The sequence below is a fragment of the Panthera pardus genome, unplaced genomic scaffold (genome assembly GCF_024362965.1).
Source record: "Panthera pardus isolate Hobbes unplaced genomic scaffold, ASM2436296v1 HiC_scaffold_17, whole genome shotgun sequence".
Classification (NCBI taxonomy): domain Eukaryota; kingdom Metazoa; phylum Chordata; class Mammalia; order Carnivora; family Felidae; genus Panthera; species Panthera pardus.
This window is the reverse complement of record NW_026526732.1, coordinates 63,456,001-63,526,992: the sequence shown is the minus strand read 5'-3', so window position 1 is coordinate 63,526,992 and position 70,992 is coordinate 63,456,001. Positions and strand designations below refer to the sequence as shown.

At 35.0% G+C, this 70,992-nt stretch overlaps 1 non-coding gene and 2 pseudogenes across 1 annotated transcript; 2 read left to right on the top strand and 1 right to left on the bottom strand.

Moving 5' to 3' along the window:
• The first annotated feature begins 5,229 nt into the window (after window positions 1–5,229).
• Window positions 5,230–5,665, top strand: LOC109263284 (40S ribosomal protein S16-like; annotated as a pseudogene).
• A 22,292-nt stretch (window positions 5,666–27,957) lies between these two features.
• Window positions 27,958–28,090, top strand: LOC128777919 (small nucleolar RNA SNORA76). The gene has a single exon (XR_008423223.1). It is a non-coding gene; the product is annotated as a small nucleolar RNA SNORA76 (small nucleolar RNA).
• Window positions 28,091–37,082: 8,992 nt separating this feature from the next.
• On the bottom strand, window positions 37,083–37,999 carry LOC109263251 (40S ribosomal protein S2-like; annotated as a pseudogene).
• Window positions 38,000–70,992: the final 32,993 nt, after the last annotated feature.

The following is a 70,992-nucleotide window of genomic DNA, read 5'->3' as shown; positions in this document are numbered from 1 at the left end:
TGTTTAGGTAAATTGAAAATTGCTATTCTTAAAGGGACCATTTACAAAGGTGTGGATGAGGTGAAAGGGAATTCCAAAAGGTGGAGTTCGTAAAAAAAAAAAATAAAATAAAATAAATAAATAAATAAATAAATAAATAAATAAATAACAGCTGTTGTCACTTCGGTCCCAAAGGGAGGAGAAGGAGCAGTTACCAAAATCCAGAGAGAGAGAGAGAGAGAGATTACCTTGGAAGTAGTGGTGGAAGAACATAGTCAACTGAGGAGATCTGGCAGGGGAGAAGACAGGGCAGCAATATCTTGAGGTCATTCTCCATCTTTCCAATCTGTTGCTGGTGCGCCTCACTAACTATATCCAACTCTAAGATGGAAGGCAAGGAAGCTTGTTGATGGAGTCTATCTAGAGTCAGCCTCTTATGGCAGAGAGCAGAGTAGAGAGACTTTGGAAAGATCAATGGAAGATACCTGGCATTATGAGCAAAAGTCAAATAATGTCTTAAAGCCTAAAGCACTGAGCAATTTTATTTTTATTTAAGATTTTATTTAAATTATTTTATTTAAATTTAATTTTATTTTTTATTTAAATTATTTTTATTTAAATTATTGGTGAAACTTAAGAAGCAGTAGAAAAATTGAAAAATTTGAAAACATGGTTAAAACTTTGGGAAATAAAATTCTGAAAAACACCGAGAGGAAATGTAGAATTCTATAAGTAAAGATGAAGATACAATTTTGTGTGTGGTGTGTGTGTGTGTGTGTGTGTGTGTGTGTGTGTGCTTACGTGGAACCAGTGAAGGAGGAAAAAACTATAGGCTAGAGGATATTGATTTGGAAAAAAAGTTTATATTAAAATTTTACTTCTATGAGAGCAGACACCCTAGTGTATTCAGACACCCTATTTTACTTTGTAGGGTGAGGCCAATGAGATACAAAGTGGAAAGGAACACCAATACTAAATAATCAAGATAAATATTTGAATGCAATATTTTTTAAAAATGTGAAAAAATCCGCAATGAACAAAATATTTAAATTTTTTTAAATACAGATTTCTCTTTATTTTTATGATCCTGCATTATAGTCTGATTGGTGTAGTGGTTTCCAATTGATCCTCAGTCTTCCAGCTCTGTGAGTGCTATGGCCAGCACTGGTTAGGTTTATAAGGGTTGAACATGGCATGCAAACACCTTGAGCAGTGTGGGGTTTTTATATGTAACCATGCTTTTGATTGTAAAAACCATGGTTTTTATTGACTTTTTCCACTGGGTTCAAAATATGGGAAGATATTTGATGAGTTGTATAGAGGGGCACACATTTTTCCTTTTGCCTCAGGCTCCAATATGATTCAGCACATGACTGTTGAACACTGTAATACATAGCTGATAATTGATGTTTATTGAATGAAAGAATGATTAAATGAATTAATGTGGTCATTTCCTACTCCAAATATGTATTACATATTTGGTGTCCCTTCCAGCTCATTTTTTTTTCCTCTGGCTGCATAATTTATGGCCTTGCTCTGACATTCTTACTCAAAGTCACAAGGGCAGGTTTAAGGGCATGATTAGGGACATATAGATGCTCAAAGAAGGGTGTTGTAAAGAACTCATGAATAATCCACTAGGTAAGAAATTTTCATAATAGCAGTTTACCAAAACTGCCAGTATTTTTTGTTGTCATTGTTTGTTTTGTTTTGTTTTTTGTTTTCATTTCTGTTACTACTCTTTACCTGGAATCTTCCTCAGTTTCTTCTCAATCCTATTCAATGCATGCTTTTCATACTCAATTTGGTTAAACATTCTGAATGTTTAATTTTAAATAATCATATATCAGTATGGGAGAACTTTAGATTTGCGATATTCTAAATTTCCATCTTTCTTTTCTTAGTTGTTCCCTCATGTTATTCTCAAGTGTGTTTTTTATTTCACTTTGTATGCTCTCTTGTTTGGAACTATGTATATCTTAAAACTATATACATCTTAAAACTCTCTGCAATACCTGGCAGATCAGGGAACAATAAATATTAATTAATGATAATTGTAATAGTAATGAGTAGCAATTTAATTTGCTCACATATTCTGCCTTAAGACCCCACTGGAATAATATGGATTTTTACAACAAGCGTAATTTCTTGTCCTTGAAAGCCTTTTCTTTGGTTTCCATTTTAATGTCTCCCATTATTGTTTTGTTAGACATAGAAGATATGAAGACAGACTCTGATGCATTATTTATCTTTCCCATAACTAATATCTGGGAAAAAACAAAAGTGAAATTTGACATAGAAAAACTTTTATCTAAGAGCCAGATCATATAAATGCATGTGGTTAAGATGCATTTTTCAGAGTTTTTTGGAAAGATTATGTGGAATGTTGATTTTGTAAGTAAATAAGAAACAGTGTCCTTTGTGTCTTATATATTATTTATGATTCTATTTTTTTAAATATTTTTTCACAAGAATATTTTGCTTGATCTTCAAATCGTCCATGTGTTGGGACTAGTTCACCTACTGGTCCATATCCACATAACTCATGCTTTACTGTCATAGACTGATGTGACACAGTGTAATAGAATATGATGCATTGCCTGAATTTAAAGGAACATGGACTATTTCTGGATCTGCTGTGCAGCATAAGATCTGTATCACATTTGAAACAAAGCTAACCAAGCAGACAGAGCAGAAAGATATGTATAGCATCCATTAATCAGGGTAGAGTATATATTTTTTCAGCATCTTACTCTATTTGCCTGGTATATTTTAAGTCTGAAACACAGAACAAAAATAGCCTTAGTGACCGTTCATATTGTTTTTTACATTACTGTCCTTAGAGAATCATCCCCTTAAAAAGATGAAAGCGATTTCATTTTGATTAAAAATGGTTAAATACGTTGTATTACATATATTCCTTCATTCCATCTTTTCTCACTGGGGAAACATTAAATATTCTGCAATGTATGCATTTTGATTAATAAATAAATATATGACTATTAGCACCAACCTGAGCTACTATCTGCCATTTAACCCAATCAAATTCAAAATACTTTAAAGCATGTTTTTTTTATAAGAACTGCAGGTATCAAATTATGTCAGATTTGAACTAAGGAGAATAAATAAGGTAATAGAATTAACTAAAAGAAGCATATTTGCATGAGTGTATGAAGTTATAGAAGACCTTCAGTTTAAGTCATACTTTAGAAGCTCTTTGAGGCAGAACTGCCACACGTGCTCTAAAGAAGACAACTTACAGGGGCGCCTGGTGGCTCAGTTGGTTGAGCATCCAGGTCTTGATTTGGCTCAGGTCATGATCTCAAGGTTGGTGGGTTTGAGCCCACATCAGGTTCTGCACTGACAGAGTGGATGGAGTCTGCTTGAGATGCCGTCTCCTTTTCTCTCTGCCCCTCCCCCACTTGCTCTCTGTATCTTTCTCAGAATAAATAAAAATAAGCTTTAAAAAAAAAAGAAGGCAACTTACATCTCTCTCTGTTTTATAAGGTATGTTACCCATTTTCAAGTTCTTTTCATATAAGTTTACCCCATCTTTCCTACATATTTTAATATGTAAAATCCTTGAAGTTGGGCCACTGCTTCTTTCCTCCATTCATAGAATTTATTCACCCAGATTAGAGAAGTAGGAACTACCAGATGTCAGACTGGCACATGTTTTCCCCATTTGGTCCCCCATTCTGGAAAGAGATAGTAAAATACCTCTAACCTTACTGCAGTGAGGCATTTACTATTCAGACCCCACCCTTATCCAGAATTTCACTAGTATTTTTCAGGTTTTTTTTTCCTTATCCATATGTCCTCTCTCCTGCTTTCCCTCATAGCTACATTCCATTCCTCTGAGATAATTACCCCTTGACCTTCCGGTTACTGACAAAACTACTTCTCAAGGGTCTTTAAGTGATACAAACTATCAAGTACATGTAGCTTTCTCCCAAAGCTTATCTCCATCCCTGACCTACTCACATCTTCCCAGATGCACTGAGATCACCTGTCTTTAGAAATCAGCCAGATGTGTTATGTCACATATGTGTCTTCCACCCCAAAACAATCATCTATTCACCATTCCACCATGCTCATTAACCTTATCCTACTTTCCCAACTGGCCAACCTGTGCAACATGACTGGACACCTGAAGGTTGGAGAAGGGAATGTATGCTTGTGGGATGATGTTCAGTATTTATGTGATCTGTTCAGTTAACATGATCCCTCACAGCCAGTCTGTAAATAACATTTAGCAATTTTCCTTATAATTTTTCTATGTTTCCCTCCCCATTTTTTGTCTCACACCCACCCTGAACCCAGATGCAGACCCATTACTACATATGTGGTTTCTTCCCTCATCATTCTCATGCTGCAATCTCTTTGAGGTGCAAAGGCTAGAATAATCTCTCACACATCTGTAATGTTTCCTTTCTCCTTACTGCATAAGAGTGACACTCTTCCATCCTCTTCCTGTCCCTTTCATCCCAATCAACTATATTTTTTTTCTTAGTCCACTTCATGAATGATTCATTCAAGTCTATGTAATCTGTTGTTTGCAGAGAAATTGGAGTTTGGAAAGGAGAGAATTGGAAAGGAGAAATTCTCAGTTTCTTTGCATTTTTCCCTTCCCTTCTCTTTCCTTCCTTTTGTAAATGTATCCATTTATAGCCTCCTCCCCTCCCCTCCCTTCCCCTCCTCTTTCCTCCCCTCTCCTCTCCTTTCCTTTCATCTATCTCCTCTTTCTGTCCTTTACTTTCATTCATTAGATACTTATTGAACACCTGATATGTTTAAGTACCTTGGGAGCTAGAAACTAAATCAACATAATCCTACTTCAACTCAGGGAAGTAAGTAGCATGACATTAATCCTCGTAGCACATATGTTAGGAAGTATTATTATCTATATTTCATAGAAGAGGAAACTAAAGTTGAGAAAGCTTTCATAATAAGTGGAGGTCACAATGCTAATAACAAATAATCTGAGATTCAAATCTAGGCATTCCCAATTCCATAAATCATATTTTCCCCCCACAAAACTACTTGATTGAAATCTTTATCCACGAAATCTAAGGTACTAGTGAAGATATGGACTTCAGAAGATATGGATAAATGAATCCGAGGTCATAAAACAAAGCCAGTATGCATAGAGGTAAAGAGGGGACAGTGGGATTTTGTGAAATAAACTGGAGGAATTAGAGAGGAATTTGTGCACCACTTGGTGAGGAGGTCTTGTCTACATTCACGACCATGCCATCTAAGGGTCCTCTGCAGTCCAGTGCAGGTCCTCAGATGCAAGAAAAAGGTCATAGCCGTGGAGCACTGCAAATGGGGCAACAGCGTCATCAGGGTGAATGGGCAGGCCCTGGAAGATTGAGCTGCTCATGCAGCAATACAAACTACTGCACCTGTTTTGTTTCTGGGCAAGGAGTTGTTTGCCAGGGTGGACATCTGAGACTGAGTAAAGGGTGGTGGTCATGTGGCCCAGATTTACAATCTTCCAGTCCACCTCCAAAGCTCTGGTGGCCTATTATCAGAAATACGTGGATGAGGCTTCCAAGAAAGAGATCAAAGACATCCTCATCCAGTACGACCAGATTCTGCTGGTTGCTGATCCCTGGTGCTGCGAATCCAAAAAGTTGGGCAGTCCTGGTGCCGTGCTCCCTATCAAAAATCCTACGGATAGGCCTATTGTGAGGATCAGGGTTCACCTTTATAATAAGTAACTGGTGGGAATCAGGGTTCACCTTAATAATAAACTATTGTCACGGGGAAAATAAGGAATATTTAGGACATAAAATGGTAGAATTTTATGATGAATTTGGTATATGGATTACAGGCTAGAAGGTTTCTATAATGACTCAGAGGCTTCTGCCTTACATAACGGAATGTTTGATCTAGAATGGGATAAGGAGGTAAAATATTAATTGACTGCATGTGCACGTGTGAGACAGAAGAAAATACAGAATAATGAAAAAGAAGTATAGGACCAAGTTGTGAAGAACTGCAACATTGACAGAGGGGCGATCTTAGTCAAGGGCCAATGAAGAGGAAATATGCTAGAAAATACATGCAGGAAAACAACAAGGGGAGCAGAAGAAAGATTTTAAAAGAAGGAATGTAAATAGCATCAAATGCTATTAAAATTAACACTGAAATTTTTCATCAGATTTGGTGACTAAAGATCATGGCTAACCTTAGCAAGAGCTGTTTGAAGGGAAGTTTCCAGAGGTCAGAATGGGAATGGGTAAAGTTAGAAAATGGAGTCTGAAAGAGCAAGGGATCCTGCTATGGAGAAGTAGTGGTGCTGATCAAGAAAAGTTTTTAGAAGAAGTCATATTTTTTCCCCGTTTATCTTAACAACTTTTTGAAAAAGAGAGACAGAGTAAGCAGGGAAGGGGCAGAGAAAGAGGGAGACACAGAATCCAAAGTAGGCTCCAAGCTCTGAGCTGTCATCGCAGAGCCCAATGTGGGGCTCAAACTCACGAGCCGTGATGTCATGACCTGAGCTGAAGTCAGACACTTAACCGACTGAGCCACTCCGGTGCCCCATGATGTTTTATTTCTCATTCTAATGTCTAGCAATAACAGATTGAATATCTATTTGAAATAGAGTTTAATAGCAATAATATAAACATCTTATTCAAGGAAAAATGCAACTTTAAATAATCAAATAATACCTTATTAAATTAGGCAGACTCATGGTTAAATATGAGATCTGTTTTTCTTGAGCCAGCAAAATATTGAAGTCATTAATAATTCTCACTTTGTACAACATCTTGGTGAATAGGGATTCTCCACTTTAAAATATTAAACTCAAAAATGCAAAGTCATATCTTACATAGAACTGGGCTTGTGCCTATCTCTTCCTACAAGTTATTCAACAATGGACCTTGACCCAGGGATATACAAGAACATACACAGTTGCAGTTCCACGAACACAGAGGTCCAATGGGCTCTGATGCCAGTGACGGCTCCAAGGAAGAAGCAAAACATGGCTTGATCCTTGCTATAGATTGAATGTTTGTGTCCCCCTAAAGCTCATATATTGAAACCTAATGCCCAGTGTAATGGTATTTGGAAGTAGGGCCTTTGGGAGGAGCTTAGGTCTTGAGAGTAGAGCCCTCGTGAATGGGATTCATGCCCTTATAAGAGAGATCCCAAAGAGCTAGTTGTTTGTTTGTTTGTTTGTTTTCCTTTCAAAGTGAAGGCACAGAGAAAAGACCGTTTATGAACCAGGAAGTGGGTTCTTATTTCCCAGTCTGCCAGCACCTTGATCTTAAACTTCCCAGCCTCCAGAACTATAAGTTATAAAGTTCTGTTCTATATAATCCACTCAGTTTCTGGTATTTGGCTATAGCAGCCTGAATGGACTAAGATAATCCTTAAAATTAGTATAGGCATTGACTCGATATTCTAGGAGAGGGAGACAAAATGAGCAAAAGTATATGGAGGTGTGCTCAGGAAAATGAGGGCTGCAGTTTAGCTGAAGACTGTGTAAAGTGATCAGAGGACATACAATTACAAAGTAGTCTGGGGCCAAGCTCTAGATTAAATGCTTTTACTGCTAGGCCAAGCCATTGAATCATATCAAGTTTCACTCCAGATTTATTGTAATTTCACACTGTTTTTACATAATTACATATCTCTTCCTGAGATTTTCAAGTTGCATAAAAAATATTTGCAAACTAGATTATTTCTTCATATAAAACACATAAATCAGAAAAATAAGGAAAAAATTAAATAAAACTTTACTGAAACAACCATTGTGTTTCAGTTTTCTGTTTTTAGTGAAATTAGATTCATTATTAAGTTCATTATTCTTTTCCCCCACTATTTTGTGGCCCTTTCCTCATTGTGCTTCACATCATACCGGGAGGAAAGTGAGATAATATTCGTGTAATTACCTAACTTATTTCTTCACCACCCCATTTCTTTCTTTCATTTCATTTTTTTTGTCTCTATGAAAAACATTAAAATATTTATAATTACAACCCTTTATTCCTTTCATTTTCTTTCATTTTGTTCATGTGAATTCTCCAATTGAGGAATCTGTGTTATCTTCAGAAATGTTTTGTGTCTTAAAAATGGAATAAAAAGGACAACTGATAAAGATATTGCTTTTTCCTTCATTAGTAGACCTCAGACTTAATATTTATCATTGTTTTTGTGGATGTCTTTTATATATTTAAACTGCCAACATATAAGAGATGACCAATAAAAGCATACACATACTTTTAAGTTAAACAAATTTCATTTAACATTTTAAATTAATGTACTAAATGAGACCATTGATTTGCACACTTCATGACATACTAGTTCTATTCTGATTTTCATAGAATTCTATAAGGAAATGTCAACAGAAGAAATTACCTCTTATTTTAATATTCTCCCAGAGAAGTCATCTTACACTACAGAACACTCTTGAAAACAACAACTTGCTAAAATTTTAAAGATAGCCTCCTTCCAGCAATCAGAATTTCTTCAGAAGTAGAACCTTTTCCAAACATATTAATATTTTCAAAAAGATGATAACCCTGTCAGGGATTAGACTGTCTCCAGGGTTAAAACCATAATCTGGTAAATAATTTCAACAGAGGACTTTCTTTCTCCCTGAATAGAAAACTTCCTCACCAGGGAATCCCACAGATACTCATTTCTTCAAAGACAGGACCATTTAAACATGTCAGAATCTTCAAAGTGGAAAACATGCCACCCCTTAGCAAAATGAAGTCTTTTAAAGTAGAAGCCCAACAGCATTATGAAGGCTCTGAAAGAAAATTCCCACAGCTCTACAAAATACTGCTTTCAGTACCCAAGTCTCAGATTATAATTTAAAAATGTTATGCAGATCATACGCAATCTACTTTTTTAAAAAAAAAATAGTCTTCAGTTTTTAGAGTAGTTTCAGGTTCACAGCAAAATTGAGCACAAAGAAAAGAGAGATTACATATACTCTCTGCCCCCTCACATGTACAGTTTCCCCAGCTATTACTATCCCCCACCAGCGTGGTACTTTTGTTGCAATTGAGGAACCTACAATGACACATCATTATCACCCAAAGTCCATAGTTTACATGAGGGTTCATTCCTGGTGTTGTGCATTCTATGGGTTTGGACAGGTATGAATGTTATGTATCATACCAAGTAGTTTCACCCCCTAAAACTCCTCTGTGCTCTGCCTAGTCATCTCTCCTCCCCTTTAACCCCTACTAACCACTGATATTTTTACTGTCTCCATAGTGTTGCATTTTCCAGAATATCATATAGTTAGAATCGTGTAATACATATCCTTTTCAAATTGGCTTCTTTCTATTTTTTAGAATAATAAATGTTTATGAAGCTGACCCATATTCAATGTTTATGAAATCAAAATAATATGGATAAGAAGAGACTTCAAGTCAACTCATTAAATAATAGGACTAGCATGTACTTCTTAAGGTCTTTTTTAAAATTTTAATTCCATATAGTTAACATGCAGTGTTATATTAGTTTCAAGTGTACAATCAAGCTGGCTTTCAATTAGTGATATGCACATAAGTTTCCTCCATGTCTTTTTTTTTTTTTAATTTTTTTTTCAACGTTTTTTATTTATTTTTGGGACAGAGAGAGACAGAGCATGAACGGGGGAGGGGCAGAGAGAGAGGGAGACACAGAATCGGAAACAGGCTCCAGGCTCCGAGCCCTCAGCCCAGAGCCCGACGCGGGGCTCAACTCACAGACCGTGAGATCGTGACCTGGCTGAAGTCGGACGCTTAACCGACTGCGCCACCCAGGCGCCCCCCTCCATGTCTTTTCATGGCTTTATAGCTCATTTCTTTTTGGCACCAAATAATATTTCATTATCTGAATTACCACAGTTTTTCCACTCTTCTACTGAAGGGCAACTTAATTGCTTACAAGTTTTGGCACTTATGAATAATGCTACTATAATTATGTAGGTAGGACATAAGTTTTCAATTTCTTTGGGTAAATATCATACACTGCTGTGGCTGGATAATATGGTGAGAGTACATTTAGTTTTGTGAGAAACTGCCAAACTAACTTGCACGGTGGCTCTATCATTTTGTACATCTACCAGTGATAAATGAGAGTTCCTGTTGCTCCACATCCTTGCCAGCATTTGGTGTTGTCAGTGTTCTGACATTTGACCATTCTAATAGGTAGCTAATAGTATCTTATTTTAATTTGCATTTCCATGAAGACATATGATGTGGAGCATATTTTAATATGATTATTTGCATCCATATAATATTTGTGTGGTGTCTATCCAGAACTTTGGCCCATGTTTAATTGGGTTATTTGTTGTCTTATTGTTGAGTTTGAATGTTCTTTGTGTGAACATATATATATATATATATATATATATATATATTTTTTTTTTTTTTTTTTTTTTTTTTTTTTTAAACAACACTTTCTCAGAAATATTGTTTTTGGAAATATTTCCTCCCAAATTGTAGTTTGTTTCTTTTTTTTTTTTTGTTATTGTTTTGACATTCTTCTGTAGAGCAGAAATTTTTAATTTTAATAAACTCCAGTTTATCAATTCTTCAATGGATTTTGCCATTGGTGTTGTATGTAAAAAGTCATTGCTGTAACCAAGGTCATCTAGAGTTTCTGTGTTGTTTTCTAAAAATTTTATAGTTTCACATTTTACACTTAGGTCCATGATCCATTTTGAGTTAATTTTTTTAAAGAGTATAAGGTCTGTGTCTAGATTCCTTTTTTTTTTTTTTTTTTTTTGCATCTGAATATCCAGTTATTCCAGCACCATTTATTGAAAAAAATTATCTTTGCTGCATCAATTACCTTTGTTTCTTTGTCAAAGCTTCGTTGACTATATTTATGCAGATCTATTTTTGGGCTTTCTATTCTGTTCCATTGATCTATTTGTCTATTATTTTGCCAGTACCAAATTGTCTTGATTACTGTAGCTTAATTGTAAATCTTGAAGTCGGGTATTGTCATCCTCCAACTTTGTTCTTCTCCTTCAATACTATGTAGGATATTCTCAGTCTTTTGCCTTTCCATATAAAATTTAGGATCAGTTAGCTGATATCCACAAAATAACTTGCTGAGATTTTGATTGAGGCTGTACTGAACCTGCAGATCAAGTTGTGAAGAACTGATATGTTTATATACAATCTACTTTTGAAATGTTCCCATTTGATTTGAACCATTTTAACTGGTAAGTAAAATATGGTAAGATCTACTTATCAAGAAAATAAGATTAGTGTCAAAAGCTATATTTCTATGTTCCTTTAACTCTCATATAAGAATCCAGGGGAAAATAGTATATAAATGATGAACAAAATCCTATGGTTTTGAATCATGTAACACAGTTTTACCTTAATTCATGTTATGTGTGATCTCGAGGAGGAGCCTACAAGTCAGGAGAACAAGTTCTGTGATGACAAGTAAGTCATCTGGCCTGCTGTACTTTTCTCTTTAGGTAAAAAAGTTTATCTGCTTCATCCACTTGACCGAAACATTGTGAGGTTGAGTTAATCTTAGGGAAAACTGTGAAAAGTGATGAGTGCTAAGCCATCATCACCATGGTCATCATTGTCAACTACACAATTGCCACAATTTTCCATCCCAGAAATCTGCATGTAGCCAAATAATCCTTTTTTTTTTTTTCGTCTAAATTTCAAATTTGTTTGGGTTGTGAGAGTTTTGGACATAAAATGGTATCATAATTACAAGTAAATTGAATGTCTAAGAAAAGTTACTGAAATGCATAGATGTTAGAGGAAAGAACAGAAAACTTTTGCAGTAATTTTTACTTTTTACCATTTATTGCATTGTTACTTATTATTTCTATATTTACATTTTATTATTATCAGTATAGTCTAAGTATTGTTTGTAATAGAAAATATAATTTTATTCCTATTTATAGTATTCTATTTCTAAAAACATATGGAAAGCTGATTCAGAATATATTAAATTTAAGATTATGGGGATCAGGAGCAGGTCATGGGTTAGGTTAATCCTCTTTTCTCTCCTTCAATTATTTGTTTTCCCAAGGTGGTTATTTCATTCTACAATTGAAAGAGGACTAAAACATGGAGCGTGTGTGTATGTGTCTGTGTGTGTCTGTGTCTCTGTGTCTGTATGACTCGAATATATGATAGAATAGAACTCAGTATAATAAATGATACAGTTTTATAGGCCATTTAAAATGTACACGTGGCCAGAACTCACTGTGAGCAAAATTAAATGAATTTGAATTTCTGAATTGAAATTTGTGGTTACAAAGGTTTGGGGTTAATTGATATTACATTTTTCTGCCTATTAGTCTCTGTGTCTTATTCATAGTCAACTGAAGCCACCTCACAAATCTTTGTAGTTCCATATCCCAGGACAGCTTTCCACCTAGTAACAGATTCACTTAATACATTCTCAGCTCTTTAGTTCTTTGGGCAAACTGATTTTCTGGACTCCCAATGCTTTTCTGACCAGAATTTTGAGAATTTTCTGACTGCTTCCCTAGGAGCAGGGCTGCCTTAGCATCCTTGCCATGTCAGTCCTTGAACAGGAGCAGCCTGTGGGAAGCGCAGCTTTGGTGCAAACTCTGGGTCTGAGAGGAATGAGCTAAGGCCCAAGGTCAATTATCCTTTGTTGCAGTTGAGAAAGATCTGAGAGGCTTATTTTCATGGCCACCATAGTGGATGAGAGCTAGTTTATTATCAAAGGATCTCCTGGGGCCAAGAAAATGAAAATATCAAAAGAAAATCAAAATGTTTAAGTACCTGTAATGTTCCAGGTGTTTTCAGTGTCTTAACACTTGTTAAATCTTTTACTTTTTATTATTTTTAAACGTTTTATTATTTATTTGTGAGAGAGAGAGAGCGTGAGCAGGGGAAGTGCAGAGAGAGAGAGGCAGGTGGGGGGGGGGGTGGGGCACAGAAGATCTGAAACAGAGGATCTGACAGCACAAAGCCCCACAGGGGCCTGAACCCATAAAAGGTGAGATCATGACGTGAACCAAAGTCAGACGCTCAAGCTCAACCGACTGAGCCATCCAGGCACCCCACACTTGCTATCTCTTTTAAATTTTACAAAACCCCAAAGAGTAAATCTTACTATCCTGATATCAAATATATAAATCTGAACATATAAAAACTGACATCATCTTAATTTTAAGGAGATACTTGAATAGTAAACGACACTATGTTAAAACTCAGTTGCTAAATGGATGCCTCTGATGGGTTATAGAAAATATGTTATCAGTATCATCACCAATTTCATCAGAAAAATCTTAAGTAATGTGAAGCTCAAAGTTTATCACTGGCAGAAAACACCATTGGTTTCTTCCTCTGACAAGTTTAGTTTAATCATTTTCAATAAAGTATCTCCCAAATACCCATGCCTGAATAACAATAGTTTGTCATTAATTCTTTCAAGTAACATGATATTCCATGAAAGACTAGCTAGTTCAGCTTGTGATTCATTTTTGCAAGTGCTTCTCCTCCAGATAACCATCGTACTGCAGCATATAGCAAAAGTGCATTTTGTATACTTCCCACCTCATCACACGGTTATTAAAATGAGGTGTACTCAAGTGTCAAGATTTAATAAAATCATAAATTCCTATTGCTTTACTGAGGTATTCTTAAGGGAAGCTCTTCATTTAATTAATTAGTTGAACTATTTATTTATTAAATGTGGATCTGTGGTGGTGAGAAATAACCATGACTTCTAGTGGTGTGGTGCAAACTGCCAGCAGCTGTATCTACCTCTACTTTTTGTACCATTGGTGCAATTATGAACACAGTGAAAGAAATAAACAAATGACAAAGTTTGATCGTGTGTATCCACTAAAAGTGTCTTGGGTGGCCGAGGGGTCCAGACCACACTGTAAAATATTGTTCACGGTTATAGTTAAGAACTCTTGAGACTATCCTAGAATATTTGTTCCATGAGGGCAGGGATCTTTATTTTGTTCATTTATGTGTTCCAAGCACTCAGAATGATCAGTAGCACATGATGTAAATATAAAAGTATTACCTGTTGCATTAAAGAAAGAAACACTGAAATCCTGAATTTTGATCCCTCTCCTCTCCCAGGTACCCTCGCCACCGATCAGAGTATGTGCTGAATGGTTTTGTGATTTCCTTCTCTAATTTTTAAAAGAGATAATATAAGTACCTAGCTTACAGGTTTGTTTTAAAGATGAAATGTGAAAATGCATTAGAATGCTTCATAAAATGACCAATACAAGGTAGTGATATTCCATTATTTAAAAATATGTTGAAAAAAATACATATATTAAGGTTCAATAATTGTCTCAGTTATAGTTATAGCTGGTTCTTTTGCCTACAATACTGTTGCAATCAGAAGAGTGAAGTATCATATATAAATGAAAACTTGGGATAGCAGGTCAAGGCTTAGATGGTAGCTCCAGAATGACTTCAGGCACTCAAGCTTCTATTTTTTCTGCACTAATATCCTACCACAGGCCATGTCTTGATCTAGTGTAGCTGCTGAACCTTCAGTTTTTGCTTCTGCAATGCAGGCCAGAAGATGGAAGAAAGATAGAAAGGGTTTTTAAGAAGTCTGACCTCAGCTGAATCAGCTCCCTTTAAAAAGGTTTCTCAGAAGTCTCATACCTCATATTTACATTTCTTTTGGCCATAGCACCGTAACATACAGAGGAAGCAGAGAAGTTAGTCTTTTATTCTATGTGTCAATACGCCTACCTAAAAACTGGGGTTCCTGTACTAAGGAGAAAGAAGAAAACTGATGGTGTCCACCTATCGCTGGAACAATGTAATAGTTGCTATGTAACCTATAACGTGGGTGTATTCTATCGTCTGATTGATGCAGATGCTTTTTGCTCCTCTGTGGACATAACAACTCTTTGACCTAACACTGAACTCAGCACCTTACCAGGCCTTTATCCTTACTAAAGGACAGAGATTGTGCATCAGACTATATCTACTGCCTGTATGCTCTCCCCAGGATCAAGCGATGGGAATCTCTGTGGACAGTGCATCGAATGTGATTCAGCTACACCGATGACTAACCATTTTAGGCTGAACTGAGGAGCACCATAGCTATCCACGTTTCCTGAATCTTATCCCAATTATATTTCATTTAATAACGCTCAGTGAAATATCTGGTGGCAGGGGAAATGAAACTACATGCTTTTATGGGATCATTCATCAAGAACTAATTGAAGCGTTCATACAGTTTAGCGCTGATAAAACAGCGTCACGATAAACAATAACAAAATTCACCAGAGAAGGATTTGTTTTGCCGTGAGGAAAATGGTTCCGTTTCATCCTGGGATTCCTGGTTAAAAGAGTCTCCAATGTACAAAGGGATAAACGCAGACCCCCCTGCATGATGACGGGGTGGAAGCTGTGTCAAATGTATTAGTGTTGCTCCACTGCAGCCATTCTCCTCCTAAGTATTTGCTATTGTGTGGGACTCTGGCAAGAGGCTGCAGGACCAATGGGATTTTTAAAAGTTTCTTTTTGCTATTGATTGTTACTATGCTTGAAGCAGCTCCTTCACAGCATTTATTGGAAAATACAGAAAAATCTTAAAGTGTACTTTAACAAGTTCAGCTTTTCTTAAATTCCAATTTAAGAAGTTCCTTTCTGAATACTTCTGCATATGGAGTTAGTTGGCTTTTTGTCACTGCAATCCCTGTTCCTCCACACGTGGTACTTGGACAACTGGCTGAATTGAAAAGGAGGAAATAGAGAATGGATACCTTACACTTACCACTTTGGGGGGAGGGATTGAAAGGAAATAGTAGCAAAACGAAATGTATGAGAAATGTGCCACAAACTGCTGTGAACCTGAACATTTATTTGCTATATTTATATGACTTAGATGGCAGTAAGCGTGATACAATAGGTGCAGAATTTACTGGGTAATTGGTATATCTTATATATAATGGCCACAGATTTTATTGGTAAAACATATTACCCAGATTCAACTTAACTGTAAGCAATAAGACTAGTCTCTTCTACCAACACCACTCTAATATTGTTTAAATAGCATTATATGGATACAGATTTTAGATAAAAGATCAGCATATAAGAAGGCTCATGAGATGATATGAACAAGCATCTTTCACAGACACCACTAATATTTATTAGTGTGTTTTGAAAAACCTGCCTATAAAACAAGAAACTCTGGTAATATAGATATGGTCAGATATTATAGCTTTAAGGTGCAAATTTTTGTTCAAATTTGCCTTGCATTATAAAAGTAACTTCTATTAAGGGCTTTTTAAACAGTAGTTTTCTAAAATTCTTAATACATTTTCAACAAAGCACTGCCAAGCCTAAATTATTCCCTAAAATGAGAAGGATTTTTATTTTTTTTTTAAAAATTCTTTTTTTTTAATGTTTATTTATTTTTGAGACAGAGAGAAACAGAGCATGAATGGGGGAGGGTCAGAGAGAGAGGGAGAGACAGAATCTGAAATAGGCTCCAGGCTCTGAGCGGTCAGCACAGAGCCCGACGCGGGGCTCGAACTCACGGACCGTGAGATCATGACCTGAGCCAAAGTCGGATGCTTAACCGACTGAGCCACCCAGGCGCCCCGAGAAGGGTTTTTAAAAACCACAATCACTCTTTGGATTGGCTAAGAAGTAGAATCGATGCTTAGTTGCCAGTCACTTCAGTTAATTTGTAGCACCATTAATAAGTGAACTATAAATTCCTATTATGACACATAAGAAGTATCAATTTAGTAGATATGTTGAAGGATAAAATTATGATTGTAGATTTTGTAGCTTTCATATTGTAATCCATATTTGACTTTCCATGTAGATTTGCCAAATAGAATTTGATAGCAAAGGCATCTGAAAATGGGAATGACAGATTAGCATGAATTAAGACAGCACCCTGCTATAATTCTTCCACTGTGGTTCTCAAACACATTAGGCAGCTTCTCCACCAGTACTTCCCTTCTGTATGACACCTTCTTTCTCAGGATTCCCACAGGACTTGCTCAGTCATATCTTTCAGACCTCGAACAAATGCTACCTTCTCAATGAGCACTTCCTGACCACCTTATTTTGTATCGCAACTCACACCCCCCCCCCCCCAACTTATATACCCTGATGGCTACCTGACTTATTTTTCTTTATTAACACTTATTAGCATCTGACACCCTATGTATACATAGTTTTTGGCTTGGTATCTAACGACACGTTTTAGAATTTAGACTCTGTAAGGGCAGGTGGTGTGTATGTTTTGTTCACTGCTTGATCCCAGAGCCTAACATATGACAGATTCAGTGATATATGTTGAGTGAATGGATTAAGTTCTAGATCTTCCGTATCTTATACACAAGTTCTTTGAGCACAGGCAAGTTACTTAGCCTACTGGTTTCTGTTTCTTTATCTACAAAAGAAGAGAAGTAATGATGCCTGCTACATTTTGTGGGTTAAATGAAACACTGTGGATGAAAGCTTTTTCTAAAGGCAAATGTTCACTGTTGGCACATCAAATGGCTTTAAGGAAACTGTGTGGAGGTAATAGATTTCGCTTTGCTTGGATTATCTGGTTCAGAGGAGACCTAGACTTGGATTACGCTGTTGGCTTTGGTATACAAATCAAAGTCAAAGCTATGAACTCTTTGCCTATTCTAAGTTGTTAGTAACACGGCAATCAGTTGATCTTGTGACAAAAAGCAGGCAGTGATTTATAAAGACATGTTTAGAGGTAACATGTAGATGCAAGATAGAATTTAAGGGATGGAAATTAGGTGGGGTGAGGGTAGTAGGATGCTAAAGCCAACTGGCCTACGTGAGAAATAAACAAGGTGAGTGTGACCTTGTTTAAAGTATGCTATCAAGAAAAGTGAGGCTTCATAGAAAGGGTAGTGTGGTGATTAATCATATGTGTCAATTTGGTTATGCTATGGTGTCAAATGCTTGGTCAAACATTAGTCTAGATGTTTCCAGGAGGTTCTTTTGTATATGTGATTAACATTTACAATCAGCTGACTTTAAGTAAAGGACATTTCCCTTGGTAATGTGGATGGTGGGTCTCATCCAACCATTTGAAAGCCTTAAGAGCAAAACGCTGCAGTTTCCTGGAGAAGGAATTCTGCCTCAGGATTGTAACATAGAAATCATGCTGAGTTTCCAGCCTGTCTGTCTGTCCTATGGATTAGCTAGCTCCCACATTCCTGGGAGCCAATGCCTTAAAATAAAACTCTCTCTCTCTCTCTCTCTGTCTTTCTCTGGCTCCCTCTTTCTTTTTCTCTCTCATTAGTTCTGTTTCTTTTTTTTTTTTTTTAACTTTTTATTTATTTTTGAGACAGAGAGAGACAAAGCATGAATGGGGGAGGGTCAGAGAGAGGGAGACACAGAATCTGAAACAGGCTCCAGGCTCTGAGCTGTCAGCACAGAGCCCGACGCGGAGCTCGAACTCACGGACTGCGAGATCATGACCTGAGCAGAAGTCGGCCGCTTAACCGACTGAGCCACCCAGACGCCCCTCATTAGTTCTGTTTCTTTAGAGAACCCTGATCGATACAAGTAGTAATCTGTGGTTTACAACTGTGAAAATTAAATAAAACAGTGTGTGCTAATTTCATAATAAAATCCTAGCACACAGTAGGTGCTCAAAAATGGTCATTCTCATCATGGCGATGGTGGCGGAGGTTATCAGGTAATGTGTTTACCAAATGGAGTTTTGTCCTCAATTAGCCTATGAGAGCATCCACTGAGTACCTAAAATTTGGTGACTGATTTAACAAGTCAAATTCAAATAAATAAAAGTTCAGTCAATTATAAAACACACTCAAAATATTAAGTATAGAAGCAAATTTGTTTATGTGGCTATAGTGAGAACCGTGTTTAGACAGGGTATAAATTCTTGAACAAACAGGCTGGGATTCAAATCCCATCTTTGCATCTTACCTGTATGTGATCTTATCTGTGAAATGGGTATTGTAATGCTATCCCCACAGACTTGCTGTGGAACTTTAGTAAAATAAATTATATAAAACATCCAAAACTGTGCCTGTCATATTTTGCTCCTCATTTCCCTAAGGCACAGTAAGTTAACATCAAGTTTCCTAATTTTTGAAATTTCAGCTTTAGCCCTTGTATGCCAAAAGAGAGGTCAATTTCAAATTCCATAATTGGCGATAGGCATTTTTCTTTTTCCCTCCAGATAACTGAAACTTTACTGAGAGAAAAGAATGTTTGATAAGGCACAAGCAATTTTTAATGCAGTCTCATATTGACTAAAGCTTCATAGAGAAGAAAAGGGGTAGCTGCCTTACCAGACAGGGGGTGCATAGTTAAAGCCTCTCACCCTTATAGGCAGGTACATCAGAGAGGGGTTCGATGCACCCCAAAACCAATGATTCTCACAAGTCCCTCACAAGTCCTCTAGGGCATCTTTGGTGGACTTACCCAAACAGACTCAAGAGCAGCAACAAGGCCCAGGGTTGAGCTCTGTCGCTGCAGAGTCTATTACGGGACACTGATAATAAAGCCGAGTGCCCTATAGAGAAAGAAACCAGAATCATTGTCGTGTTATAAAATATATATTTTACTGTATGTCCATATGATGTGTATTTTATTATCAGTAGTGCTTATTAATGAAGAGTTATTCATTCTCAGGAGTATCATTTAACTTGAAATAAATAAAGAAACTGAGTGTGGTTTTAATACTATAAATGTACCTTCTAAAAATACAAGAGAAAGTTGCTTTTTATAGGAAGGAAGGAATGGAGTGTTTCAATTATAATATTATTTCTTGAAATTTAGGGCATATTAAAGGATACTTTAAAAAAACTATTTTGGGGCACCTGCGTGACTCAGTTGGATAAGCCTCCTACTTCAGTTCAGGTCATGATCTTTCAGTCCACGGGTTTGAGCCCTGTGTTGGGCACTGTGTTAACAGCTCAGAGCCTGGAGCCTGCTTTGGATTCTGTGCTCCCTCTCTCTCTGCCCCTCCCCTGTTCACTCTCTGTCTCTGTCTCTCAGAATCATACATAAACATTAAAAAAAAATCAAAAACTATTTTGGTATGTTATAAAAGGATTATATGTCATTTAAATTATTGACAAACTTAAGGAATTGTTCCATGTAACCAAAAAATAATGATATTAGTAGTAATAGTAATCCTTTTTAAAGAAAGTTTACTTACTTATTGTGTGTGTGTGTGTGTGTGTGTGTGTGTGAGAGAGAGAGAGAGAGAGAGAGAGAGAGAGAGAGGGAGAGGGAGCATGGGGAAGGAGCAGAGAGAGGAGAGAATCTGAAGCAGGGAGAATCTGTGCTGTTAGGACAGAGCCTGACATGAGGCTTGATCCCACAAACCATGAGATCATGACTTGAGCAGAAACCAAGAGTCAGAGGCTTACCTGACTGAGCCACCCGGGTGCCCCAGTAATTGTAACACTTATAAAAGCAGAATGCACATTGCCAGACAGAGTGTGCCAGGGCGAAGGCTCTGGCCAGCACCCTTGCAATAGAACATCCCTGGGGCATCTCAGGAAGGCTGCTGAGTCTGGCACCCCATCAGGTAGACAGAAGCAGAAACTCAAGCAGGAAATGTCTGGCTGTAACATCTGGGTTCAGAGACCAAGGGCTGAAACATCTGTATTGGGGATTAACTAAGAGTAGGCTCATTAAGACAATGTCAGGAGTGGAGAGAGATGGAAGGAGAGGCAGCAGCCAGGCTGTGTTTGATGGTACTGAAAAGAAGAGCTCTGGGAGGATGAAGGCAGAAGCGAGGTCAAAATTTACCATTAACTTTTCTCCAAATTGTTAATAGCTTTATTTGATTTTAATTATATTGCAAACATATATTGAAATACTTAGATGATATAAAAACTATAAAGATAAGAGTACAAAGTAAAATCCTGAATTCCATATATTTATAGGAAAGTTAACAATTTTTTAGTCTTTCCATATACAGCACATACTTTTTCATTTATTGGGTCATACTGATTCATCACCTGTTTTTAAGGATTTCATCTTCTTTCTTTTCTTTTTTTAAATTTTTAAATGTTTATTTATTTTTGAGAGAGAGACAGAAACAGAACGTGAGCAGGGGAGGGGCAGAGAGGGAGGGAGACACAGAACCTGAAGCAGGCTCCAGGCTCGGAGCTGTCAGCACAGAGCCGGATGTGGGGCTCAAACCCACGAACCATGAGACAATGACCTGAGCCAAAGTCGGACGCTTAACCGACTTGAGCCACTTAGGCGCCCCATGAATTTCATCTTATTTCAATGACTATAAATCCACAGTGTCGTTTTCAATGTGTGCATAGTAATTTGTTTGGTGAATATACCCAAACGTACTTTATCCATTTTCTGTAGATAGGCATTTAGGCTTTTTCATGTTTTTTAACCAAAATAAACACTTTTGTGATAAACACTCTTTGAAACTGCTATTGCTTCCCTGTTTGTTTCAAATATAAATAAAATTTATTTTTCTTCCTGAAAATAATATAACCACGTGAAGTAAGTTTTGAAAACAGAAAAATTAAAAAAAATTATTTGTATTTTTGCCATTATAATGTCAATCTTTTTTGTCTTTCTTTCTTGGGATCTTTTTTTTTTTTGTCCTAATTTTTATCACTTTTAATTATGTAGTAGGTGATTTGTATGCTGCTCAGCTAAAAGACATCAATCAAACCTCAAATCTGTAGTTGTTTCTAGTCTCAGAGGTGCCAACATGCATCGAGGAGGAGTGTAGGGTGAAGTGTAGGGAGGCTGTGACAACCAGGAGCTTCTATGCGCCAGGAGAGATGGTGCTCCCTCATCCAGGCATGAGACTGGGACTTCATGGAGGCTGACTTTCTGAATCCCACCAGTTAGCCTGGTTGTGTCTGTCATCTCAAGGCCACCCGGAGCCTCTGTCCTCCAGAATTGTTGGGTTAAAAGCAACGAGTACTGATGTTTATTAAAAGGACAAAACTGTGCTTGTAGCATTGTACATATTATCCTATTTAATACTTACTACAACAATTTGAGTTAGCTATAACAAGCATCTTTTTATAGATAAGGTGATAGTTTCAGAAAGGTTAAGTTACTTGGCCAAAAGTGCATTACATAGAAAAATCGGAATGGAAATCTGTAACTGTGGGCCTCTAAATAAACTTGTGAATAGCCTACAAATGTCCTGGGCTATGTGGTGATAGGTGGTAGTAGATTCCTATCCTTGATCATATCCTTCTTGATCATATCCTTCCAGTTAGAGGAATGTACAGTTGTCATTTCCTGGGTTAGGAGTGTGAGAACATATAAGATGCAAAATTACCTTCATTTATGTGATAGATGGGTGAGTAATGCTATAAAATTACCCATATATCTTCAGAAGATATATGGGATGAACTCTGTTGGCTTAGTTCTACCAGGTACATGGCTTGGCCAAAGGTTTTGATGATGAGAAGGAACCCAAGATGCTCTCTCTGGGGCTTACCAAAGAGTTTCAGATGATGTCATTTGTCATAATGATTTATTTTCAACTGTACCACATGCCAGGGGGGACCAGCAAGAAAGAGGGATTGACTAGGAACAACATACTTGGCACTGCAGAAAGAATAAAGTTGCTAGAACCAACATTTTTTTTTTATAGAAATCAAAACTGATTCCTCATGATATTCATGAATCAAAGCATTCTACCTCCATCTGATCCTAAGTGAATTTCTATAGTTTAGGTGAAAAACAATCTAATATAGAGAATAGTCGAGGTAGGGCACTAGTGCAATGGATGTCTCTTACTTTGTTGTACTATCAACCTCCACTTTTTCTACATCTAGGCCTTTCCCAGTGCTATCATCCATAGTGTAGCAGCTGCATCAAACTTATAACCATATGACCTCTGTCAACTGGCCTGGGGTGGACAATTGGCTAGTCATACTGAGTCCTTATCCAAGAGGCTTAGAACGTAGGGTCAAGAATGTCATGCTCTCATCAGGGGTTTGGACTGTTAGGAATAGTTGTATCACCACACATCCTAGCATGTGGACCAGAGTGAAACAGCAATGACAGTGAGAGAGAACATGAAGCAGAACCACAGAAGGCAATAGAGAAGAAAGCTGCTCATTTGAGTTTTTCCTGAAATCCTTGCGATTGTTATCTTTGGGTTTAGTGAGATGTCTCATGTCTTTATAAAATTCTGTTTTTATCTTAACCTGGTTGGAGCTGGGTTTCTATCACTTCTGATCACAAGAATTCTAACTAATATAACTAGTGTTAAACTAAGCTTGAAATGAATGGAACCAACAAAAAAAAATGGGGCAGCCTCCATAGTTAATACGTAAACCATATTATCTGTATGAGAAATAGGAAAAACTTCATGGTTTTCTAAATTCAGAAGGGAGTAGCAGATGCCACTGTAGTCAACTATATTAATAAAGGTACCTCCTATTTCTTGAGGAAAATATGACATTTAACTAACAGTACCAAAGGCAAGCTTTCACCTTTTGGAAAGGTCTTTTTACTCTTTAATATGATTGTTAAAATAGCAATGGATTTTTTTTTTTTTTCTTCATGGCTGGCACCACAGAAAGATAATAGGAGTGACTTGACTGCAGTGAAAGTTGCATTTCAGAAATATTTTCAAACTAGCCATATAAAGGGCAGCCAAACAAAACAAAACCAAACCCCTCTCATTTCAGGTTATTTTATAAGAATTGTGCATTTGAGACAGCTAAAAATGAAAACAAAAGAAATTAAATCATTATATAGGATATCTATACAGTAAGTTTAATTTTGTTGGAGAGAATGCATATTGAAAAATATTTAGTAACAAATGTCTCTAACAATCTAGAATTTCTGAAAATTTATAAAAATATATATATTCTAACATTTGTATGTGATATGTTGTAGTGATACATCAAAAGAAGAACATATTGACTAGTGACTTTTAGAAATATGTTCAGGGTACAGATTATTAACAATTCTTATTTCCATTTCCTATCTAAAAAATAATAAATATAATCTTTTATCCCATGTCACAATATTCTGAGAAACATGACTTTCTGAACAGTCTGTTTTATGTCTTTACATATGTCGTTCTAGTTAATGTAGTATTTTTCTGTGTAAGCTATTTGGATAAATACCACATATTAAATAAAATAAAACTGGAAATTTTATTTTTTAATGTTTTAGTTTTATGAATTGAACATGTTTTCATCATAAAGGATTATATAGAATATATAAACATATCAATCTAAAGCTAAAATCACATGAAGTGTATCTTACTGTCTCATTGTTCATAATTGGTGTTGTTAATTCATACTAATATCTTTTCATATAGTTGAAAGTGTAGTAAATGTGTCACAAATAGAATGGAGAGCAATGACAAACCGAGAAAGTATTTGCAACATGTAGAACAAAGAATTTCGTATTCTCTTTAAAACATTTCTACATGGATTTTAATATCTTTATATAAATATACATACATATTATATAGTTTACAAATACATACAAATATATATTTATACATACATGTATGTGTAAATCAAATTTTATGTAACATATTTAGTTAACTTCTTGCTGGAGGAAAGTTAGTCCAAATTTTTTACTCCTATAAATACAATCCTACGGGAGATATTCTTGTAAATAAATTCTGGAAAGCATATGTAACTATTCTTAAGAAAAATTCTTACTAGAGAATTTAGTACATTAAGAGAAAGGAGCATTTAAAATATATTTTTTTAATGTTTCTTCATTTTTGAGAGAGAGAGAGACATACCATGAGCAGGGGAGGGGTAGAGAGAAAGGGAGACAGAATCTGAAGCAGACTCCAGGCTCAGAGCCTGACATGGGGCTTGAACCCATGAACTGTGAGATCATGCCTGAGATGAAGTTGGATGCCCAACCAACTGAGCCACCAGGTGTCATGAGAAAGGAGCATTTTTAAGGCTCTTGTTATGTCTTATCTGAGGAAATTGAGAGGTGTTTTGTTTTTTGTTTTGTTTTGTTTTGTTTTGGTGTGAATAGGTGTTTTTATTAAAGCACAGGGACAAGATCCTTAGGCTGAAAGAGGTGTACTGTGATTGTGAGGAGTGATTGAAAATTTACTTTTAAGTTGTGGGGGATGGGTAGAGAGAATGAAAGTCTCTAAATTAGAGATTTCCAATGTTAAAGAAGATTTACAGGATCCTGGAGGTCTGGCTATTGTTAAGCTAAGGTCCCTTTTAGTCTAGCAAAACATGAACATTAAGGCAATCTTGAAGCCTTGAGGAATGTCACACTCTGCTCGCCTCAGGCATTTATCAATGGGCTGTAAGTTGTAAGGAAATTTAATTTTATCTACATTTCTCTTGCTTTGTTCTCCTCATCATTTTCCCCTCAGAACCATTTGGACCCTTAAATCTTTAAGGTTGTTGAGGCTGGAAGGTCTTTTCTTCTGTAACTATTCCTGCTGAATAGGGGCAGAGAGATGTCAACATTGGTCAGTTGGGGAATTTCAGAGAATTTTTAAACTAGGTTTTAACATATGTAATACATTGTCTTTGTACTAAGTATACATAAGATGATACGTAGTTATTCACCTGGTCATGGGGCCTCTTCCAATTGTATCTGCCTCCTCTCCTGCCCTGTAATAAGCAATGTCAGTAGGCTAGTGTGGCTTTCTTTCACTCATGCAAGTGTATACATGTAGAAGCGTGTTTTGTTTTGTTTTGTTTTTCACCACCAAATAGAACCATATTAATGACATTAATTGGGAAATTACTTCTTTCATTTGAAAATATTGTCACCAACCTGTAAGTCAGCAGATTTAAACAAAAATAATTTTGAAATTCTTATGGTTCTCCCTTATATTTATAATTTTGTATAAATATGATTATAGCCTATGTGCCATTATTTTTTAAAGAGCAGTTATTTTTAACTCTTCTAGCCTTTGTTCTCTTCATTCAGTTTTCCCATATTTCCATACATGAACAGATATAGTATATAGCCAGTATATATATATAGACACTGTTTCTATATATAAACGCTTTCACAATACATACATTTATACGTGTATAAACTTATATATAAATATATATACTTGTAAATACACACAAATACACACTTATACACCTCATACACACTCCATACATAAATATAGCGATATAGATCTATTTATTTAGTTTATAGAGATTTGTCTCTTTCTTTTACAGAATAATTAGTATGCTATACCCTTGATAGCATCTTGTTTTGCTCACTGAGTACACCTTGAAAGTTGAAATCATTCCCAGTCAAATGGTTTAGTGCTAGCTCAATTTAATGGACAAATATCAATTCATCATGTTAATGTGCCATAATGTCTTCACATGTAATTATTGGTGGATCATGTACATTTTAATTTCTGCCAATTTAATAGTGAAATTTCAAAATCTCATTTTTTTTTACATTTATTTGGTTATTGTGCATTTGATCATTTTTCGTACTTTTAATTTTTCCCCCGTTTTATTGAGATATAATTGACATGCAACGCCGTATAAGTTTAAGGTGTATAGCATAATGACTTGTATATTGTGAAACGATTAGCACAGTTAGTTAACATCCATCATCTCATATATATACCAAAAAAAAAAAAAAAAAAAAAGCTTTTTCCTTGTGAAAACAACTATTAGGATTTACTCTCTTAACAACACACAGATAAATCTACCATAGAGTAGTTTTAACTATCGTCATCATGTTGTACATTATATCTGCAGTACTTATTTATCTTATAACCAGAAGCTTGCACCTTTTGACCACCTTCATCCAATTCCCCAATCCCTCATCCCCTGCCTCCAGAAACCACAAAACTGCATCTCTTTTTCTATCAGTTTGTTTTATTTTGTCTTGGCTTTCAGTTTAGTTTTGTTTTTTAGATTCCACACGTAAGTGAGATAATATATTATTGGTCTTTCTTTGTCTAACTTATTTCACGTAGCCATAATGCCCTCAGGGTCTATCCGTGTTGTCACAAATGGCAGGATTTCCTTCTTTTTATGGCTGAATAATATTCCATTGTTTATTTATGCTACAATTTCTTTGTCCATGTATCCATTACTGGAAATTTATGTTGTTTCCATGGCTTGCCTTCTGTGGATAATGCTGCTACAAACATGAGGTGCATATATCTCATCAACGTGGTGTTTTCATTTCCTTCAGATATATTCCCAAAAGTGGAATTGCTGGATCATATGGCAGTTCTATTTTGAATTTTTTGAAGAAACTTAATAGTGTTTTCCATCGGAACTATACCAGTTCACAATGCCACCAGTAGCACACAAGTGTTCTCTTTTTTTCACATTTTTGCCAGCATTTGTCATCTCTTCCCTTTTTGATGATAGTCATTCTAACCATCTTGGGAAAAAACCAAAGTTCAAAATTCAAAGTACAGTTTCTACTGATTGCATGTTGCTTTCACATAGTGTTAAAGTCAAAATATCATAAATTGAGCCATCCTAAGTTGGGGACTGTCTGTATATGCATATCACTCTTAGTAAATGCAGGAAAATGGATAGCTAGTTTTACCATTATCATATAGCTAAGAACTGCAATTGAAACACGTGGTTTAACTACTAATCAATACAGCAGTCTTTTCCTTATAGAGTTCACGTTTAAGTTATTGACAGAATTTACACATGAAGAATATTTACCCCATACCTTTTCAGGAATAGTTACACAACCAAAGGATGCTACATAATTATCACCAATATTACTAAAAATATTTAACATTTACTGCTGCTGCTTCTGTGCCAGTAGTATTTAATTCGTCCAACAACCATGTGTGGTGAGTACCCACATGTTACCCATTCACAAATGAGGCTCCTCGTGTTTAAAGAAATTATCACCTATCTCAGTGAGGAATAGCCAATGTCCTTCTGATGTAAAACTCTTATTTTTATTCATTAAGCTTCACTGACCTTATCAATATACACATTCTTTAAAGCTGATATAAAATAATTTAGAAAAAATTCTGTAAGAATTGAAATTATAAGCATATAATGTCAGGGCAAATGATTGGTATTCAATGCCTCTTAACCATGATGCCTCACTGCCTTTGAGTCCCCACTGCGTCTGCGCGTGGAGCCTGGGGTCAGGCTGCAACGCCAGAGCACGCGCTTGCGCGTAAATGGGGCTGCCGGGTCATCCACCCGCGACCGTTTTAACCTCGAGAGACGGCTTGCATCGGGCCGTGGCTGCGGGCGACTGGGAAAGTAACTATGACGCGCACTTGGGTAAGATTGACAACCAATTTATTTCTTCTCATCCTTGGTCTGTGCCAACCCTCAAAAATTTTGGTTCCATCAAAGAAGCACAGCTCATCATAAAGGCAATTAAAAAATGATGGGGCGCCCGGCTCAGTTGGTTAAGCGGCCGACTTCAGCTCAGGTCATGATCTCGCGGTCCGTGAGTTCGAGCCGCGCGTTGGGCTCTGTGCTGACAGCTCAGAACTTGGAGCCTGCTTCGGATTCTGTGTCTCCCTCTCTCTCTGACCTTCCCCCATTCATGATCTGTCTCTCTCTGTCTCAAAAATGAATAAACATTAAAAAAAAAATTAAAAAACGAAAACCACTTCCCTAAACAATTTCTTCCTTAACATATTATGACGGAGGTAAAGACATGTATATCTTACAAATGTACAATCTGTGGACAAAGGTTTATAAAGTAGTGTCCTTATTAAACCAAGACATTAGGACCAAACTTTTGTTACATAAATATGTGAATTTATCATCACTTGACTTTCTGGTAGTAGGGTTTTTTTTTTCCAACTTTTTGAGGTTTTAAGCTTACTGCGATGTATTTATTTCCCTAAGAACCCCATCCACATAAATTTAATTGTATGCCTTGTGTGTATTTTAATATTGATGTCAAATGATATTAAGTTCACTTGAGGTTTTTTTAAAAGAACTTTGCAGTTTTTCTTGATGTAATTCAGAAAAGTCCATAAAGCTTTTTTGAAAACACCCACATTTCTGTACCCTACTACATATTTCTTTTCCAAATTTAATACAGTCAAGTTAATATAGAAAAATTATCATTTTCAGGTTATATATATCCCCCATATTTTAATTATCTCATTTTGCATATCAGATACTTCTCCACAGAATTATATAAAATGGTGTTTTCTATTAATAAATCCTCATGACACAGTATACATTACACATGTATTATTGCATGTATAAAAAATTAATAACATTTAATTTTTTAAATTCTGGAATGGAACTTGAATTTTAGCCTTGTTTGTTTGTTTACTATTAGTTGAAGGAACTGAGACTCCCCAAGGTTAATTGATTTGCCCAAGATCACATATGTCATAAATGGTGAATCCTGGGTTGGAATGCTTATGTTAAAACAAGTAATAGTATATAATTATTTATTTTTCTCAGATGCTAATTATATCAAATCCAGTGTGTCACAAAAATAAAAACCATCATTCAAACACACTAGCTAGAAAAAAAATTTCTTTTTTTTAAATGTGCCTTTTTCATTCAGTGTAAATGGAATGAAACTGCATAAATGTTCTACAAAATCACATTAACTGTTGTCAATATTTATGTACAGTAATACATTTAGTCAACATATTTTAATTCATTTTTTTACTAATAACACTAAGATATATATTTTGAACTTACAATGTGTTTTGATTCTTGAATTCCTAAAAAGTGGAATGTTAAGGCTAAAATACTATATTGAAATCTATGTTAAAATTGTGAAACAAAGCAAAATGAATTTACTTCACAGTTGTCCCAAATTATAGTCCAGTTTCTAAAACTGCATCATTTTCCTGAGATTTTAAGTATTGATATTGATTTGAGGTATTGATTTTCTATGATACTAAATATTAAGGGTATTATTCTAGTTTTCTTGAATTTTGTTTTCTATTCCATTGCTTTATTTATTTCTTTATAAACATCACTATATTGAATTGTTAAATTTCTCTAGATTTTCATACATGTTAAGGTAAATATAGTTTTTTTCAGTCTTTGCTTATTTATTTTTCATAAAACACTATACACATTTGTTTGCAAGTTTCCTCCAAAAGATTCTATTGAAATTTGGATTAGAATTACCATTTGGCAAGTTTATAGTTCTGCCTTTTTAAAAACAGAGCTTTATATTTTCATTTATATTGTATTATCTCCCTAAGTTAATTTAATGTTATTTCTCTCCATATTTCTATAGATTTTTTATTACATTTATTTTGAGAAATTTGATATCTTTATATATTTTTGGCCAATGAGAATTATTATTTTCATATTAGATTTTATATTTGACATTGACTGGTATATAAGAAAATAATTGTTTTTCAAATGTTAGTTTTACTATCATCATAAAGAACTCTAATTTTTTAAGGTTTGATTCTCTTTGTTTTTTTTTTTTTTTTAGGTAGATAAAAATGTTATTTGCTAATGATGATAATTTGTCCTCATTTCCAATGTTTATATATTTTGTTGTTTTTATGTTCATCTTGAGTTACTTTAATAGCTTTTTGTAAAGTAATATGAAAGTATAATTTTTTTCTTATTCCTGGTTTTGGTGGATTCAGCGTAATGATGATTTATATTGCTTTTTAAATAGCATTTAATTTTTTCTTTTAATTCTACAATGGATCTTGAATTTTAGCCTATAAATTTTAGACCTTTTTTGAGGTGATCTTATAGTTTTATTCTCTGACCTATTGAAGGATGTATAAATAGTCTTTGAAATACCGGAATATTTTAAAAATCACTTTGAATCATATTTTAATATATAATTAAATTTATGTGCTATTGTTTTATTAAGAACTTTGACCCTAATGTTAAAAAATAAACTTTACATATAATTTGTTTATTTATTTTTATAAGGCTTTGACATTAGATCTATAAAATCATAAGTTAATAGAAAGCTTTCCTTCATAGATTTAGAATAATTATAATAATATTTGCCAATATATTTCTGAGATATGGTTGACAACTTTCTTTGTTTTTTCCATTGTTATTGGTGTATTTAGTTTTTCTCGAGTCAGTTTTGATGGTTCATAGTTTCTAAATTATATCCATTTTAAACAGATTTGCAAATATATTAGCATATTTTGCCTGTCTAAATAGGAGAAATGTGTGTTGTTATATATTATAAATACATACATGTAATTTTTTTTTTCTCTCAGCCACTATTTTGTGGTGAAAAAGAATTGCAAGCATTCTCTGAAGCTCTGGCTGTACTGTCATCTTCAGTTACTATCCAACCAAAATAAGTCTACTATTTACTTCTTCCATAATATTCTTAATAACTAAGGGCTATCAGCATTTCCAGTTTTAGACCATATCATCTTAGATTTAGATATAAGCAACAGTAAATATTAACCCAGCAATAAAGACAAGATAGGGCAGGGAAGTTACTAGCTCAATTATGTTTTAATTTGGAATTTTAAATTTTGATTAATCCTATCTTTCCATTAAGACAACTGAAAAAGAGGGAGAGGTCACCTGCTTTACAAATACCTTTTTTTCTGAGCTATAAAACTGCAGTCAGTTCTTGCTACCTAAATATAGCCAGCCACAAGGTAGATAGGTGGCTCAGTCAGTTAAGCATCCAACCCTTGATCTCAGCTCAGGTCTTGATCTCAGGGTTGTGAGTTCAAACCCTGCCTTGGACTCCATGCTGCATGAGGAGCCTACTTAAAATGGGTACAAACTTATTTGTGGAAAGAATCTTAGGTGAAAGCATTGTTGTATAATTGGAAAACCCATACTTACAAACAGGCTTGTACTTGTCATGCAGTTGAGCATATTTTTCTATTTCATTCTCTTCTTCAGATACACAGATTCAATATTTGTTGGATTTAATTGTATACTCTCCTTTTCTGATTGGTGTTTCCAATTTATATTTGCCTGTGCTTTTCTCAAGGTTGTTCTCCACATCATAGGCTCAATTTTTAGCATTGTTGATTCTTCATTTGACTGTTTCTAATAATATTTAAATTTTATGATGACATAATTTTTTTTCTTCAAGGTATTTTCTTAGATCCTTCGGTTTAGTTTTTATTCAGTCTCTTTTCTTTCGTCTTTTTAAAATATTTTCATTTTTTTGAGCGTGCCCAGTGCTTATCATCTAAAATTTTATATTATTGTTTAATAAATTCTTCATCTATATATATCACACTATATTTATTTTCTTCTTTCCGTTGCAGGACATTTTTTTTTTGCAAAAATAGTTTATAGGTGCTTTTTGTTTACTTATTCATCCTTAAATGAGCAGCTGAATGAAGAACTGCTTGATATTTTATTATCTTGAAAATAAATTACATGAATTTAAGTTCTCTTTTCACTCTTGTATTTTTTTTTTAAAGATTTCCTTTTTTTATGTTTTTTAAAATTTATTTTTGAGAGGGAGGGGCAGAGAAAGAAGGAGACAGAGGATCTGAAGCGGACTCTGCACTGACAGCAGAGAGCCCGATGCAGGTCTCAAACTCACAAACCCTGAGATTGTGACCTGAGCCAAAGTCAGACGTTTAACCAACTGAGCCACCCAGGTGCCCCATTGTACTTTTTAATCCTTAAAAAATCAACCTAAAGTACTGTACAGAACTGGGCAGCCTAGGTGTGTTAAAGAGGCACTCTCTGCTTTGTGCCATTATTTAATATTTTACAGTAACATTTATTTTTAGTTCTTAGTTCCACTTAAATGTATTTTGCTTTGAAATAACACTTCCACAGTGTACGGAATAAACCTAACCTGTTAATCTCCACTTTCTCATGCACAATTCATTATCTAACACCATACCTTCCTTCCAAATTTTATGTCCACCATGCCTTGTCTCTGATACCAATGACAGCCATGGTCCATTAGCCAAGCCTGATGGACAATTCTCACCTCTTATTTTCTTCAAGCATACAACATTTGACCACTCTTTTCTTCTTGAAATACTCTCATCACTTATCTTCATTTCTCTTGCCTCTTCTCCTATCTTCATAATCAGTCTCCTTTCCTAACTACTACTGAATGGAGTACCTTGAGATTGGGTCATATTTTCTTTTCTTTAGCTGTACCCTACTTCCTAGATGATGTCCTCCAAACTTTTAGTTTTAAATATACTGTAAATGCTATAGACTCCCAAATTTATATTTTAAGCTTTGACATCTTTAAATTCCAGACTTCTATATTCAAACTACGTACTTGATATCTTTTCATGAACTTTTCAAACTTAATTAGTCCAAAAGAAAATTTTGTATTTTGTTCCTTATTTCATTTATCTTCTTCCTTCTGACTCCTTATCTCAGAAGTTTTATTGTTTCTTAAGAAACAATTATCCACTCAATTTTTCAAACTAGAACTTGAGGACTCTCATCTGTATTATTTCTCAAATCTACACTCAGTAGCCAGAATGATTTGTTAAGATCATAGATCATGTCACTTTGATTTTTTTGCTAAATTTTTTCAGTAGTTTCCACTTCAATTAGAACAATATTGGAACTACTTATCACAGCTTTATTTAGTTCATGGGTCCTCATTTGTTCTTCTGCCTCCCTCTCCAAATTCCTCTTGACGCTTTCTTCACTCAGTCAATATACTCTGACCATGCTGTTCTGATTTATTTTTTCTTGATCATTTCAAGCCCCTTCTTTTCATTGGACTTTTACTGTGGCTTCTAAAACTGCTAGGATGCTATTGTCCCGTCTCTTTGAAAGAAAAGTTGATTATCACCCATTAGTTATCAGCTTAAATGTTGTTTTCAGAGAGGCCTTCATAACCACTGCCTCTAAGTCAGGTTCCTCATCTTCCATTACTATCTGATGGCACTTATCACAATCTGTAATTCTCTTTATTTATTAACTTTTTTTTTTTTTTTACAGCATTCTTGAGAACAGGGACCTCATCTATCTAATTCATAGTATTATGCCACCTCCTGGCATGGCATCTGCAGGTCTAGACAGACTCTAGAAGCCCTAAGCATTGATAAGAGGGTAGAGCTCTCCTTCACCAAATACTATTTAAAATATATGATGGGGCACCTGGGTGGTTCAGTCGGTTGAGCATCAACTTCGGCTCAGGTCATGATCTCACGGTTCGTGGGTTCGAGCCCCGTGTTGGGCTCTGTGCTGACAGTTCAGAGCCCGGAGCCTGCTTCAGATCCTGTGTCTCCCTCTCTCTCTGCCTCTCCCCGGCTTGCACTTTGTCTCACTCTCTCAAAAATAAATAAAATAAAATAAAATAAAATAAAATAAAATAAAATAAAATAATAAAATAAGATATATGAAACTACAAAATAAGTTTGCACTTAATACAAATTTGATAATTTTCATGGTGACTATTTTGAATAAGATGTTAAACATTAGAGATTTTCTCATATTTTTGATGCTCTTTGATGGTACTTTAAAGATGTACTTGGTTATCTTATAGATATTCTAGTATCAATAAATAATGCTTTATTAATAAATGAAGAAATGAATGAGTGGACATTATAAATGTGTTTACAACATAAAGATTTCTAGTTTTTCATGTCTTAGGAAAAGAAAACTGTTCGGTCCTTATACTCAGAACCCTTTTCAGTGTGAGGAATTCTCAAAACATGTTAGGATGTATGTCTTGGACTCATGTAGAGAGGGGAAAAGTGTTTATGATCAACTGAAATTTGGAAACATAACAACTTTCCTGCTAATCAAGGATGGTGTAGAAGATGGAGGAGCTCATAGTTCATAGTGAAGGAAGGTGTAGCCACTGCTTTTACTGTTGAAACTGTTACTTTTTTGGAGACTGTAAGGAAGTCATTGAAGGGTGCTATTAATAAGAGGAGAGATTGAACCTGGATTTAAGGCTACAAAGGATAAGATTTCCATTGCTTTAGGACACTGTGCTGATTATTACTCTTACAGAAGCTTTTCACCTTTATTTTGATAAAATAGTTTTATAGAGGATTGCTTTTCCAAAATTTGCTATCTACCTGCTACTTAGAATATTTCAAAAATTGGATAACAGGTAGTGTTTTTAGATGATATATCATTATTGATTTTTAAGAGAAGCTCAATATTTTTTTTTTTGTCTCAAGGAATATTTTAGTTTCAAAATTCTTCTTATCCTCAATATCATCCCTGGCCCCTTACCATCTGTCCTGAACATTAGTGAGGATAATGTACTTTGCTTTTTGCCTTATATTCCAGTTCCTAAAGCAAGTGATGATCCTGGGAAGTATTGTCATTTTTCAGATTTATTACCCAGGGAAGTGTTTTTAATAGGCTAATGCAATGTTGCATAACAACATGCCTATATTAATATAATATTGAAAGTCTACCATAGGAAGTGCCTTCAGTAGAACTGATAAACATAAGAATTAGGTAAGAGGAATGGGCATGGGGAGTTTGTAGCATGTCTTATGCCTTCCTATTTTGTTTATCTATCATGGATTTGATGCGGAGAAAGACCCATATTGTTACATTCAAGATCCTCCAATGTCAGCTTTGACATAGAAGATAAAGGGAAGTAAAGCAATTTAGTCACAAAAAGAGGAGATTTCTAATGACTTTTGACACTGGAACAGCATGACATGGATGAAGGAAAATAATAAAGTAAAATAAGCCCAGAATGAAGAAATGTAAATACTGTACCCAAATTAATCACATCTGAAATAGAATGTAGGTATGTTTTATTGTTCACTTTGATCGATGTCTGTGAGTGGCTAGATGAGAGACAGTCTTATAAATCTGTCCCTGCATTGCAAGATCTCCTTCAGCACTTTTTCATGGCTTAGAATCAACTGAAACAGAGGTGATTATTTCTACAGCATCATTGCAGGTGTTCCTTGACTGTTAAACCTAACATCCTACTACTAACATTTAAATTTACAGTACAGATAAACATAGGAGTGATTATTTGCATTACAAAATAATATGTGATTTTTAACAAGATTCTTTTATATAATAAGCCCTTCTCCCAAGTTCACAAAAAACGGGAATCAATTTATAAGATGTTAATTATTCCTCCTTTCAGGATCATAACTATTATGTTTTCTATGAGGTAAATTTGCTTTTGGAAATGAATACTTTCAATGCTTGGCACTTTTCCTAAAGAAAAATAGCAATTAGTGATAACAAGTCACTTGACTATAGTTCAGAAACCCGTCATGTTTGTGTGGAATAAAGGCTTAAACAATCCACAGCTTTCCTAGAGGCAAGCAGAATTTCCTCTTTACTGAAGTAATGTGATCAGTTATTCCAGTTTTTGTATGCCTTTACACATTACCAGAGTCTGCCCTAGCTTTATGCAGCTAAGAGTAGAGGTGACAGGTAGGCCAGAATATAATGAATTACGGTAATCCTAGCAAGAAATAATGGAAGCACATCTGAAGGTTTTTCTGTCCCTTGGAGACTCAGTGAGATATATCCTAGAAAGGCTTCTAGGATGATAATAAGATGACTTTGCAACCTGATTAATATGGACATCAAAAACAAAGCTCAGAATCTAAAATCAGTTCAGTGTTATGAGCCCTGAGACATTGAGGAGGATATACTAGATGTCAGAGGGAAGAACTAAAAAGAAATATAAAGATTGATGTTGAGGAGACCCTATGAGTAATAATTTAGTCTTGTCTACATTTAGCTTTAAAAAGTTGGATGACGTCCAAGCCTGAATGTCACAGAGACCATTATGTGCCATGCAGAAAGCCATCACAAGGCCCATGGGGATGTGAAACAGACCGAAGTGTCATCTGTGCTTATTTGACACAGAAATGTATTGGTTCTAAAGCCAACATTCATAATAAATAGGCAGATATAAACATAAAACTATATACTTATATTTCATATATAAATAAAGCAACATATTAAAATTACTATTTTGTTTCATATAAATACAAATATATGCTATCATTTAAAGGACATAGTCCTACCCTCAAAAAGCTTATATTTCAAAACAGGTTACAATGTGAATGGTTTCCAATTACAGGATACTATTAAATTGCCCTATTATTTTTCAATGTTGTTTTTCAGAATATCCCATGAACTTTTAGCTATTTCTCTCTCCTTGGTACTTTTTGAGACTCAGGTGCAAGGGTTAAAAAATTGCCTGATGGCAACAATTATAGAATAGTGGAGGCTGCAATATTGAGGATTATAGACCTCTATAATCAATGGACCATAAAGTTCTGACACTTAAGAATTTATTCCCAACAGAGAAAACATTCTTTTTTTTTTTTTTTAACAATCTTTAATTCACTTTATTTTTCTTATACAAAACTATGTGGTGGTCACAGCTGGAGCCTGGGTCCTTTGCACTGAGACTCTGGTGTGGGTCTTTACAAGATGGTCAGTGAATTCCTGACAGGGAGACTTGGTGAACACAGTCTCTTTCCAAAGGTCAGGGGCGAGATAGATGTAGATCTTGGAAACGGCACCAAAAGTGGCCTTGGCGAAATTGCCCAGGATGGCAGTACAGCCCATGGCTGAGGTGTAGCAGTCCTCAATACCGGTTATCATCAGCAACTTCTTTGGCACAGGGGTTGAGACAATGCCAGTGCCTCTGGCGGCTGGGATGAGGCATCTCAGCACAGAGCCACAGTGGCTCATCACCTTGCAGGGACACTGTGGGGCTTGCAGATCTTGTTACCCCAGTAGCCTCACCGCATGGGGACAATGGAAAGCTTGGCCAGGATGATGGCCCTACGGATCGCAGTGGCTACCTCCTTGGAGCACTTAACACCCAGACCAACGAAGGTGTCCATTGTAATCCCCAGTGGCAACAAACGCCTTGAACCTGGTCCACTGGCCAGCCCGGGTCTGCTTTTGCACAGGCATAATCTTAAAAACCTCATGTTTGAGGGATGCCCCCAGGAAAAAGTCAATGATCTCAGATTCTTTGATGGGCAGGGAGGAGATAGATCTTATGTCCTTGACCAGGCAGGCCAGCTTGGTGACAGGAATCCACTCCTTGTCTTTGGTCTTGCCTTCACAAGCTCCTTGGTCTACCCCCTACCGCCCACGACCCCCCCTCTCCCCCCCCCCCCTGCTGTGGCCAGGCCCGAAGGCCGTTGCTGAAGCCTCCACAGAAACCACCACAGCCTCCCATTCCAGGGCTGTGGGTCCTCCAGGCCCTCCGGCAGCACCAGCGTCATCCACCATTTGGTGTTTTCCCAGAGAAGAATAGAGAAAAATCTTATCTGTAAACTATAGCGCATTTAAAAATGTTCAGTAATGTAGTTTTGTGTTTCATAAGAACAGTAGGGAATTAAATCTAGATTCTTGGAATAGAATACTGAACTTGTAATGATAGGTTTGTTTTTGCACACGGGGTTTTGTGTTGGAATCAATTGGTTAAGGACTGCATCCACTGGACTGAAGTATGCAAAGGAATGCTGGGTTTGATCAGTCTTCTATATGTTGGCCACTAACTAATTGGTTTGCTCTGGGTGGATGTGATTTCAGTATGATGGCCTGAATCATGTATATACTGGTGAACAATTCCTTTTTAAATTTTTTTCCTGGAAGCTTTATTTCAATAATCTGATTTTAAACAGCCTCCCTAACATGCCCTAAAACTATTTCTGAGATAGCAGTGAAATTTGTTTATCTTCAATCTAGGCCATACTCAACACAGGAGGATATTGCCTGATCCATTCTTCTCAACTTTTATTTATGAACTTTTACTTATGAATCTCCTAATTCAAGGTTATCTTTGAGTTTTACCAAGTGCTAAAAATAATGCTATTTCTTTATACTTACCCCAGTGGTATGTATGTATGACTTTTCACCAGACAACACATTTAAAAAAAAATTAACGTTTATTTATTTTTGAGAGAAAGAGACAGAGTGGGAGGGGCAAAGGGACACAGAGAGAGGGAATTGTCTCTGTTTGGAAGATATTAAAAAGTACTGGGAAATATATGAAATGATGTTTCTATAATTGTCCTTAGAAACTCACACTTGGCTGTAAAGATAGGAACCATGATTAAACTTATTAATATAATTAGTAAGTAACTTAAATATAATACACAGCTTAATTTAAGTAACTTATATTTAAGAACTTAAATATAATACACAGAGAGAATTGGAAGCAGGCTCCAGGCTCTGAGCTGTCAGCACAGAGCCCTATGTGGGGCTCGAACTCACGAACTGTGAGATCATTTCCTGAGCTGAAGTCGGACGCTCAACCGACTGAGCCACCCAGGTGCCCCCACATTTAACGTTTGGACATTGATAATGATTAGCTAAGAATTTTCCTCCTTTTTACAGTCTGAAATTATATTAAAATTTTGAGACCTCTTAAATAGCATAATGTGGTATATTATTTTAATGCCTCAGTAAGAATCCTTGTATAATATTAGATACCTCCTGCAAGTTATACATTTATATTTGTAAGATCTTGTTCAATTTTATTCATGATCATGTGGTTTATAAATATTGAAAAGCATAGGGTTCCACTGATTTCATTTATATTTTAAACTAGAGCTTTCATCCCATTTATGTATTTTATGAAAATGCTTATGTCGTACTAGTTAAATAAGTGGGCAGTATGTTGCCCAATTTACCCACTTTTTTAGAAGGATTATAGTCCTTTATGATCCAGGTACATTTAATTGCAAGATTAACCAGGGTTACCAAACCTGTTCATTTCACTATAATAAAATTTCCAATCCATTGAGGGAGGACTGATTTAATATCTAAGAAAATACTCTTAACTTTGGGTAGCAGACTACTCATTGTGACAACAAGTAGTTTCTTGGTCTGTTTGGAATATGTCAAAATTTATGTGCTATTGCATGCACTAAGAAGAAACACAGTAAGAGAATATGTCCAAGGGGAATGGAACATACATTGTGTTATTTTTAATCCTATGTGTTATGTTAGGATTCCAGGACTTAAACAAAAATTATAACTACAAGGGGCACCTTGGTGGCACATTCAGTTGAGCCTTTGACTTCAGTTCAGGTCATGATCTCACTGTTCATGAGTTAGAGCCTCATGTTGGGCTCACTGCTGCCAGTGCAAAGCCTGCTTCTGATCCTCTGTCCTCTCTCTGCCCCTCCCCCACTTGCCATGGCTCATAAATAAACATTAAAAAAAAAAAAAACTATAACTACTGTGCTTCATATCTATACTGTAACTTTTAACTTCATATTTTCAACTTCTATAGTTATCCTACTATGTTACAACAATTGTGCCAATATTTAAATTCCGTTAAGAAATATTATATGTTTGCTACTAGGTCTTTAAAAAGCCCATTTTTTAAAAAATACTGAAGTAAATTAATTCTTCTGAGAAAGCTGTGTATTATATTTAAGTTACTTGCTAATTATATTAATAAGGTTAATCGTGGTTCATATCATTACAGCCAAGTGTGAGTTTCTAGGGACAATTATAGAAACATCATTTCATATATTTCCCAGTACTTTTTTAATATCTTCCAAACAGAGATGATTCAGCAATAAAATTGCTTCAAATGACTATTTCCACAATTTGCACATAATAACAATCAAACTATTTGTACCTAACATTTGCAAAGGTTTATTTTTTAATACATGCATAATTTGTCTAACAGTTTACTGTTGCAATTAAGAAAATTTGGTTATAAGCCAAAATTGGGTATGTAGAATATCTGAAATAGAGGTGCATGCTATAATGTGTTAAGTAGCAAGTGGTTGTTTTCTTAACCTTTATCCATTATTTGTCTATTTCTTGAAGGATTTTTTTGTTTTAAATCCTCTGTGATTTCTTTTGCAAAAATAATACTTTAGGCTAAAAAATTGGAATGATCTCATATATATATCATATCACATTATGATATATTTTATTCAAAACACTTATATCTCACTTTCCATTAACACAATCCTTTCTTTTATTCTTTTTTAAATTTTTATTTATTTATATTAATATATGAAGTTTATTGTCAAATTGATTTCCATATAACACCCAGTGCTCATCCCAAAAGATGCCCTCTTCAATAGCCATCACCCACCCTCCCCTCCCTCTCCCCCCCCACCAACCCTCAGTTTGTTCTCAGTCTTTAAGAGTCTCTTATGCTTTGGCTCTCTCCCATTCTAACCTCTTTTTTTCTTTTTCCTTCCCCTCCCCCATGGGTTTCTGTTAAGTTTTTCAGGATCCACATAAGAGTGAAAATATACGGTATCTGTCTTTCTCTGTATGACTTACTTCACTTAGCATAACACTCTCCAGTTCCATCCACATTGTTACAAAGGGCCATATTTCATTCTTTCTCATTGCCACATAGTACTCCATTGTATATATAAACCACAATTTCTTTATCCACTCATCAGTTGATGGACATTTAGGCTCTTTCCATAATTTGGCTATTGTTGAGAGTGCTGCTATAAACATTGGGGTACAAGTGCCCCTACGCATCAGTACTCCTGTATCCCTTGGGTAAATTCCTAGCAGTGCTATTGCTGGGTCATAGGGTAGGTCTATTTTTAATTTTTTGAGGAACCTCCACACTGTTTTCCAGAGCGGCTGCACCAGTTTGCATTACCACCAACAGTGCAAGAGGGTTCCTGTTTCTTCACATCCTCTCCAGCATCTATAGTCTCCTGATTTGTTCATTTTGGCCACTCTGACTGGCGTGAGGTGATATCTGAGTGTGGTTTTGATTTGTATTTCCCTGATGAGGAGCGACGTTGAGCATCTTTTCATGTGCCTGTTGGCCATCCGGATGTCTTCTTTAGAGAAGTGTCTATTCATGTTTTCTGCCCATTTCTTCACTGGGTTATTTGTTTTTTGGGTGTGGAGTTTGGTGAGCTCTTTATAGATTTTGGATACTAGCCCTTTGTCTGATATGTCATTTGCAAATATCTTTTCCCATTCCGTTGGTTGCCTTTTAGTTTTGTTGGTTGTTTCCTTTGCTGTGCAGAAGCTTTTTATCTTCATAAGGTCCCAGTAGTTCATTTTTGCTTTTAATTCCCTTGCCTTTGGGGATGTGTCGAGTAAGAGATTGCTACGGCTGAGGTCAGAGAGGTCTTTTCCTGCTTTCTCCTCTAGGGTTTTGATGGTTTCCTGTCTCACATTCAGGTCCTTTATCCATTTTGAGTTTATTTTTGTGAATGGTGTGAGAAAGTGGTCTAGTTTCAATCTTCTGCATGTTGCTGTCCAGTTCTCCCAGAACCATTTGTTAAAGAGACTGTCTTTTTTCCATTGGATATTCTTTCCTGCTTTGTCAAAGATTAGTTGGCCATATGTTTGTGGGTCTAGTTCTGGGGTTTCTATTCTATTCCATTGGTCTATGTGTCTGTTTTTGTGCCAATGCCATGCTGTCTTGATGATTACAGCTTTGTAGTAGAGGTTAAAGTCTGGGATTGTGATGCCTCCTGCTTTGGTCTTCTTCAAAATTACTTTGGCTTTTCGGGACCTTTTGTGGTTCCATATGAATTTTAGCATTGCTTGTTCTAGCTTTGAGAAGAATGCTGATGCAATTTTGATTGGGATTGCATTGAATGTGTACATAGCTTTGGGTAGTATTGACATTTTGACAATATTTATTCTTCCAACCCATGAGAACGGTATGTTTTTCCATTTCTTTATATCTTCTCCAATTTCCTTCATAAGCTTTCTATAGTTTTCAGCATACAGATCTTTTACATCTTTGGTTAGATTTGTTTCTAGGTATTTTATGCTTCTTGGTGCAATTGTGAATGGGATCAGTTTCTTTATTTGTCTTTCTGTTGCTTCATTATTAGGGCATAAGAATGCAACTGATTTCTGTACATTGATTTTGTATCCTGCAACTTTGCTAAATTCATGTATCAGTTCTACCAGACTTTTGGTGGAGTCTATCGGATTTTCCATGTATAATATCATGTCATCTGCAAAAAGTGAAAGCTTAATTTCATCTTTGCCAATTTTGATGCCTTTGATTTCCTTTTGTTGTCTGATTGCTGATGCTAGAACTTCCAACAATATGTTAAACAACAGCAGTGAGAGTGGACATCCCTGTCGTGTTCCTGATCTCAGGGAAAAAGCTCTCAGTTTTTCCCCATTGAGGATGATGTTAGCTGTGGGCTTTTCATAAATGGCTTTTATGATGTTTAAGTATGTTCCTTCTATCCCGACTTTCTCGAGGGTTTTTATTAAGAAAGGATGCTGAATTTTGTCAAATGCTTTTTCTGCATCGATTGACAGGATCATATGGTTCTTATCTTTTCTTTTATTAATGTGATGTATCACGTTGATTTGTGAATGTTGAACCAGCCCTGCATCCCAGGAATGAATCCCACTTGATCATGGTGAATAATTCTTTTTATATGCTGTTGAATTCGATTTGCTAGTATCTTATTGAGAATTTTTGCATCCATATTCATCAGGGATATTGGCCTGTAGTTCTCCTTTTTTACAGGGTCTCTGTCTGGTTTAGGAATCAAACTAATACTGGCTTCATAGAATGAGTCTGGAAGTTTTACTTCCCTTTCTCTTTTTTGGAATAGCTTGAGAAGAATAGGTATTATCTCTGCTTTAAACGTCTGGTAGAACTCCCCTGGGACGCCATTTGGTCCTGGACTCTTATTTGTTGGGAGATTTTTGAGAACTGATGCAGTTTCTTTGCTGATTATGGGTCTGTTCAAGCTTTCTATTTCCTCCTGATTGAGTTTTGGAAGTGTGTGGGTGTTTAGGAATTTGTCCATTTCTTCCAGGTTGTCCAGTTTGTTGACATATAATTTTTCATAGTATTCCCTGATAATTGCTTGTATTTCTCAGGGATTGGTTGTAATAATTCCTTTTTTATTCATGATTTTATCTATTTGGGTCATCTCCCTTTTCTTTTTGAGAAGCCTGGCTAGAGGTTTATCAATTTTGTTTATTTTTTCAAAAAACCAACTCTTGGTTTCATTGTTCTGCTCTCCAGTTTTTTAGATTCTATATTATTTCTGCTCTGATCTTTATTATTTCTCTCCTTCTGCTGAGTTTAGGCTGTCTTTGCTGTTCTGCTTCTATTTTTTTTAGTTGTGCTGTTAGATTTTGTATTTGGGATTTTTCTTGTTTCTTGAGATAGGCAATCTAGATTGCAATGTATTTTCCTCTCAAGACTGCCTTCACTGCATCCCAAAGCGTTCTTATTGTTGTATTTTCATTTTCATTTGTTTCCATATATTTTTAAATTTCTTCTCTAATTGCCTGGTTGACCCATTCATTCTTTAGTAGGGTGTTCGTTAACCTCCATGCTTTTGGAGGTTTTCCAGACTTTTTCCTGTGGTTGATTTCAAGCTTCATAGCATTGTGGTCTGAAAGTATGCATGGTATGATCTCAATTCTTGTATACTTATGAAGGGCTGTTTTGTGACCCAGTATGTGATCTGTCTTGGAGAATGTTCCATGTGCACTCGAGAAGAAAGTATATTCTGTTGCTTTGGGATGCAGAGTTCTAAATATGTCTGTCAAGTCCCTCTGATTCAATGTATCATTCAGGACCCTTGTTTCTTTATTGACCGTGTGTCTAGATGATCTATCCATTGTTGTAAGTGGAGTGTTAAAGTCCCCTGCAATTACCACATTCTTATCAATAAGGTTGCTTATGTTTGTGAGTAATTGTTTTATATATTTGGGGGCTCCCATATTCGGTGCATAGACATTTATAATTGTTAGCTCTTCCTGATGGATAGACCCTTTAATTATTATATAATACCCTTCTTCATCTCTTGTTACAGCCTTTAATTTAAAGTCTAGTTTGTTTGATATATGTATGACTACTCCAGCTTTCTTTTGACTTCCAGTAGCATGATAAATAGTTCTCCATCCCCTCACTTTCAATCTGAAGGTGTCATCAGGTCTAAAATGAGTCTCTTGTAGACAGCAAATAGATGGGTCTTGTTTTTTTATCCATTCTGATACCCTATGTCTTTTGGTTGGCACATTTAGTCCATTTACGTTCAGTGTTATTATAGAAAGATATGGGTTTAGAGTCATTGTGATGTCTGTAGTTTCATGTTTGTAGCGATGTCTCTGGTACTTTGTCTCACAGGATCCCCCTTAGGATCTCTTGTAGGGCTGGTTTAGTGGTGACGAATTCCTTCAGTTTTTGTTTGTTTGGGAAGACCTTTATCTCTCCTTCTATTCTAAATGACAGATTTGCTGGATAAAGGATTCTTGGCTGCATATTTTTTTCTGTTCCTCACATTGAAGATTTCCTGCCATTCCTTTCTGGCCTGCCAAGTTTCAGTAGAGAGATCCATCATGAGTCTTATCAGTCTTCCTTTATATGTTAGAGCACGTTTATCCCTAGCTGCTTTCAGAATTTTCTCTTTATCCTTGTATTTGGCCAGTTTCACTATGATATGTCATGCAGAAGATCGATTCAAGTTACGTCTGAAGGGAATTCTCTGTGCCTCTTGGATTTCAATGCCTTTTCCTTCCCCAGATCAGGGAAGTTCTCAGCTATGATTTCTTCAAGTACACCTTCAGCACCTTTCCCTCTCTCTTCCTCCTCTGGAATACCAATTATGCGTAGATTATTTCTCTTAGTGCATCACTTAGTTCTCTAATTTTCCCCTCATACTTCAGGATTTTTTTATCTCTCTTTTTCTCAGCTTCTTCTTTTTCCATAATTTTATCTTCTAGTTCACCTATTCTCTCCTCTGCCTCCTCAGTCCGAGCCATGGTCATCTCCATTTTATTTTGCAGCTCATTAATAGCATTTTTTAGCTCCTCCTGGCTGTTCCTTAGTCCCTTGATCTCTGTAGCAATAGATTCTCTGCTGTCCTCTATACTGTTTTCAAGCCCAGCGATTAATTTTATGACTATTATTCTAAATTCGCTTTCTGTTATATTGTTTAAATTGTTTATTTTTTTTTTTAATTTTTTTTTTCAACGTTTTTTATTTATTTTTGGGACAGAGAGAGACAGAGCATGAACGGGGGAGGGGCAGAGAGAGAGGGAGACACAGAATCGGAAACAGGCTCCAGGCTCCGAGCCATCAGCCCAGAGCCCGACGCGGGGCTCGAACTCACGGACCGCGAGATCGTGACCTGGCTGAAGTCGGACGCTTAACCGACTGCGCCAGCCAGGCGCCCCGTTTAAATTGTTTTTTATCAGTTCGTTAGCTGTTGTTATTTCCTGGAGTTTCTTTTGAGGGGAATTCTTCTGTTTCCTCATTTTGGATAGTCCCTGGAGTGGTGCAGAACTGCAGGGCACTTCCCCTGTGCTGTCTTGAATAACTTGCGTTGGTGGGCGGGGCCGCAGTCAGACCTGATGTCTGCCCCCAGCCCACTGCTGGGGCCACAGTCAGACTGATGTGTGCCTTCTCTTCCCCTCTCCTAGGGGTGGGATTCACTGTGGGGTGGTGTGGCCCATCTGGGCTACTTGCACACTGCCAGGCTTGTGGTGTTGGGGATCTGGCATATTAGCTGGGGTGGATCGGTAAGGTGCACAGGGGCGGGAGGGGCAGGCTCAGCTTGCTTTTCCTTCGGTGATCCGCTTTGGGAGGGGCCCCTCTTCCCTGGGCCTCTTGTCTATGCTTGGCTCTGGAGAATCCATTCTGCTAGTCTTCTGGCGGTTTTCTGGGTTATTTAGGCAGGTGTGGGTGGAATCTAAGTGATCAGGATGCGGTGAGTCCAGCATCCTCCTACGCTGCCATCTTCCTTTTCTGAATCCTTTCTTTTATTCTAAGAATTAGCACATGATTCTACTTACAGGATTAACTTTATTTTGTTAAATACAAGAAAGTTATGTACATAATTTTTAATCATATTTTTAATCATTTTTTCACTTTATGTAAAATCTCAATTAGGCCATTGCCCCCCTGATTAATTACAATAAAAATTTGATCCCTCTTTTTAAATGATTTTATTCACAATGGCTTTTCTTCCTGAATGAATTGTCCTATGATAAAAAGGGTTTCTGGTATTTTTACACTCTAAGAAGCATCCATTTAGAATAGGGAAAGAAGGAAAGGGAATTAACATATATTTGACTCCAACTGCAGGAGAAGATATTTATTTTTCTTATTTTCACAATAGTCATTTGTTAGATATTATTGTCATCATTTTACATCTCTGGAAAATGAAGTTCAGAGATATTAAATAATCTATCTGAGATCACACATTGAGTCAGTGAAATAGCTGGAATACAAGCCTGGTCCCTCAGGTTCCTAAGTTTTTTGCCAACTTTCACAGCTTTGGGAAACATCTATAGGAGCACCTATCTTGCTACTAGGAACCAGATGAATAGATAGGCTTATTATGATATTTAGTTCAGTAAAAGTAGGAAATGTGACAATATTAGAAATATTGTTCTTGATCAATTCCAAAGAATGAATAGAATTGAGAAAGATAATCCTGACATCATTCTATAGTATATTATCTTAGTAATTTTAATAATGGAGAATACTTAATTTGCATAAATTGAAATTAAAATTTTTTAAATGTTTATTTATTTTAGAGAGAGAGATAGATAAAGAGCACACCAGTGGGAGAGGGCCAGAAACAGCTGATGTCATATGTGCTTTGGGTCATTCCATGAAGGAAAAAGAATGACCTCCAAAGATGTCACTGGATCCCTAATAAACTGAAAGGCCTGATTCTATTGTCCATGATATTTTAGACCATCCAAGCTCAAGGATGAGCTGAATTTGCTCTCTAGATCAGGAATCAGTAATATAAGACCGTGAACCAACTCTGGCCAAACATTTGTTTTATATATCAGGTTTTGCTGGAACAGAGACACTCATGTGTTAATATATTATCTATGACTGCTTTCATGTGGCCCCCAAAGCCATGTGATTGTTACTATCTGGTCCTTTGCAGAGCTTTATCTACTAACCCTGATCTAGGTTAAAGCACCAGAAACAGTGCTCATTTGCCATATTCATAGTATTCAAACATATTCTCTTTTTTAATATTTACTCTTAGTGTCATTCAATAAAATGAGGTTTAAGAATTGGTGATATCAGCCTTCAGAAGTCTCTTCTGAAACATCTATCTACCTTACCTTTTTTCTCTCAACATGCCTTTTCTTGCCTTCCTTTCTCCTCTCTTTTTTTGTATAATTTCTTCTAAGTTCCCTGTATTACATTTAAGTGTTGCTTTATTTATAGTGAGCATAATGCATTGAATGATTTCACAGGATGGTGTGTGCCCTGGCATATTATCTTGTTGAACTATTCAATTAAATATGATAATGTTGAGCACATTGACACTGTTAAACACTCAGGTGAATGAGCAATTCACCGTGAAGTGCAGAAATATTTGAAATCATCTGCATGTCTACAAGCAATATTTATTTTTTTTATATGAGTACTTCAGGTTTCTAGTAAATGATACATGCTAGGGAAAGAAAAACTACCAAGAAATTAGAATATATAGAAGACTTAAAAGATCTCAGAAAAATAATAATTTTTAACTGTTTTGTGGCATACACAGAAAGTAAATTGGATATTAAAACTTTTTTCCCAACATTTACAAAGTGGTTCAAATTATAAATATTGTATTTAACTCACTTCTGTGAAGCATATCAGCATAGTTCCAGCCTTTCTTTCTTTTTTTTTTTTTTTAGTTCCAGCCTTTCTTGAAAATGTATCATTTGAAGGTATTTTCCTCAAGTACAATATGTAGTTAGTATTATTCCATTAAATTTTGTATCATTTATTTTGGAACCACTTTTCCCAGAAGTTGGATAGTAAAATGTACCTTGGGCTTATAAAAGCATGTTTAGGTGTGAAAGTAACACTTTGGAACATATAAGGGTGGGACATCTGGGCAGCTCAGTTGGTTAAGCATCTGATTCTTGATTTTGGCTCAGGTCATGATCTCACAGTTCATGAGTTCAAGCTCCCCATCAGGCTCTCTGCTGACAGCTCAGAGCCTGAAGCCTACTTTGGATTCTGTGTCTCCCTCTCTCTCTGCCCCTCCCCCTCTCTCACTCTGTCTCTGACTCAAAAATAAATACATGTTATAAGCTTTAAAACAAAAAAGGACATCTAGGGGCATGAAAATAAAGGATGTTATCAATCAGTGGCATGTAGGTGGCAAGTGAAGAAAACTTATCCCTTAATATGCTGAAAATTCAAATTAAATGACAGAATTTGAAGTCTTTGTTTCTGAATGTTGCCTCTTTTTAAAATTTTTTTCTAAAAGTTTATTTATTTATTTTGAGAGAGAGAGTGTGTGAGTGAGTGTAAAAGCAGGGGAAGACACAGAGAAAAAATCCCAAGCAGACTGCACTCTCAGTGTAGGAGCCCAATGCAGGGCTCAAACCCACGAACCATGAGATCATTACCTGAGCTGAATACAAGAGTCAGAGGCTTAACCAACTGAGCCACCCAGGTGCCACTCTGAATGTTACTTCTACCCCTCTGAATGTTACTTCTAATGAGAAGGTCTTTTGTTCTGTTGGAAAACCCCTATGTCGGGCAATAAATGTCTATGTCTACCACTTTATTGTGGTAGAACTCCATTATTTTTCACTATGACTTAGATAGATATGTTCCAGTTCTGTGAAAAATGGTGTTTGTATTTTGATAGGGACTGCATTGAATCTATAGATTGCTTTGGGGTCAAAGCAAAAGTGGACATTTTAACAATATTAATTCTTCGAGTCCATGAGCATGGAATATCTTTCCATTGGTTTGTGTAATCTTCAATTTCTTTCATCAGTGTTTTACAGTTTTCAGAGCAGAGTTCTTTCACCTCCTTGGTTGAGTTTATTCCTAGGTATTTCATTCATTTTGACACAATTGTAAATGAAATTGTTTTCTTAATTTCTCTTTCTATGACTGTTATTAGCATACCAAAATGCACCCCAATTTCTGTGTATTATTTTTGTATTCTGCAACTTTACTGAATTCATTTATTACATCTAACAGTTTTTTTTTTGTGTGTGTGGAAACTTTAGGGTTTTCTATGTATAGTATCATATCATCTGGAAATAGTGACAGTTCAATTTCTTCCTTACCGATTTGGATGCCTTTTATTTCTTCTCATCTGATTGCTGTGGCTAGGACTTCCAGTACTATGTTGAATAAAAGTGGTGAGAGTGGACATCCTTGTCTTGTTCCTAATCTTAGGGGAAAAGCTCTCAGTTTTTCATAGTTAAGTGTGACGTTATGTATAGGTTTGTCATATCTGGCCTTTATTGTATTAAGTAAGTTCTTTCTAAACATACTTTTTTCATAGTTTTTATCATGTATAGATGTTGAATTTTGTGAAATGTTTTTTAATGCATCTATTGAGGTAATCATATGATTTTTATCCTTTATTTTGTTGATGTTGTGTATAATGTTTATTGATTTGCAAATATTGAACCATCCTTTCATCCTTGGAGTAAATCTCACTTGATCATGGTAAATGAGCCTTTTAACATATTGCTGAATGTGGTTTGCTAATATTTAGTTGAGGGCTCTTGCATCTATGTTCATTAGGGATATTGGCCTGTAGTTTTCATTTTTTTGTAGTGTCTTGGTCTAGTTTTGGTATCAAGGTAATGTTGAGCCTTGTAAATTGTGTTTAGATGCTTTCCTTTCACTTCTATTTTTTTTTTTTTTGAATACTTTGTGGTAAATAGATACTAACTCTTAAATATTTGGTAGAATTTGCTTGTGAATCCATGTGGTCCTGGACTTCTATTTGTTGGGAGTCTGGTTACCAATTCAAATCTGTGACTAGTAATTGGTCTGTTCGTATTTTATATTTATTCCTGATTCAGTTTTGGAAGTTGTGTGTTTCTCAAAATTTACCTCTTTCTTCTAGGTTGTTTAATTTGTTGACAAATAATTTTTCATAGCATTCTCTTATAAATCTTTGTATTTCTGTGGTGTTCTTTTATTTCTGATGTGTTTTCTCCCTTTTTTTTTCTTGATGAGTCTGGTTAAAATGTTAGCAATTTTGTTTATCTTTTCAAAGAATCAGCTCTTGGTTTCATGGATCTTTTCTGTTGTTGTTGTTGTTATTATTATTATTTTAGTCTCTCATTTATGCTCCGATCTTTATGATTTTCTTCATTTATTTCTGCTCTTTTTTTATTTTCTTCCTTCTACTAATCTTGGGCTTTGTTTGTCTTTTTCTATTCCTTTAGATGTAAGGTTAGATTGTATATTTGAGCATTTTCTTGTTTCTTGAGGTAAGTCTATATTGCTATAGTTTTCCCTCTAACAACTGTATTCACTCTCCCAAAGATTGTGATCTGCTGTGTTTTAAATTGCATTTGTCTCCATGTATTTTTTTAACTTCCTCTTTGATTTCTTTGCTGACCCATTGACTATTTAGTAGCAAGTTGTTGAGCCTCTATGGGTTGTATGCTTTTTCTAGATTTGTTTCTCATATTATATCTTTGTGGTGGAATGGGTCATTCTTTATGCTGGAAATAATAAAGTGAAACTACAAGCATATAAACAAAAAAGCAAACAAACAGTGCTGGTTTAATGGAAAAAATAATTTATCCACAAAATGTAAGATGCACTTAAGATAATCTCTGGTATTCAAAAAATGGCAAAAGAGTTAAAGTTGAAAGATATATTTCAGTGAGTGGAAAGGAAAAGGAACAATTTATAGGAAACATAAATGGAACAGAACTAGTAATCAAGTGATGAAGAAGAAAATGATGAAAAGAGACACACATTCTAGATGCATCTTAAAATATTGTAATGAATTCATACTATATTTTCAACTGAGTAATTAGCATTTGGACACAAAAATCAGTGATAAAAAAATTAGGCCAGTATTATATTTTCTTTATACAACATGACTTTATAGGTGACATTGGAGCAAAATCTATTGGACTGAAAAGGCAAAAGATTATGATGTGCAATTTTTATTCACCAGTGAGTTATCATTAAATTGTGAGATCAATAGAAACACACTTTTACATATAACATCTTAAATAATATTTTCCAATTTTTACTCTTTAGAAATACAAATTTTAATAATATATCTAACTAAGGGAACAAAATTAAAAGTTAAAATATTGGGAACATGTAGGCAATGTCTGATAATAAGCACTGAAATCAAGTAAAAATGTAGTTGAATCTAAACTAAGAAGCAATATCACTTAATGGTTTGGAATATATATTCTGGGAAGACAAAATTAGGTTCAGTTCATGGGTGGACCACGTAGAAATTTGTGGCCTTGGCTTGAGGTTTCTCTAGCCTCAGATTATTTTGACTTAAATGGAAAAAACAATGGAACCAATCTCAGAAGGTAATTTAGTGATCAAATGTATTTTAAATGCTCTACATTGTTGCTAGCATAGTATTACTAATTAATATTGTTTTAATTATGATGATCAAATATAATGGAGACTTTCTTCTTGAATTAAGCCATATGTAATGTGAAAATAATAATAATGCAATCTCAATAGTCTGGGTCTAAAATTCCGGACTGCCTTGTAAGAGGCAGAGTAGGGGTGAGGTGGGAGTGGAATGACTGGCAGGAAAGAGGGTTTTAAACTTATGATAAAATACTAGGCTTATATTTATTCTTTGATGTTTGAAATTAGATGTAAGTTTGAAGCATGTTGTAAAAATAAGATAACCTAAATTCAACTAAAAATCAGATATGATCATTCAAATCACATATGAAGTAAGTAGAACAATATAAATAGGAAGGGAAACTTAAAAAAATTATAAGAGGAGCACAAACTAAATCAATCGACTAAATAGCACAGAAAGAATAAAGACTAAAAAGAATAATTAGAATATTTGGGTTTTAAAATTTTTTATATAGATACAGAAGTACAAATTAATTTTTTAAAAAGGTTATAATTGTTACCTAAACATGGCTGTCATACAAATCTAGGGAATATATGTCAAAGATGTACTTGCCTGTTTACATTAGTAATGAAGGAATGGGTGAGATACAAAGCTGGCTCAAAGATCATTTAAAGGACTATTTACCATAGTCTGAAGAAAAAGTGTTGGAATAAAATTGCTAATTAAAGTACATATAAAGTTCTTTAAAGTTCTACATGGCAATAAAATCACAACTTTTATGACAAAAATGTGAATCTTGTAGGATAAAAAAGTTACATCTCTATACACCAAAATTAATAAATTAGCATGTAATTTCATAACCTAAACCTTGATTAATAGTAAATAATGGATAAAGGGAAGTTACATTACCCTTGTGAATTAAATACTCCATGGGTGGGCCTGTTATTCAGTCCATCAGTATGACATTGAAAGAACACACGTTACTTATTTTACTTTATTCCTAAGATTTGGATAATGTTTCTTAATAGCAGATACTACTTGTTCTCTATTTCTGTACCACAAAGAAGGGTTTATTTAACAAAAATATGTGAGAAAACTCGGCCGTCTGTTTTGAAAACAAATTATAACCTAAAACTTATATCATTTATCAAAGTAAATTTCATAGATTAAAGGGTTACAAATGAAACACAATTTAAAAAGTATTGAATACTTAACAAATATTGAGAAGAACACATAAAGGAAATAATGATTTTGAATACCTAAAAATTTAAGTTTACTTTAGTAAAAATGTTATAACTCTAAATAGTGAGATATTATTATTAATAAATGTGAATGTATTGATAGCTTGTCATAAAGTATAAAATTATTTAATATTCCAAAAAATATACAATTGAACAATCTAAAACACAAAGTACAAATAGCCAATAAACATGAAAATATGTTCAATATCAATTAATTGAAGTGCAAATTAAGACAACAATGAGGTCCCCCTATATTTGTTCTGTAGAAATTTTAACATTTTAAACTATTATTCAAAGTTCTGGTGGAATTATAGATTAGTAAAAATTTACTGGGAAGAATTTTGGTGAAGAAATCAAGTCTTTGAAAGTTCTCTTGTTATTTGATCCAGTATGTCTGCTTACCTAATATTATTTATAAAAGGAAATTTTAAAGGACCATATTTTTCAATAATGGGGATTATATAATTATAATACATCAATTAATAGAATATGTGGCCAGTAAAATTATGCATTTGACAAATATTTACTATTGCAATGTTTTAAGTATAATTGCATTGAAAGAGTTATATAAAGTATTCCAAATTTGTAGAAATTTACAATTATGCATAAAACATCCTTGGCTTGTTTCTGATTTTAGTGGAAAGTTCAGTTTCTCACTGTTAAGCATGATGTTTAGCTGTGTGGTTTTTGTAGATGCAGCTTATTAAGTTGAGAAAGTCTCTTTCTATTTCTAATTTGAGGATTTTGTCATGAAAAGGTTTTGGATTTTGTCAAATGCTTTTTTTGTGTCTATTAAGATGATCATATTTTTTCTATTAATATTGTGTATTACATTAAGTGATTTTTGAATGTTGTGTAACCCTTTTATTCTTGACACAAATACCATTTGTTTATGGTTCATAATTCTTTTTATATGTTGCTGAATTTGGTTTGGTAGTATTTAGTTAAGGATTTTCGTATCTATATTCAAAACTAATATCAATTGATAGTGGTTTTTTTTTTTTCCCTTGTGAATCTTTGACTTTGATATCATGGTAATAGTGGCTTCACTGAATGTGTTTCAAGTATTCCTTCCTCTTCAGTTTTTTGGAAAAGTTTGTGAGGGTTTGGTATTAATTTTTTTTTTTAACGTTTGGTAGAATTAACCTGTAATTTAGGTTTGTGATTTTCTTCATGTGTTTTTAAATTAAAAAAAATATTTATTTATGTATGATTAATATACATTATATTAGTTTCAATCGTACACATAATATTTGATACTTGTGTATATTGTAAAATGATCACTACAGTCAGCATCCATCATCATACATGGTTATAGAATCTGTTTTTTCTTACAATCAAAACTGGTAGGATTTACTGACTTAGCAACTTTCAAATGTGCAGAATTTATTAAATTATACTTGCATGCCATTTTACATCTTCATGATTTATTTATCTTATAACTGGAAATCTATATCTTTTTTATTCCCTTTACCCATTTTGCCCACCCTCCAGCCCCTGCTTCTGGCCACCCCCCAGTCTGTTGTCAGTATATATGAGTATGAGCTTGGATTTTTTTTTTGTTTTTTTAGATTCTACATGTAAGTGAGATATATATATATTTGTGTGTGTATATATATATGTTATATTTTATATATGTTATATATATTTTTACCTGTATAAATATATATTTTGTATATTATGTGAATGTTTTATATGTTATATTTTATATATATGTTATAACATATATATAATTATGTTATAACATATATATAATTACATGTAAGTGGGATCATATATATATCTTCTGTCTATAAGGCTGTCAAGGTCCATCTCTGTTGTCACAGATGGCAAGATTTCATTCTTTTTTATGATTGAATAATATTCCTGTGTGTGTGTGTGTGTGTGTGTGTGTGTGTGTGTGTCTGTATTGAATTTTCTTATTGATTCATATGTCAGTGGACACTCAAGTTGTTTTTATATCTTAGTTATTGTAAATAATGCTTCAATGAACATGAAGGTGCATATATGAAGTTAGTATTTTTGTTTTCCTTAGCTAAATGCCCATATGTGTTATTACTGGATTGTATGGTAGTTCTATCTTAATGCTTTTGAGAAATTTTCATGTTGTTTTCCATAGTGGTGTACCAATTCATATTCACCCCAGCATTGCCCTGGGTTTCCTTTTCTCTACATCCTTGTGTCTCTTGTTATTTCTTGTCTTTTTGATACTAACAAATGGCTGGTTTAAGGTGATGTTTCATTGTAGTTTTAATTTGCATTTTCTGATGTTAGTAATATTGAGCATCTTTTCATGTGTCTGTTGGCTGTCCATATGTCTTCATATGTCTTCTTTGGAAAAATTCCTTTTCAGATACTCTACCCATTTTATACTTAGATTTTTGTTTTTTTTGTTTTTGTTTTTGTTTTGCTGTTGTGAGTTCTTTATGTATTTTAGATATTAACCTCTTATCAGGTGTATGATTTGCAAATTATTTTCCCATTCGTTTGCTTGCCTTTTCATTTTGTTGATGGTTTCCTTTGTTGTGCTTAAGTTTTTTATATTTTTTAAATAATTTAATTATTAAACAATTTTTTTAAATGTTTATTTTTGAGAGAGCCAGAGACAGAGTGCATGCAGTAGAGGGGCAGAGAGGGAGACACAGAATCCCAAGCAGGTTCCAGGCTCTGAGCTGTCAGCACAGAGCTCAGTGAGGGGCTCAAACTCAAAAACCAGGAGATCATGACCTGAGCTGAAGTCAGACGCTTACCTGACTGAGCCACCCAGGTGCCCCATGTGCATAAGCTTTTTAGTGTGATGTAGTCTTACTTGTTTATTTTTGCTTTTGTTGCCTTCAGTATGGTATGAGAGTAGTCTAGTTTAACTCTTTTGTATGTGGATGTCCACGTTTCCCAGTACAATTTATTGAAGAGACTGGCTTTTCCTCACTGTATATTCTTGACTTTTTATGGTCATAATTTAATTGACAATATATAAACATAGGTTTATTTCTGGGCTTTCTGTTCTCTTCCATTGATTATTGTGTTGCTTTTTGTCAATACCACCTGATTTAATTAATAAGCTGTGTAATATAATTTGAAGTCAGGGAATATGTTGCCTTCAGCTTTGTTCTTTTCAAGATTGCTTTGGCTTTTCAGGGTCTTTTTGTGGTTCCATACAAATTTTAGAATTGTTCATTCTATTTTTTTTTGGTAAATGGCATTGAGTTTTGATAAGGATAACAGTAAATCTGTATAATGTTTTGAGTAGTATGGACATTTTTACAATATTAATTCTTCCTATATATGAACAAAGTATATCTTTCCATTTATCTTTGTTGTCTTAAATTTATTTTATCAGAACCTTAATAGTTTTCAGAGTACATGTCTTTCATCTCCTTGGTTAAATTTATTCCTAGATATTTTAGTTGTTTTTTTTAAATGTAGTTATAAATGGAATTATTTTTATACATTTTTCTGGACGTTTGTTATTAGTATATAAAATGCAAAAGAACATTCCTGAATATTGATTTCGTATCCCCTTTACTGAATTCATTTATTAGTTTTAACACTTTTTGGTGGGGTCTTCAAGGTTTTCCATACATAGTATTATTATCTGAAAATAGTGAGAGTTTTACTTTCTTTCAGATTTTGATAACTTTTCCTTTTCTTGCCTAATTGCTGTGGCTAAGACTTCAAATCCTATGTTGAATAAAAGTGGTGAGAGTGAACATCCTTGTCTTATTCCTGATCCTGAAGTAAAAGCTTTCAGCTTTTCATCTTTGAGTATAATGTTACCTATGGGCTTGTTCATATATGGTCTTTTTTATATTGAGGTATGTTCCCTCTATACTCACTTTGTTGAGAGTTTTTCTCATATTTGTATGTTGAATTTTGTTTAATGTTTTTTCTGCATCTATTGAGATACTCACATGATCTTTATCCTTCATTTGGATAATGTGTTATATCTTAGTAATTGATTTACAGGTGTTGAACCATCCTTTTTATCCTTGGAATACATCTCACTTGATTATCATGTATGATACTTTTAATAAATTGTTGAATTTGATTTGATAATATTTTGTTGAGGATGGTTATTGAGGACATTTTTTCATCAGGGATATATTTTTTAAAATTTATTTTTATTTTTTTGTTTATTTTTGAGAGAGATAGCACAAGTGGGGTAGGAGCAGGGAGAGAGATGGTGACATAGAATCCAAAGCAGGCTCCAGGCTCTGAGCTGTCAGCACAGAGCCCAATGCAGGGTTCAAACCCACGAACTGTGAGATCATGACCTGAGCTGAAGTCATATGCTCAACTGACTGAGCCACCCAGGCAGCCCTGTTCATCAGGGATATTAACTGTAATTTCCTTTCCTTCTGGTATCCCTATCTCATTTTGTTATCAAGGTAATGCTTTCCTCAGGAAAAAAGGTTGTTCCTTCCTCTTCTATTTTTGGAAGACTTTGGGAAGGATTGGTATTAATTCTTCTTTGAAATTTTGACAGAATATACTAGTAAAAACATATGGTGCTGAATTTTTATTTCTAAGGAGTTTTAAAAGTACTGTTCTGATCTTCTTAGTAGTATGTAATCAGTCTGTTTAAAGTTTCTATTTCTTCATGATTCAATCTTTGAAGATGGTGTGTTTTTAGGAATTTAGCCATTTTTTCTCTGTTGGTCAACTTATTGGCAAATCTTGCTCATGGTAGTTTTTTTCATAATAGTTTTATATAATACTTTGTACATTTATAGTATCAGTTGTAATGTCTCCTCTTTCATTTCTGATTTTATTTATTTGAGCCCTCTCTTTTTTTCTTGGTGATTCTGGTTAAAGATTTGTCAATTTCCTTTATGTTATCAAAGAACCAATTTTATTGATATTTTCTATTGAATATTTAGTCTCTCTTTCATTTATTTCTGCTACTGTCTTTGTTATTTCCTTCCTTCTATTAATTTCCTTCCTTGTACTAAATTCTTCTTTTTATAGTTCCTTTAAAGTTTAGAGTCAGGGTGTTTGTTTCAACTTTTTTTCTTTTTTCCTTGAGGTAAGCATTTATCCTGTGAACTTCCTCCTTAGAATTTCTTTTGCTGCATCTTGGAAGTTTTAGTATGTTGTATTTCCTTTTTTTTGTCTCAAATTATTTTTATTTGTTTTTGATTTCTTTGTTGATCCACTGGTTGTTTAGTAGCATCTTGTTTGTCTCCACATATTTGTGAATTTTCTAGTTTTGCATTATAATTTCTAGTTTTGGGGTGCCTGGGTGGCTCAGTCGGTTAAGCGGCCAACTTTGGCTCAGATCATGATCTCACAGTCCGTGAGTTCGAGCCCTGCGTCGGGCTCTGTGCTGACAGCTCAGAGCCTGGAACCTGTTTCAGATTCTGTGTCTCCCTCTTTCGGACCCTCCCCGTTCATGCTCAGTCTCTCTCTGTCTCAAAAATAAATAAACATTAAAAAAAATTTTATAATTTCTAGTTTCAGACCATTGTGGTTGGAAAAAGGTGCTTTATATCAATTCAATCTTAAATTTTTTAAGACTTGTTTTGTGGTCTAACGTATGATCTATTCCAGAGAATATTCCATGAGTACTTGAGAAACGTGTATTCTGATGCTTTTGGCTAGAATCTTCTGTATATATATCTGTTAAGTCTATCTGGTCTAATGTGTCATTTAAATCAAGTGTTTCCTTATTGATTTTCTGTATGGATAATCTATTCATTGATGTAAGTTGATTTAAAGTACTCTACCCTTTATTCTGTTGCTGTCTGTTTCTCCTCTTAGGTTTGTTGATACTTGCTTTATATATTTAGGTGCTATCATGTTGGGAGCATAAATATTTACATATGCTATATCTTTTAATTCGATTGATCCCTTTATCAATATGTAATGCTCTTTATCTCTTATTACAGTCTCTTTTCTAAAGTCTATTTTTGTGTGAGATAAATACAGCTACCCCAGCTTTCTTTTGGTTTTCATTTTCATGGAATGTGTTTGTCCATTCCTTTACTCTCTTTCTGTGCTTGTCCTTAGTTGTCAAGTGAATCTCTTATAGGCAGAACATAGATGGATCTTTTTTTTTTTTAATACATTCAGCCACTCTGTCTTTTGATTGGGAAATTTAGTCCATTTACATTTAAAGTGATTATTGATGGGTATGTACTTATTCTCATTTTGTTGTTTCCTGCCTGTTTTGTAGTCCCCTTCTGTTTATGTCCTCCTTCTCTTGCTCTCTTCCTTTGTGGTTAGATGACTTTATTTAGTGCTATGTTTAGATACCTTTTTCATTATCTTCCCTGTATCTACTATGTTTTTGCTTGGTGGTTACTATGAGGCTTACATATTATAACTTATATTTATAACATGTATTTTAAGTTCATGGCAACTTAAGTTTAAGTACATTCTAAAGCTCTACATTTTTACTCTCCCCACCCTCATATTTTGTTTTTGATATCATGTTTATGTCTGTTTATCTTATGCATACCTTAACTAAGTATTATAGTTGTTTTTACTACTTTTGTCTTTTAAACTTCATCTTAGTATTGTAATTAAATACACTGCCTTTATTATATATTTTCCTTTATGAGTGTGATTTATTCTTTTTAATGTTTTCTTGTTACTTATTAGTATGCTTTCTTTTCAGCTTAAAGATGTCCCTTTAACATTTCTTGTAAGGCTGGTTTAATGCTGATGTACTACTTTAGTTTTTGCTTGCATTTAAAAATCTATTCCCCTTTTGGTTCCGAACCCTAACTTCCAGGTAGAGTATTCTTTGCTGAAAAAAAATTTTATAGTCTTTTGAATCTATCAAGCTACTTGATTCCTGCCTGTAATGTTTCTCCTGAAACATCTACTTATAGTCATATGGGAGTTCTCTTATATGTTAACAGTTGCTTTTTTCTTGTTGTTTTTAAGATTCTTTCCTTGTTTTTAACTTTTGATATCTTAATTATAATATGTCTTGGTGTGGGTTTCTTTGGAACCCTTATTTGGATCTTATTTGGAACTCTCTGGACTTACTGGATGTGGATGTCTGTTTCTTTCCCCAGGTTAGGGATGTTTTCAGTGATTATTTCTTCCAATAAGTTTTTATCCCTTTTGTTCTCTCTTATCTTCTGGGAGCCCTGTAATGTGAATGTTAGTCCACTTGATATGCAATAAATGCTCAAGCTATCTTTGTTTCTTAAAAATTCTTTTTCTTTTCAGCTCTGATTGGGTGAGTTCCTCTGAGCTGTCTTCATGTTCACTGACCCTTTCTTCTTCTTTATCTAGTTGGTACTTGAACATCTCTAGTTTTTTGTTGTTGTTTTGTTTTGTTGTTTGGTTGGTTGGTTGGTTTTGTATTTTTAAGTTCTGTTTCTTCTGTTTGTAACTTTATTATATTTCCTATTTATTTGTTGAAGTTCATTTTGTTCATGCATTCTTTCCTCAACTTTAGTGACCAATTTTGATCATACTTTGAACTCTTTGTTGAGTAAATTACTTATCTCCATTTCATTAGGGTTTTTTTTTTTTTTTGAGATTTTCTTCGTGTGTGTGTGTGTGTGTGTGTGTGTGTGTGAAACTCTTTGTGTTGATTTCTGTGCATTAGAGAAACAGCCACTTCTCCCAGTCTTGAAGGTTTGGCCTTGTTAAGGAGATGAAACTTACTGTTCAACCCTGTCCTAGCTGTTGTGAGTCTCCCAAACTTTTGTGATTAACCAAGGTAAACTATTTTATTTTTATAGCTTCCCGTAGTTGAAAGTGTGCTAAGACCAATAAGGATCCCAAAGAAAAGGATTTCAGTCAACAAATAGATTCAGGCTGATTAAGTTTAGACCCTCAAATGATAACTTTTAAAGATTTCAAATATATGCAGTCTTTTGCAACCATAAGTATAAGCCCCAATGACCACCTCAGAGCCAGGAAATCTGGAATTGTCCACTGGGAAGAAGTCACAAAAATTGGGACTCCAGATAAGTGCATGGGTTGCTTTCTGAGAGATACCAGTAAGCCGTAGCCAGGCAGAGAGAGAATGCAAAGATGCTCTCCCTCAGCCTATATTCCCTGAGAGCACCTCCATAGCCTCTGGATGTGGCTAATCCTAAAACCTTCCCCTAAGGCTAAAGCTCCAGGACTAGCAAGTAAGCATCTCTCATGGAAACGCTAGGGGTGTGTGTCAGTCTGCTATCTGTGCAGTGTCCTGGGTGTGGTAGCCAGGCCAGAGTTGTCTCTGTAATTGTCACATTCCTGGGGAACCAAGGAACACAAACCCTGTTGCCACTAGAGTTTCCCCTTGGCAGCAGCCACAAAAGTAAGGACACCAGATATAAAAATTGGGGGTACCAGGCATATATAAGAACTCCCCTCATAGAGAATGCTGGGACTCTGAAGCACAGCAGAAGGAGAGCCCAAATATAGTGCCCATTTCTGTGAAGTGTTAGGGAAGGTTTACAGCCAACTCTTAGATCTGTGTTTAATTAGAGGCCTGCCCCTCTGGCTGCAGCTATGATGATAAGCTAATAGGCCTCTTTACATAAAGATTGAGCTCCTGAGAATGTTGCTTCTTGCTGTGCCCTGAGGGTGGTAGCTATTTAAGAATTCTTTCTCCATTGGTTACTGTAGAACTTGTGTCATAAGCTGTACTGGCTACTAGAGTGAGGTGATGTAAAAGTTGCCATGGCAGCTCCTGCAAAAATTTGGGCATCAGTGAAGGGTATGTTTTTTCTTGTAAGATATCAGTTATCTGGAGTGCGGCAGAGGAAGTGTGCAAATACTGCCTTCACCAGCCTCTGTTCCTTGAGAGCCCCTTGTAGGACCCTATAGTGTACCAGACCAAAAGCCTTCCCTAAGCCAAAGCTCCTGGACAAGCAAATAGACTTCTTTCTCTGAAAGACTGAGTATGTTTCAGTCTTCTAACTATGCAGTGTCGTGAGAGTGGTAGTCTGCTAAGAATTTTCTCTCCAATTGTTACAATCCAATGGTACCAAAAAATGAAAACCCCAGGCTTCCTGAGCCAGGTGACTAACAGGCATCCCCTGGGTGGTGGCAAAAATTGGGTCACCAGACATAAATATGGGGGCACCACACAAGTGTAGAATCTCCCCTCCAGGAGATAGAAGTTCTCTGGAATATGTCAGGGAAAGCACATGATATGGGTCCCATGGGTGAGCCTACACAGGAGCCCTTTAAGTTGTTCCTCAGTTGGCCATACCCACATGGGTCTTAATGGTGTGAGATTTGTTGATTTTAAAGCCAGATGTTCTGGTAGCTTATTTCTCAGGTGCTGGTCTTAAAAGTTGGGGAATGAACCCTACACTCCTCAGGGAGGATCTCCAGGTTTTGAGTTCTCTCCCAATTGTGAGTTGCCATGCAAAGGGTGGGGTTTTTGGCAAGATTGTCTCAGTCTTTCCTACCTGTTTCAATGTGGTTTTCCTTTGATTTGCCTAATGTGAATGGGTCACTCTGCCAGTTTTTAGGTTTATTTCAGAGGAAATTGTTTTGTATATAGTTGTAGATTTAGTGTGTCTGTGGGAAGAGTGAGTTCAGGATCTTCCTATATTGCTATCTTGAACCAAAACCTATGATAAGTTTTTAAATCACTAATTCAGTCTTAGCTTTGTAGAGGCCTATTCAATATTTCTATTTTTCCTGAGTGAGTTTCAGTAATTTGTGTCTTTCAATAAATTGGGGAGTGATTCTTTTCCTACCCTTTCATAAGTTATATTCATTTTCTGGCATATAGTTGTTTATAGTATTCTCTTACAAACTTTTGTATTTCCTAAGATTGGTAGTGATGTTCTTTCTTCTTCTTCTTTTTTTTTTTTTTTTTAAGTAAGATCTGTGCCCAATGTGGGGTTTGAATTCATGACCTCAGGATCAAGAATTGCATGCTCTACTGACTGAACCAGTCAGGTACCCTCTCTTTAATTTTTGATTTAATAATTTGAGTATTCTTTCTCTCTCTCAACTTTTTTTTTAAATTTTTTTAATGTTTATTCATTTTTGAGAGATAGAGACAGAGTCTGAGCGGGGAAGGGGCAGAGAGAGAGGAAGACACAGAATCTGAAGCAGGCTCCAGGCTCTGTGCTGACAGCTCAGAGTGGAGCTCAGACTCATGAACTGTGAGATCATGACCTGAGCCGAAATAGGACGCCCAACTGACTGAGCCGCCCAGGTGCCACCCCCCCCCCCCCTTTTTTTTTTTTTTTTTTAGCAATCTAGCTAAACTTTTTCCAATTTTATAGGTGTTTTCAAAGAACAAACTTTTGGTTTAGCTTATATTTTTTAAATATATTTTTACCCCAGTTTTTTATTTATTTCCTTCTGCATACATTGGGCTGAATTTTTTTTTCTAGTTTCTTAATATGGAAAGTTATGTTATTGATTTGGATCATTATTTTTTTTTTAATTTTTAAAAATTTATTATTAGAGCAGACACAGGAGGGGCAGAGAGAGAGAGAGAATCTCAAGCAGGCTTCATGCTGTGAGTGCAGAACCTGATATAAGTCTTGATCTCATAACTGTGAGATTAGGACCAAAGCCAAAACCATGAGTCAGATGATTTACTGAGCCAGATGACCTGAGATAATAATTCTTTTTAGAAAGTATTAGTACATTTTATTTTTTTTAGTAAAATTTTTGGTTTCCATCCAAAAACTAGATGAAAAATACAGAGTTTATCTCATATCCCTCCACTTCCCCTACCCCACCCATAGCTTCTACCACCAACAACCAAATGTGGTACGTCAGTTAAAATCAATGAACCACATTGACATATGATTACCAACAAAAGGTTCATAGAAGATGTAAGTAAATAGATATATAGTATCCATGGTCAGGACTTTTAATACTGGTAAGGTGTCAATTTCTACTAACTAGTCTATAGATTCTATAGAATCCAAATAAAAGTCCTGACAGGCTTTGTTTTAGAAATTGATTAGCTAATTCTAAAATTCATCTGAAAATGCAAATATCCTAGATAAACCACAACAACTGGAAACAGAGGAATAAAATTGAAGAGCTAATTCTACTTGATTTTAAGACAAATTTTTTTTTTCAATACTTTAGAAGTGTTTCTCCACTGCCTTCTTGATTACATTATTTTTCATGAGACATCTGCTGTCATTCTTTTTTTTTTTTTTTTTTTCCTGCATCTCTGCTTAACATGTCTTTTTAATTTGGACTGCTTCTAAGGTTTTCACTTTATCTCTCATTTTGAGCAATTTGATTTATAATATGTCTTAATTTCATTTTTTTCTTGTACTTGCAAATTGTGGAGCTTATTGGATCTCTGGGTTTATACTTTTCATAAAATTTGGAAAATTTTTAGTCATTTATTTCTACAAATTTTTCTTTCTGTTTTCCTTTCCTTTCTCTCTTTTGGGACTCTCTCTATATATATATTAGGTCCCTTGAAGTTGCTCACAGCTCACATTTTTTAAATTGCGCTTTGAAATATAATTCACATGCCAAAAAATTCAATAAAGTATACAATTCAATGTTTTAGTATGCATCTCTGTAAATATACTAACAACATTGAGCTTTGCTACTAAAAAATACACTTTTTAAAAAACTATTTTTCCATGTGCTTCATTTTGCGTAGTTCCTTTTGCAGTGTTTTGAAGGCCACTAATATTTTCTTCTTTTCTCTTTTGCAATATATAACCTGGAAATACTCTCATCCAGAGATTTTTTCATTTCAGACATTGTACTTTTATATCTAGAAGTTTGATTTGGGTTTTTTATATGTCATCTAAATCTGTACGCAAACTTTTAAACATACAGAGGAATGTTATGGTAATTATTTTAATTAATAATTCTTTTAAAGTAATTTTAATTACTTTATTTCTAACAATGGTTTTTAATCAATTTCAATTGGTTGATTGTTTTCATCATTATGTGTCATGTTTTCCTGATTATAAATCATGAGATTAGCCTTGTTGGGTGCTGAATATTTTTGCATTTCTATAAATATTTCTGTGCTTTGTTATGGAATTTAGTTAAATACTAAAAACTTTGATCCTTTTGGGTCCTTCTTTTAAGTTTGGTTAGATGGGAACAGAGCAGCTATTAATTAGCTGAGAAAAACCGTCATATGTCCTCTGCCCAAATGGCTCATATATTACAAAGTTTTTCTAATCTGACTAGTGGGCACATTCCGGGTCCTAAATGGGCACAAGAACTCTTTCTTCTAATCATTTAGCATGATTCTTTCTGCACCCCTGGGTATTTTCCTCACACTCGTTATCATCAGTAGTCAGCTAAGTCCTCCAGGAACACCCTCTACAGATCTGTATTTTCTCTGCATGTCTCTCTCCCATCTTTGGTATAATTTCCAGAATATTCAGTCTTGTTCTCTACAGAATTTCAACTTTGAGATTGACATCAGAGATTCTTTCAGGTTCCATCTGGGCTCCTCCTTACTATCCTGCTTGCCTAGAAATCCTCTCAAGGCTTTAAACTGAGGTAACCGTAGCACCCACCTTATTTGTTTTCTGTCCTTTAGGGATCACTGTCCTTCATTGTCTGAATGGCCAATGTCTTCAAAACCTTTATGTTTTGTTCAGTATTTTGGTTGTTTCAGTCAAGAGGGTAAATCCAGTCCATTTTCTTCAATTTTGGCCAAACATAGATGTGTCCTCATTGATTTTTGTTGAAGCTTTTATTTACCTAGTATGAAATTGGACCACCTGGTGAAAAGCATAAAATCATAAAAGCAATTAATCGACCTCCAATTTCTCATTTTTTTCTCTACCACTTATCTATACAAGTATATTATTATTTTTTTAAGCTTATAAATAAAGTATATTATTTTGGTTTAAAGTAATCTTATACTGAGTCGATCTAACATAGTAAGTCTGAACAACTGTAATGAATATCAGTCTCATATTTCTTTAATTTTCATAAAAACTCATCAACTTTATTTTTCATGTTTCCAAATAATAACTGTTAGTGTTCTTTGACTACAAAAATAGATGATGTCTATGCATAATGAAAACCAAATCATATCAGTATTTTCTACTCAGTCTGAGATAATGTACACTCTTCTCTCTGTTGTGTATTATGCTCAACAGCTACTGATCAGAATTAGGTCTTTTTTTATAACTTTTTTGTAATGCTAAACCTGTTAATTAGAAATTTGCTATCATGAGTTTTTCAATAATCATTTTTTTAAGAAAAAAATTGTAGTGTTAAACTCAACAGTAGCTGGTCAAGATGCTAAAATGATGATACAATATTTATATTGTATTGAAAGTGTCCTGTGTAATGCAAGTCACTTTTTGACCATTTTTCCATATGTTAACATTGCTGGGTGACACTGAAGCCCTTTCTATACTTCGTATTCAGCAATTTAAGCTTTGGCTTGGGGCGCCTGGGTGGCTCAGTCGGTTGAGCGTCCGACTTCAGCTCAGGTCACGATCTTTCGGTCCGTGAGTTCAAGCCCCGCGTCAGGCTCTGGGCTAATGGCCCAGAGCCTGGAGCCTGCTTCCGATTCTGTGTCTCCCTCTCTCTCTGCCCCTCCCCCGTTCATGCTCTGTCTCTCTCTGTCTCAAAAATAAATAAATGTTAAAAAAAAAAAATTAAGCTTTGGCTCAATCTGTGTAGGCAGTGACTAGAAGGAATTATCAGGTGGTGATGGGTTGTTGGGGAGACAGAGACTTAAAAAAGAAGGAAAGGATGGAAACTCGGCCAGTATTTATGCTGGGTACTGAAGATTATACTAAATCAAAGGAAGTTACTGTATTTTTGACCTCTGCATAGGGACAGATACAAACCTTAGAATTCTTTTTTATTATTAAAACCTGAAAACTGAAATTAGGAATAATAGGCAGGCTTAGACTAACATTCAAGAAAAAAACCCAATAGTGTTGCCTAATCAAGTTTCTGATTTATCTCTTACAATGTATGCTATGCCATCAGATTTATATAAAAGAGTGTTCATTTGTTTGATTTTAATTGGAAGCTTATGAAAATATCTCTAAATTTTTCATAGTATATATAAATGATGATTTTAAAATTGCTGAAATATGCTGTTTTTATTGACTTAAACCTAAATAGAATTCATTTCTAAAGGAACCAGAATGTGGAAAAATTTTTGCTTTGAATAGTGATCAAAGCCTGGGTGGCCCAGTCAGTTAAGCATCCGACTTCGGCCCAGGTTATGATCTCGCAGTTTGTGAGTGAGCGCCCCGCATTTGGCTCTGTGCTGATGGCTCGGCTCGGAGCCTGGAGCCTGCTTCAGATTCTGTGTCTCATTTCTCTCTGCCCCTCCCCCACTTATGCTTTGTCTCTCAAAAATAAATAAATGTAAAAAAAAAATAAATAGTGATCAAGTAAAATAGATCAGTTCATATGTAACACATAAAAATAAATTGCCTTTCTCTTAAACATCTTTTATGTTGATCAAAGTTTATGGTTCAATTGACTTTGATATTTAAGCATTTATGGTGGGTATATTTAAAGTTAAAAGAACCTTTTATAACAGTTCATTGAGTTTATTGAATAGTTCACACACTTTCAATATTCCTTTCTTTTGGTACATGTATGAATGTTATTCTCCAGTTGATCATGCATAAACTTGGTTTTATTTTGTATTTTCTGATAATGTTTAATCTTACCTATAGAAGACTCATATTAAAATTCAGTATCTCATTAAATTTCTACATGAATTCAATTTAGGAATTTAAGAATTTCAGCATTACTTTGAGAAATTATGTAATTTAAAAAAAAAAAGAAAGAAACCTTCCAGAAGAAACAGTGTCCTATGTCTTTTGTATTGTTTTTATATATTTATTTTTTTCTTTTTTTTATGCCATGCACAGTGCTGGCTCTCTGAGAGCCAGACACAAAATGAGAGTGACATGTCAAACACATGGATATCAAGGATGTGGTTACCTTAGCAACAGGAAGCATATAAAAGCCCTCAGAACTTACCTTCCTACTCCTGGGACATTTCAGAGTTTCAGATACTGTAAATACGGGTGAATATGATGTCTATAAGAGACATCACAAACAAAGTATTATAATGTAAAGTAACCCAAGTTTTTCTCACAGTACCAAGAACGTAAATTGTAATTCACTCCCTTTCTGAAAATGGGTTAGTGGTGGTCTAAACCAAAGGTAGAACAATACTTCTGGACTTTATATTCTATAAAAATAGAAGGTACATTAAGTTCAATAGATTTACACATATCCATAGAATTTGAAGTTCTGTTATAGGTTTTGAAAGATTTGTTAATTTTAATTTCCTTTTGAATGATAAAATGCGTTAAGATTCTGAATTACTATAGAAATAACATTGGAAAAATGCTCCACAGAGATTAGAGCCGCACAAAAATGTAGTGAAAGTAGGTTTGCTCTAGTAGATAGTTGAACTATAAGAATTAGATCTGTCACTGGATGGGAAAGCCCTTCTGAAATTTTGCCAAAGTAAAAATGACATTTGTCTTTAGTAAGAAAAACCTACCTTCATCACTACTATCTCAAAAAAAAAGGTTTTGTTTTAATATTAATAGTGGAAAACATTCTAAATATCTATCATCATCATCTATCCAAATTAATTTGTAATTACTTTCTCTTGCTGATAGTCTTCATCATTATGTCTGTGTTTTCCTCTTATTGAAATGTCTTATAGTTCTTTTCTGTAGGGAAAATCTCTGTCTCTCTCCTCTCTCTCCCTCTCCCTCTCCCTCACCTTCTCTCTCACCCTTTCTTCCTTTCTCTCCTTCCTTTCTTCTCTCTCTTGCTCATGTTAGTTATGTTCTCTTTACCTCTTTCTATTTATCTAACTTGCATATTAAATGGCCCGTAATACCCACACATGAAATGAATGGACCCTTTTTCTCTGTACAAAAAAAAAAAAAAAAAAAGAGTTTGGTTCTTAAATTTGCTAAATAGAGTGGTATATTTGAACCCTGATTTCTCGTATTACTCTCATTTCAACTAACACCTTCACTGTTAGGAGACTCAATGATGAATCAACTATGATGCAGCACTTTTTGACAAGCCTAAATGACAGACAACATCTAATATTTCAAAGAATTTAATAGATATGCTCACTCTCTATTCATCTAAACTTCTTGAGTTTGAACTGCATAGGAGCTAAATCATCTTAAAGCAAAGTGCCCAGGACCTATTATACGAACTCACTTCAGAAATCCCTTCACTGATTTATGATTTACTGTTATGTTATGCTATCAGGATTTATGAAGGATCAATATAAGAATCACCTATTTGAAATATGGTCTGTGTCCTTACGGAACATGGCTTGAAAATTTCAGCCACTGTTATATGAGAAATCATACAATAGACTTTATTTCTTAATTTAGTTTCAGAAATTTTTATCTGTCAATTTATTTGTACATTTCTCTCCTTTCTATGTATTTCTTTGTCAGAAAATGACAACTATATAAATCAATATATATTTTGAAGAAAATTTTAATCCTCGGGAATCTTAAACAGATTGGCAAATTGTGATAACAGATACCACTTGTTGAATGTACACTATACCAGGCCTAGTTCTAAGTACCTTATGCATATTGACCCTTCTAAGTCTCACTCTGAGATTGGAACTCTTCTTATCACCATTTTACAGGGGGGATATTAAGTTAAAAAGAGGGATTCATATTTTGTGAGTGGTGGAGCCAGGACTTAAAGCAGTGTGGCTCTGAGAATTATGTTTTTGTTTTTTAAGTTTTTATTTACTTTGAGAGACAGAGTGAGCAGGGGACGGGCAGAGAGAGAGAGAGAGAGAGAAAGAATGAGAATCACAAGCAGGCTCTGCACTGTCAGTGTGAAGCCCGATGTGGGGCTCAAACTCCCAAACCCATGAGATTATGACCTAAGCTGAAATCAAGAGTTGGGTGGGCTCTTAACCAACTGAGCCACCCAGGTGTCCCTGGGAATTATGTTTTTAATGACAAAGCACCTGATTCTGAGGTAGTCATGAGGTGAGCCTGCTTTCTCTTTTCCTTCTATGTATGAGAGGTACCTTAATATAGAATTAGCAGTTCTCAAAGCCCTGTTTCTGAAGCAGCAACAGCAGGTTGGGCCCTGCAAAGTGTGTTGCAACAAAACTTTTCAAAATTTTTGGTGATTCTGATGCATGTTAAAGTCTAAGAATACTGGTGTGAAGAATGAGAGAATTTTGGTGATAGATGACTGTGAATTCAGATCCTGATCCACTGCTCTGTGCCTGTATGATGTTGCATATATTAACTAACCTTTCTGTGCTGATTTTCTAATAGATGAAACCAAGATAATAAATCTGTTGAGATTTTTGTGAAGATTAGCTATTTCTTGCTATTCAATTTTATTGTTTTTCATTATATTTAAAGTTACATTTTTACCTTGATCTTGTGTTTAAAAAGATATAGTATTAATTAAATAAAATAAAAATCACAGCATTAGCATCATATAATAAATCTCACACTGAGTACTATGTAAAGCTTTTATATATCTTCACATTTTGTAAGTCATTATACATATAAAATTTTAAGAAATCTATTATATAACAAAATTTGTATATATATAATATTTATGTGTGTGTTATTATAGCACACTCTGACATATTTCCATTTTATCAACTTAAGGTATCATTATTATCACCATCATAGATAACAGAACTTTAGAAGCAGACGTTTTCATACATGCCTCTTACATACTACTTTCAGTCCTGGTTAAATGTAGACAATTTTATATACGAATATTTGCCTTTTTTAGTTAGCATATCTTAACATTGAATGAATAAGTTAGAAAGCATTAAATGTCTAATGCA